The sequence below is a fragment of the Cryptomeria japonica genome, chromosome 4, assembly GCF_030272615.1.
Source record: "Cryptomeria japonica chromosome 4, Sugi_1.0, whole genome shotgun sequence".
NCBI classification, from domain to species: Eukaryota; Viridiplantae; Streptophyta; class Pinopsida; order Cupressales; family Cupressaceae; genus Cryptomeria; species Cryptomeria japonica.
The window spans coordinates 142,610,803-142,682,891 of record NC_081408.1 but is presented as its reverse complement, the minus strand read 5'-3'; the positions used below and the strand labels follow the sequence as shown (position 1 = coordinate 142,682,891).

General features: G+C 33.7%; 1 protein-coding gene across 1 annotated transcript; it reads right to left on the bottom strand.

The window, feature by feature from the left end:
- Positions 1-48,705: 48,705 nt before the first annotated feature.
- LOC131074084 (WUSCHEL-related homeobox 9-like) lies at positions 48,706-52,274 on the bottom strand. Its single transcript, XM_059218932.1, has 6 exons — positions 51,936-52,274; positions 50,939-51,637; positions 50,211-50,645; positions 49,483-49,917; positions 48,987-49,189; positions 48,706-48,881 (listed from the first exon to the last, which is right to left on the bottom strand). Exons 1-6 carry the CDS (start codon positions 52,054-52,056, stop codon positions 48,870-48,872), a joined length of 1,905 nt encoding a protein of 634 aa, XP_059074915.1. The 5' UTR covers positions 52,057-52,274; the 3' UTR covers positions 48,706-48,869.
- Between the last annotated feature and the right edge of the window lie 19,815 nt (positions 52,275-72,089).

Here is a 72,089-nt window from a genome sequence, read left to right as displayed (position 1 = left end):
CTCCTAGGTACTCCATTAGGTCCTCAATCCTTAGCATTGGGAACCAATGCCTAATTGTGATTTTTTTTATGGCCCTTGAATAAGTTCACATCCTCCACTTGCCATCTTTCTTAGGTGCCCAAAAAAAGGTATTGAACATGGACTTGAGCTCTTCTTTATCAACCCTTTATCTAGTAATTTGTGCACTTGATTGACTATTTCCTCATTTTGAGTAGGTGTCCTTTTGTAAGCAGCCTTGTTGGGAAAAGTTGAACCAGGCATGAGGTCTATCTGATGGTTAACATCTTTCATATGGGGTAATGCATTCGGTATCTCATTGACAACTATGTCTTTGTACCGGTCTAGCAAGGTCTGTACCTCTTGCGGTATCACTAGTTTGGTTTCAATCTTTGTCCCTTCTTTGGGTTTCACTATGAGAGCACATCCTTGGTTCCCTTCATGCTTCAACAATTTCAAGAACTCTTTCCCCCCAAGAAACATAAAACTTGATCCAACATGTCTTTCTTCACCTTGATCAATCGAGGGATCCTTTTGGAACTTTCTACCCTCCTTGGTGATAACATAGGATTTCTTCTCCCCATCATGTATGGCTTTGACATCAAACTGGCAAGGGTGTCCCAGCAGCAAGTGGCATGCATCCATGGGTAATATGTCACATAACACACTATCCTTGTAATCTCGTATTTCAAAATCTACCCAAGTTTTCTCATCTACAAGCACATGTTGACCTTTACTCAACCAAGACACCTTATAGGGGGTGGTATTTGGCAACCTTTTCAATTTTAGTTTCTCTACCATCTCAACTACTACAATGTTCTCAGTAGACCTTAAATCCACTATAACTTTACAAATCTTACCATGAGATCTGCAGGTGGTTTTAAAAAGTGTCTTCCTTTGTGTAGGTTCTTTGGACTATGGTACCTTCAACAAGGTCCTTCTTAGCATCGGATTCTCTCCATCTAGGACTAGTCTTGCCTTGTTGATTTGTGAGGTAGCACTTTGATAATCCTCTTCTTGCACCAACTAAGTTCTCATGTCTCCCATGTGAGATTTTGAAGTCTTTTCAAGACACCAACTCATGGTATGCCCCACTTGATGACAATGGTAACATTTGCTAGTGAAGACTGTGGTTCCTCTTTCTGAATTTCCAAATCCACCTCTATAGCTATTTCTCCCTCTAAAGTTGCCTCTAAACTGTCCTACTTTGTTCGGAATATCACCACCATTCTTTGATTGATTGCCTTCTTTATTCTTTCTAGGATTATAGCCTCTTCCAAAGGTGTCTCTTTCTTTGAAACCTTTGTCACCTCTGCCCTTTTGGTTATGTTCACCTTTCCTTTTGATCTTATCCTCTACACTCAAGGCTAACTAAAAGCATTTATGGACTGTTTTAGGTGCTATCATGTTGATATCATCTTGAATGTTTTTTCTAAGGCCATTTAAGTACCTTGAAACCTTCTCCACTTATTCCTCTTGCTTCCTAGCCCTTAGGGTAAGTTTGTTTAACTCCTCAGTGTAGGTATTCACATCCATTTCTCTTTGTTTCAAATTCTACAACTTCTTGTGCATCTACACCTCATAATCTATAGATAGGAATTGAGTTTTAATCCGGATCTTCATTCTCTCTAAAGAGATGATCTTCTTCCTCCAAGTTTGTTCTCTTTCTTCTTGCATCATGTTCCACCATACTAGGGTTGATCCCTTCAATCTTGATTTAGCCAAATTGACCCTCTTTTCTTCTGCAACTTATTTGTATTCAAAATGATTATTCAAGGCTTCTATCCAATCCAATAACTCTTCTCCATTTAGGCTTCCATTGTAGATAGGTAAACCTTCTATGTTATCTTTATTGAGTGATTTGAGGGAATCCAAGAAGATATGTTGATCTTTGTCTAGCTCCTTCTTTTTTGTTATCACTCCTATCACATCTGCATCTTCATTATCACTTTTATCCCCCCATTCAATGACTTTGTCCTTTCCTTTCTAGGTTTTTTGCACCTGGGCTTCAATAAGCATATCTTGGACCAACTTCCTGATGGCCTCTTGGCTCATTTCCTTTGGTGGCATTTTGTTGGCTTTTGACTCTACCTATAGGTCAGACATAAACCGCTTTGTACAATCAATTGGCTCCAATACCATTCTGATGTAGAGGGAGTTGTCTCTCACCTATTTGTGGCTACCCTATCTAGGTTTCTCCTCCAAGCTACACTAGAACCATCCAATGATTCTACACCTCACACCCACCAAGGGTTTGCAAGACTTACCCTCTCTAACCTTACTAGGTTCCTTAGGCTAGGGTAAGCACTTGTTGTTTTGTGAGTTTCATTCTCTTTCTTAAGAGACCTTGTTTTCCAGCTCCCTTTCACAGTCAACCTGAGAGTTCAACCCCTCTACCACATGATATTCATTCCCCACACTACACACATAAGTATGCATGATTTTTTATGGGTTTCCAACCCTACTTCTTCCTCAAGAACTTTGGTATTTATCGATCCCAAGCAAATTGCACTTTTCAACCTAATAGGAGACCTAATTCTAGTAGCCCTATCAGCGAGGTGTTCTGTGATTATCTATAATATTACTTAAGAAAACTATAAAATATTTTATATTCTAGACACCCTTTTGGGGTTGACATACAATATCTCAAAAAAGGATGTGGGTTTTGTCATTAACATATCTAACCCTTGTAGGGCTAATTAGGCCTAATTGCCCCTTCCTAGGCCTAGAAAGTAGGGATTTGTTCAAACACCTTCACCAGTCCTTTTTCCTAAGTAAGATGATTTTAGCTTTAGGTTTGTACTTCCATAAGGCTTTCCAATCCAACCATTCTTCACCTCCATCCATGAGATTCACCCAATTAGGTCCTATTATCCATTATTCCTAATGCTTGCCAACTCAACATGCCAAGCCTAGGGTATGGTTGAAAATATTTGATTGAGCTTCCCCTGACTCAAAACCAAAGAGAAAAAATAGTATACAGTGCAACCTAAAATTGCACAAGGTTTCACAGTGGGTATCCACCATGAAATGTTAGGTTGGAGCCAGTTTGCTCTCAAAACCCTAGTTTTTAGGACCTTTGAACCGGCCTACAATAGAAAGAATATTATTTACAAACTACAACACTTAAAAAGTCCAAAAAAAATAAAAAATAAAGGCAAGAAATCATTCTAACAATCCATTTCCCTATTTTGGAAGTGTCAATCCGTACAAACTTGCAAAGAATGGGCAAAATCTCAAAAGAACACACCAAATGGGAAACCAAAACTTTTCTATTTGCATCAAATTTTCAACAATCGATTATCATTAGTCTTTCCAAGCCTTATAATAGCCTTGGAGTAGTTACACATGCTCACAACCTATTGTGTCAACCAACTAGTTGCTGGTGTATGAAAAATGTTGCAAAGTTGCTATGAGCAACTTTTGCAAGTTTTACAATTTTTGCCTTGGTGAAAAACTGTTGCTCAACCCAAAACTTGGTCACTTCCAAGTGACTCATATGACCTCAAAAAATGCAATATAACACCAACCAACCTACATTACCCCAAAAAACTTATCCTTGCAAGTGCTCTACTTAGCACTCTTAGGGCCCTTACAATCATTTGAGCACACACTCAATGGGCTCTTGGCCTTATTACAAAAATAAAGACATGATTCCTACATCCTAGACACAAAGTTAACAAAATATTGTTAAGTGCCCCTACACCACCACACAACAATAAAACGGAACAAAATAAGAAAAAACCTAAAACATGCTAGACAAAAGATTGCATTAGCTTTGAATTCTTTTGAATCATACTCCTGTTGATATCCTCAAGCTCATCCATGATGAACCTGGAGGAATTCTTCTTTTGGTTCCTATTTCTAGTCCTCATATAGGGGCCTATAGTGATATAATGTCTCATACCCTGCAAGTTCGACTAATGGATTTTCTTCTTTTATTTGGTGTCTAAGGATGGAATAGTGGTGGTGGACTGAGCTCCTTGATCAACCATCATCACATTTACCTTTTTAAGACCCTAAGCACTATTATTCATGGCTTCCCTGCTAATATCCACCAGATTCTTCAGATTGCCCTTAATTTCTTCCAAGCTAATCTTCAACTAGCAAATCCTTGATTCATGATCTGTTATCATGGTCTTCACATCTTCTGTGAGTTTTTGTGTCATTCAGAGAAGTTTATCCATTTTTCTTGGCATGGGATTCTCAGTAAAAGTATCAATGATGCCCTTAATTCCATCCTTCAACAAATTAATCTCCTTAGTGAACCAAAGGAAGCAGTTCTCCTGGCTTTTGATAGAGTTGTTAAGGAGAATACCAAAATATGAGTTATTTTGGGTATCCCCCTGTCCCTCCTGTTCAACATTAATGGGTATTTCTATCTTTATTTCCTTCTCCTTTCCCTTGGTTTCCCCAATTTTTCCAATTTTATACTTTTTCATGTTCCGTGGATCAGAACCCTATAAAATGTGGTTGAGAGTTTTATACTTACTAGTAGCACTTTTGGGATGTTTCTTTCTTTTTCTTCTTCTAGTGCTAGGTGTAATATTCTGTTTGGGGACCTCCTCTTGAGAAGGATGATATTTCAAATCATCTAAGACATTGAGGTCCTGATCCATAGCCCTACCAAACTCTTCTTCATCTGTCTCCATATCAGACACATAATGTACATTATTATTGATCAAAGAGTTAGGGGATTATTTTTAACTCCATGATCCTTTGCATGATTAGCTAGGCTATTTTCAAGAGAAGATAACAGATAAAAAGATAGAGAAATTCTTTTCTTGTGCCTAAAATGGTTTAATATCATAAAGTGGTGAGAGAAAATACTAGCACAACATTCATCAAGAGTAATATACCTCATAATCACTTTGGCCATCTCCGCCCAAAGTGATTGTAGGTCCTTCCTATTATAGCCATCGTTGTCATCCTTCACATCCCTTTTCTCTCACTTTCTTTGGCAAAGAAAGCCACAATGGCTTCTTCCACCGCCTTCCTCTTTCTGTAAAACTTCTTGCCTTCCATCTGCAAACCAGATATCTCCATGATGAAGGTTTCATCAATTCTAAAATCTAATCCAAAATCCATGAGGATGCCTTTCTCTCAACCATTAACATAATCCTTTTTCACTTTCGAGTTATTTCCATGAAGCCTTTGTCCCAACCATTAACATAATCCATGAGGATGCCTTTCTCCTAACCATTAACATAATCCATGAGGATGCTTTTCTCACAACCATTAACATAATCCTTTTTCACTTTTGAGTTATTTCCATGAAGCCTCTCGAGATACAGTGCAAGGCCTCAATATAAAATCTTTGTGCATAGCTCTTTGTTATTTCCCCATTTCTTATAGCAAGTAGGCTCCATTCTATTTTTGTCACCTCCCATGAAAAAATTGGTTCTGCAATAATGGATACTAAACCCTAACCAGACAATAAAAAACCAGATACAAAAGAAGGCTCTAGAAACCCTAGTTTTGGATTTTTAACACAAATCCCATGAAAGACAATAATTCATTTGGAAATCTATCATAATTAATGTGATAGGAATGGCCAATGTATTTGGTGTCTTTTCTTGTCAATTCACACATTTGTATCGATAAAGTTTCTTTTCCCATACACCACTATATGTCCAGAAGAAGATATTAATTTTAGGAATCAACAGCTTATTCCAAATACTATCCCAAAAAGGGGCAGAAACAAAGGATATTGTTAACAAGTAGAAAGCATGAGAGATGAAAAAAATCTTGAGGAAGAACCACTCGACACCAAAGAGTCTTCAACATAAAAAGAGGGAATATGAATACTAGCCAGCCATAATTGAAGGGGTTTTAAGATGGGATCCACACTGATAAGATTGATCGAGTTACCCTCTCTAATATAATCAATGACCCAGTAGCCAAATAACTCCACACATCTTTCTTTAAGCTAAGCAACCCAATGAAAGTTTATCAGAGGCCCATCACCAGCCCACCAATCATCCCAAACATAAATTTTCCTCCCATTTCCAAGGACCATCTTAATCCTTTAAAAATAATATCTTTGGAATTATGGAAATTAGTCCAAAGATCAAAAGTTGCCATAGGTAGATTGTAATCTTCTAAAACACTTTGGGTAGATATACCAGTAATGTGGTATTTGTTATGAATAAATAGAGATTCATTCATTAGAATCCTTCAGGAATCTCTACAATTGTTTTGCGATGAGGGCTTTCTTGAAGTCATGGATGTGCCTAATGGCAAGGCCTGCAAGTCTATTTGGGAGACACTTGATCCTAGGCCACAAGATGAAGGCAATTTTTAGATTCAGTACCTATCCATAGAAAATTCTTTTGGATTTCTTCCATGGGATCAATAAATTTTGAAGGAACTTTAAACAAACTCATAGCATAGACCGAAAGAATTTGCAAGGAAGCCTTAATTAACTAGAGGTTACTAACTTGCCTCAAAAGGGCACCTTTCCAACCTGCCATCTTATTTTGGAACCATTCAATTAAATCAGACTAGAAGGAATCAGGAGCAGTTTCCTAACACAATGGTAACCCCAAATTGGTATCCGATAAAGAGGCTAATTTACAACCCAAAATATCAGCTATCTTGGTCTGTCTATGGGAAAGTCTACTGAGGAAGAAAATAGAAGTCTTTTGCAAGATAATCCTCTGCCTACATCCTCTTTCATAAAGATTAAGAATAGACTTCAAAAGCTTAGCTTCCCCCATAGAAAATCACCCCATCAACAAAGTATCATCCACAAATTATTGTTGGAACAAATAAGTGGGATTGAGAAGAAGGGCGGTGCCCTTTGAGTCTTCCAAAACTGACCTCTCTTTGAATAATTTTGGTAAGAGCTTCACCCATCAATATAAAAAGAAATAGAGAGAGGGGATCACCCTGTCCGATACCTCTAGAGGCTAAGAAGAAACCTGAAGGAGATCCATTGATTAAAATAGAGAACTTCAGAGTAGAGATGCATTGATTCACCAATTGATTACAAAAACCAAAAGCCCGAAGAATTTTGATCAAAAAATTCTAGTTAACCCTATCATAAGCTTTAAGCAAATCCAACTTTAGCAAAAAAACAAGTCTCTTATTGACTGAGAGTGAGTGAATGTTCTTATGAACCGCAATGATGGAATCCATAATTTGTCTCCCCAGAACAAAACCATTATGATGCTTTGAAATCAAAAGTGGGAGAACTTTTTTTAGCTTAAAAACAAGAATTTTAGTGAGGATTTTGTAGACAGAGTTACATAAGTTGATCGGTCTGAAATCCTAAAAGCAGTTGGAATTTGCCATGATCTTGTCCACAATGCAATCCGGGATATAGATGGAAAAGGAACCAGACTCTAGATCTACATAGTCGGAAAAAGGAGAAGCCAACTTACCTTCGAGATGCAAACCAAAAAGATTCGACCATTTATTATTCTAGTCAGAAGAAGAGGACACATCCTGCTTCTTAGCAAATTCCCTAGGACCCTCCACTACATGTGAGATGAATGAATTGTCGGATCCATCATCCTTGTTACACGTTAGAAATCAAAGAGTTCCACCATCCCACACTGCATTTCCCCCTCCATCAGATTTTTTGTCTTCCTCTACATCTCTTGTGATGCCCTCCACGTGAACTCCTTCACAACTTCCATTTCTGTACTTTCCCGCCCTTTGCAAATTAAAATTCTCCTTCGCCATTCCTCCTGTGGTCAGGATCTTGAGTTTTTTGAAGAATTATAGTTTATTATTGCAAAAGGCAGATTTGTGTTCCATAAACAAAACCCTAGAGCTGAGGAACTAGTAAACATTCAAAAAATGGAAGAATATGAAAAAGATAAAATAGAGATTGAAAACACACCTAAAGAACCAGTGATTGAACAAAGAAGGAATGGTATAGAGAACAAAGAAAGCTATAAGCAAGAAGCTATACAATTAATAAGCAATGGCTCAAAAGAACATAGCAATGATACTAGAAAAGAATACAACTCCTTGATGAATGGAGTTAATATTGACAACTAGGAGGAAACAATAGAAGACATCAAAAATAAGGAGGATAACAATGAGGAATCAAAAAACCATCCCACACCACACGCAACAGAGAAGACAAGATGCTCTAAAAAAAAAAAACAAGAACAAGAACAAAAAAGGAAAAAAATAAATAAAAAAGGAAAAAATAAAAAGAAAAAGAACTCCAACAATAACAATAGTGAAAAGGATATTGAAAGAGAAGAAAGGATGGAAAGAGAGAAAAAATGTATCCTTGATTATGTTGGCAATGAAGTTACAAATGACCTCATTGAACTATTCATTAATGAAATAGCAGATGAGGAAGAACTGGCATTACAAAAAGCATTGTCAGCAAGAAAATTATGCAAACTTAATGTAACCGAGGAAGAATTACAAAACCATAAATATGATGTTGTAATAGATAAGATGGACAACCTAGGGATAGCTAAAACCCTAGAAACTTGCTCACCCCCAAATTATGCTACTGAACTAAAAAGGAGAGGGAGAAAATCAATTACGGAATTATTAACCAAAGTAGGATGCGCTACTGGCCAGATTAAAATCACAAACCTTTTTGAGGCGGGGAAGGGGAAGGACCTTCCCATGGTGTTATGAAACTCCTTACTTGAAATGTTAGGGGCCTGAATGCCCTTAACAAGCAACATATCTTTAAATGTTACATAGCTAAATTCAATCCAGAGATATTCTTAATAAAGGAGACTAAATTAAATAACACTAAGATGACAAACCTCAACAAAAAATTAGGTATCAGAGAAATAGAAGGACAAACTGCTTGTGGAGCCTCTGGTGGATTGGCCATCATGTGGGATCCTAGGCTAATATCCTTTAAACTAATAAGAAAAAGCCCAAACTAGATGTGTGGCTGGGCTATAAGCATCAAAAGCAACTTAAAATTTATTATAATTAATGTCTATGGACCTATCCAAACGCAAGCAAAAAGACAAGTGTGGAATGAAATTGAGAATTTCCTTTTAAGTGACACAGATCAAACATACATAATAGGTGGGGATTTCAATGCTATCTTAGATCCCAAGGAAAAATGGGGAGGTAATAAAAAACTGACCCAAACAAGTCAAGACTTCAAAGAATGGACACATAAGTGTAACTTGATGGAATTCAAAACAAAAAATGAAGCCTTTACTTGGAATAATAGAAGACAAGGTTTCTGCAACATTGTAGAAAAACTAGACAGATTCTTCCTTTGTGGGAATCTCACACAGTCTTATGAGTCCTCAATTCTCCCATTCTCAGGATCAGACCATTTCCCAGTCTAATTGACCATATCAGAGGAACTAAAGCCAACCAAAACCCCCTTTCTCTTTGAAAAAATGTGGCTAAGGGATGAAAATCTAATACAACTAATAGAAAAATGGTGGAATGAAACAAAAGTTATAGGCTCCAAAACTTTAAAAGTAGTTACCAAACTAAAAAAGATAAAGCAACAATTAACAATATGGAACAAAATGCACTTTGGAAACATCTTTACACAAAAAAGGGAAATTGAAATAGAAATGGAAAGAACTAATGAAGAGGTAATTAGGCATGGGATGGATAACATGCTTTATCAAAAGGAAAAAACCAATTTGGCCCAATATGAGGAAATCCTCACAAGAGAAGAAATATATTGGAAACAAAAATCCAAGGAACATTGGTTGGAAGCTGGGGATGGAAATACAAGCTTCTTCCACAACAACACAAAACAACGAAGAGCTATAAATAGAATCAATAGAATAAAATTAAATTTAGGAGACTTCAGTGAGGACCCTGATAGTATAGCTAGGGAAGCAGTGGAGTATTTTGAAAATATCCCTAATAATAAAGAGGGTTCTAGGTGGACAAAAGAGAGTGAATTGTTAAAATAAATTCCCAAATTAATCTCTAAGGAACACAACTTGATGCTCAATAAAAAACTATCTATGAAAGAAGTGGAAACAACTTTATTCCATATGGGACCAGATAAGGCTCCTGGCCCTAATGGTTTCTCAGCACACTTTTATCAAAAATGTTGGAGTTTCATCTGGAAGGAAATTATAGAAGCACTTCAGGGGATGAGAAATTCAGGAAAGATTCTAAGAGAACTAAATAACATATTCATAGCTTTAATTCCAACAAAGGAAATAGTGGACTGTTTTGAGGATTTCCGACCAATAGCATTATGGAATACCCTTTATAAATTACTCATAAAAACAATTGCAAATAGACTTCACAAACTTCTCCCCGTAATCATTAGTGAGGAACAGACTGGTTTTGTACCAGGCAGATCTATTTACGATGGCATAATCATTGCTCAAGAAGCAATCCATACAATACAAAAAATAAAGGAACTGAGCATGTTGATAAAATTAGATATTAAAAAGGCATATGATAAAGTAGACTGGCACTTTCTATGCAAATTTCTGGAATCATTCGGGTTCAATAAGCAATGGATCAATCTAGTCTATGAATGTATTGCAGCACTTAGAGTATCTATCTTAGTCAACGGGGCCTCAGAAGTTTTTTTTGAAATCTCAAGAGGTCTTAGACAGGGGGACCCCCTCTCCCCCTTTCTTTTTATCATCATGGCAGAATCATTAGGAAGGATGATCAATAAGGAAAGATAAACACAACAGCTGAAGGGTATTAAAATTACTTCAGACATGGAACCAATTACCCATCAGCAATTTGTTGATGACACCATGTTGTTTGGATTGAGCAATACAATAGAAGCAAAAACAATTAAAAAAATCTTAGACAACTATACTATGATTCTGGATAGGAAATCAACTCTTCGAAATCCAACATTATCTTTTTTAACACAAATAAAGAACTCTAAAGGAAAATCTTAAACATTCTTAAATACAATATAGGAGAATTACTATGTAAATAGCGAGGACTCCCCTTAGACAAAGGGATTAGATCATCCAAGTTATGGGATCAAGTGGTCTCCAAAATTACAAAAAGGATCTCCTCTTGGAAGGGGAAACGGTTATCCTCTGCTGGAAAGGCCACAATGATTAAGTCGGTTCTCTCAGCGATGCCAATATACCAACTCTCATGCATGGATCTACCCTCAACCAAGAGAAAGGAAATCAAAAAACATATCAGGACATTCTTCTAGCAAGGCTCTGAAGATAAATTCAGACTACCATTGATAGCATGGGATAAGATATGCATGCCTAAAGACCTTGGGGGTTTAGGTATCAAAGATCTAAAAATTCAAAGCAAGGCTCTAGGAGCAAAGCTTGTTTGGACAATGTATAATAAACCTAACTTCAAATTGTCGTGGATCCTTTATAACAAATACCTGCATAACCTGAATCCCACAAGCATCTTTAGGACAACCCATCCACATAAAGGATGCATATTTTGGAACTTTATGCTTGATTGTAGAGATATCATAACGGACAAGCTAACATGGAATGTAGGAAATAGGGAGAATGCCCTATTCTAGAGAGACTCCTGGGGGGCTCAAACTTCCATTAATAGACTTCATAACTTCAACAAAATTATACCCATCCTTGAAGAGCAATGGGGAGATAAAGTAAAAGACTATGTTGAAGAATACTACATTGGGGGCCTCAAACAATGGAGATAGAAATCACTGAATAATTTAGAACTACCAGACTAGGAGAGAGCCCTCTTAGCACAGATCCTAGCCTTAATAAACCCTACATTAAATTCTGAAAAAGATAAACTGATGTGGGCAAGATCCAAGAAGGGGAAGTATGAAACTAAGGAGGGATATAAACACCTCTTAATCAAGGAAAATAACCCAAGCACCAACCTGCCCCTAACACTTTGTTGGGATAAAAGGTGCCTACCAAAAGATGGCTTGTTTGCATGGTTGGCAATTCAAAACTGGCTCGTCACTAATGAAACCTTCAGAAAACTAGGATTTGAGGGCCCCAGCAAATGCCCATTATGTGAAATGGAGGAAGAAAACACTAATCATATATTGTTAACTTACGTTTATGCACACAATTGCTGAGGATGGTTGAAAAAACAACTAAACTGGTATACCCCTATTCCTAGCACTCTCTATGACCTATTCCAGGCTTGGCCCATTCAGAACATAGGGTGTATGTATGAAAATTTATGGATCACAGCCCCCTCCATTAAGATTTGGGAAATCGGGAAGGAAAGAAATAGGAGGGTTTTCAAAGATAGTAAAATGCACTGGGCCTAACTAACCAATAAAATCAAAGCAACCATAGTTGAAATGGTAAACAACCAAACCTCCAAAAATCAGAGGGATGTTAATATGTCCTATTGGGATGAAACAATGAGACTAAGGTGGAAGGGTCTAAAGATTCCATCCTTCATAGGAAAAGGTCCACCATCCAACAACATAACATGTGTAGAATGCAAGTGGCTACCCCCCAATACTGGATGGATCAAGCTTAACTTTTATGGGGCTTCTAGGGGCAACCCAGGAGAGGCTAGACTTGGTTGTTTCCTTCACAATTCGAATGGGGAAGAAATGGCCCACATGGCCATTCCCTTGGGCAAATGCACAAACAATGAAGCAGAGTTGAAAGCATTAGTTGCATGTATAAACCTATGCAAAGTATTGAATATAAAGAGGATTAACATTGAAGGGGACTCAGCCATAATCATTAATGCCCTTAGAAAAGGGGCAATGCTTGATTGGAAGCTAAATGCTTACCTAGCTAAGATATTGACGGACATCAAAACATTTGACAGGGTCATCTTTAATCACATCTACAGAGAGGACAATAAAAGGGCTGACTCCCTAGCTAACATGGGGGCTGATGGCAAAACAATGATCCATGTGGCACCTAGCATCTATCCTTAAACAATATTTTACATTGACACAAAACCTATAAAATAACAACATTTATATAGATTTATCCACAATTTAACCAAACACTTTATCCCATTATATACATAGCGATAGCCTAAGCTCAAAATTAGGGGCAGGGGATAAGAATTAAATATTTAACACAACCTTTTACACTCTTTGTTTTAGATCATTTAGAGTCATTCATATTAATACATTTACATATACATAATAATTTGTATAGACATAGGCATAGATATACTGACTGGATGAGTTTATCCATTGGCATTAAACTCTGTTATAGAATATGCAGAACAATGTTAAATTTAATAAATATTAAAATATTGGATGCACATATATAAATATATATTCAGATATATATATACAACCTATATATATATATATATATATATATATATATATATATATATATATATATATATATATATATATATATATAATATATATATATATATATATATATATATATATATATATATAGATCTTATATATATATATATATATATATATATATATATATATATATATATATATATATATATATATATATATATATATATATATATATATATACACATATATATATGCATATTTATACATATATATATGCATAAATATATACATATATAGATATATATGAATACATATAGATATACAGATATATATATCTATATAAATATATATATATATCTATTTATTTTATCTTATATATATATGTTAGTTAACAGATTTGACTTTTATACATTGTATTCTTTAAATCTCTGTGTGCCCATTAATTAAAAGACAAAGCAACTAACAGTTGGATAATTCTAGAAATAATTATCCTCTGCATACGGGTACAACTCCCCAACAATGAATTATTTTCAATCAGCTCTAAATTTACAGTAATTTTCTTTGTATACTTTTTACCCCAAAGTACTAAAAGGCAGATCAATATTCATTTGTCAGCACACAATGAATATACTCTTAATTAATAACACAAATTCTATTATGAAGTTCACAGACTTCAATCATTTATTTTTCAGAGAAAAACACATTCTATGTGCATTCACATATAAAGAGAAGAAAAGTAACAAATTCCTGATTCAAACTAAATCCACACAGAGATTATCATCCAAATCTATTAAACTCACAGATTTAATACTAAAGAATCTATAACAATTTTATTCATAAAAAAAATTGTTCTTTTCTTTCCCAAAATATCATGAAAAGCAGATTTTATCTATTGCATTCCTTTCCCCCAAAAATCTTTCGGACCTTTTCAGAGTCATTTTCATCCCTTATATAGCCACAACAGGGCTTACAATAAAAGCGAGAAACACGAAAAAACTAACTTTTCCACCCCATCAAGTTAAGCAAAATTATCAAATGAAACTGTCTTTTCAAATTACCAGAAAACAGAGCCTATTGTCTAGAAAACATGAAACAGTTTTAAGAAATAGATTCTTTCTTCCATTCAGAATACGCCGTAATGAAGTGTTGGATAACAGTATTATGTGGAAGCCCCACATGTGCTATACGCTATTTCCACACCTCATTTTCCTTGTGAACCTGCAAAACCTTATCAGAGTGGCTATCCAGATGTCCAATGCATAGGAAAAGAAGTGACTCAATTTTAGCGATAATAGTTAGGTCATCCGAGACCAAGCCTTTAGCCACCTTCACATAGTTAATCTTTTTCTCAAAAGATTCCGTTATTGCTTCAATCGTTTCTAGTGTCCCCTCACTTTTTAGGCACTTAATTCCAATGCATAGGAGCTCATTTCGCATGGAGGTGGTTAACTCTGCAAGTTGGTCTACCAATTTCATGAATTCTTCATATGCCTATTTTATCAGAGAATTCCTCCATTCAATGTTCTTTTGGCAGACATACAAGATGCTATCATCCAGTCCTGGCATTGGTTTTTCAACCACGAATTTCATAACTCCGTAAGTCTATACTTCTTGCATCTGTGCAGTCCTTGTTGCCCATTCCGCCTCTTCATTTTTCCAATTACTTATTAATTTTTCCAATTATTTCATTACATGTATTACCCCATTATGGACTTTACTCAGGTTCACAAAATACTCATCTCCAGATTTCCACATCTATTCCAACCACTCCATTACGATCTCTATTATCAGTCTACATTTCTATATTTGTTCCAAGGTTTTTTGATTGGCTGGGGACTTTGGATCAAATGACATAGGTAGTTGTGACAAGGGTTGAGGATTCAGACTATTTATTGCCTCAATGTACTTTGCCATTCTGTGCAACATCTCCTTCATTTGACGATTCTCCCTTTCATCTTTCCAAGTCCTTATGATAATCTTCTTAGTTGAAGCTTTGAGATGAAGGATGTCTACGGCACGAGTAGTAGTCCCTATGTTCACCTTTTCAATGGCAAAATCCTAAACTATAAGATTTTCTATCTTAGCATCTGTCAATGAGTGTGCAATTTCTGCCACCCAATTTCCACTGTCAACGCTAAAATCAATTTTTCACATAGTCTTTGATTTCTTGGCTTTGGGAGTCTTTCCCAAGCACTTACTCACCATATCCTCTAACGGAATGGAGGCAGGGACTATATTTCTCTTCTTGCTACCAAGCATATTATCCAACCAGACTGGGCCTGTGGAAGCTGGAGTCTTTCCAGAATTAGGTCCTATATATTTTTCATCTCTTATTATTATGGTAGAGTCCACCTGATAGGTTTCTTGTTCTTGTTGGCTAGTGTCCTCATCATCTAGATTTCGTTGCTCTGAACCTGGATTATTTTGAATGGCATCCATTCCAAGATCAACCACTACTGTGTCTGGAGATGAGGGTTTTCTTTTACTCCTGGATTTAGAGTGGGTAACTCTAACAGGAGTTAATTTCCCTTTGCTTTGTAGTGCCTTGCTTTTCTGCTCACCTTTATCCTTTTTCTGAGAATGACCTGCATCACAAGATTGAATAAATGTATTAGAAACCAGGCTCTTAGAGGATGAAGTTGAAACCGTCGTAGGTACTTATAAATTGCATAGCTTCCTCGGTCAATCTTTTATGCATGTCTCCTCTCAATTCAAATACTATCCTACCTAGAAAAATATTTTGAACTTTATAATAATTTTCTGCTACCCTGTGTTGCTATAAATATGGGTAGTACTCATAAATTCTCATATCGTTATGCCAAATTTCATGGAATAAACCTATCCATTAGTGTATACAAGCTAAGCAATATATAAGATAGGAAGACATATAAAAATTCTTGTTTCCAAAGAAGCTTAAGCCCTCATACATTCTCTCTGCAATTAACTCAGCCCAGTCTATATATCTTTTCTCACCAAAAATAACCTGAACAAAGAAATACATCCAATCTTCCCAGTAATAGGCAATCTGATTTCCCCACACCCTATGTAAGAGAATGATTATATCCCTTACTTATTGAATCATGTGATCATAGGTTAATGGGCTTGGAAATGTAGAACCCCCTTTTTGGAATTTCAAAAGCCAATTCGTGGCAATAACACTTTGGTAATAGGCCTTTTTTCTGAGAAAAGCCCTTGTGACTTGCAAACCGTCCAGTCCTCATATTGTTATTTCTCAAGAATTCTCATTACTGTGGCAATGGTCTCATGACTAATTACCAGCAAACTTTTCCCCTTTACGTCCCTAATACACCTCCCGACAAGGTCATATCTGCTCATACATTCTAAAACTAATTCAGGGCATGATACGACAGGGGGAAATGCTGCAGATTCTCTTAACCCACTGTCTAGAATTTTTTGCATTAAAGCGCTATTGGCAGAATTACGCTTTCTTTCATGAAATTAATCTAAATTTACTGACGGCAAGAAGGTGTCTCCTATGTCAGGTAGGGAATGGACTAAGCTAGATTTTTGGGTCTAGAGGAGGTGGTTTTTGTCTCATCTCTACTCAATAACCAAGAAAAGTGTACAACAAGGAGAATTGACTGAACTAACTTAAATACTAAACAACACTTTTCAATTTATGCAAATTAACAAGGAAGAAAGAAGAACTTTGAGCTCACCTTTCATGCAGAACAAAAAATTCACACAAAGTTGAGAAAAGAAACTACCGCCACCGCTACTCCCCTACTGACTGATTTGAACAAACAACAGAGGCCAATAACTTATTTTCAAAGAAACAAACTTATAACATAACCTAAAATGTCGGCTGCATGACTCTTTATGATTCTTGCCTGTATGATTATCCATGCCAATTATAACAAAAGGATTTGACCCTCACACCTTATTAATTCCTGCATACCTTCTCCTTTCATATCTTTTGTCAACATGATTATCTCTAGTATGGAGGTCATTATCATTCATTACCTTTGAGGTTCATCATTCAAATCTGGAATATTCCTTTATATGCCGATACTTCATTACTTTGTCTTCAAAATTATCTATCTTCGAACCTTGAACCCTGAACCATTAAAAAGTAGTTTAGAGGTTCAAGTTCAAGATTGCACTAGAGAATAAAACATTTGGTCAAACAAGGACTCACACTTTATGAATGTGACTCACAAAGGACTAACACAACATGTTTGAACCTTGAACCCTGAACCACCTTTTAAAAGGTTCAAAGATTCAAGTTCAACAACAAGTATTACAAAGTCTATTGATGCCCTATTGAACACAAAGCCATTACTTCATAAACCGACTTTGAACTTTGAACTTTGAACCACTTTTTGAAAGGTTCAAAGGTTCAAGTTCAAGAAAGACTACAAAACAAAAACTTTCTTCGGATGCAGAAAATTTAAAGGAGTAGACTAACATTGGCTCTGACTAGGGACTAGAACGGTAATAGACTAAGAGATGAACCAAAAAATCTCTGGTTTCACAAAATAAGACTCATAGGGAAAAGATCTAAACCTCAACAAACTGAACCTACGATTAATCACAATAAAATTTTATATACAAGACCTGAAGGGGACTCCTACTTACAATTTATACAATTTCAAATCCTGCCCATTATAGGTAAGAGGAAGAATAGTACCATCTGGGTATGCAAGTATAAATGAATTTGGTCCTTTTACCTCATGGATGTAGAACAACCCCTTCCAAAGCGATTCGAATTTTCTGTGTGCTCCTTTTGGTGCCTTTCTGCTGTCCCAAAGTAAAACCTAATCACCTGACATGAATTTCCATGGTCTGGCTCTCCTGTCAAATATTTTCTTGACTCTCATTTGATGGTCTGTAATCCGATCAACCAATTTCTCTCTTTTCTCTTCAACCTTCATTAAATGCATAATTCTCCTCTCCAGAGAATCCTAAAAATGTACATCCTCTATTACTGTTTGTAACTTTGAAGCCGCAGGTTCCAAAGGAAGTGATAATTGAGCTCCTACACCATAGACTAACTCGAAAGGTGACATGCCAATTGCTCTCTTTGGAGTAGTACAGTCTGCCCAGAGAGCTTCATATAACTTCTTATGCTGATCTCTGGAATTTTCACTAACTAATTTCTTCATAATATTTATAAAGTTTTTATTGTCTGACTCTACTTGGCCGTTACCCTGTGGGTAATAATTTGAGGAATGAGCAACCGAAATCCCATAATCATAGAAAAACATAGAAATTTTAGTGGAAGAGAAATTAGTTGCATTATCAGCCATGAGTTTGTGAGGAAATCCAAAATGAACCAAAATATTTTCCTTTAGAAAATTACAGACAACCTCTGATGTAGTCTTTCTTACCAGAATAGCTTCAAGCCATTATGAAGTAGTCGGTAGTAGTCAAAATATGAGTGTTTCTTGCACTTGATGTAGGCGACAATGGCCCTATGAAATCTAAATCCCACTATTTAAATGGTTCATCAATAATTACAGGTCTCAGAGGCAATGCTGCAAGCTGAGGCTTTCCGGTGAACGTTTTATATTTTTCACATCTGGCTACTCAAGCATAAGCATCTTTGAACATACCTGGCCAATAATAACAATTCCTTGGGATTTTATAAACAGTTACTACTGATGAAAAATGACTGCCACAGGCTTCATCATGAAAAGTTTTCAACAATGATTCTTGGAGTGGTTTATCTACACAGCGTAAGAAAGTTCCGTCCAACCCTTTTTTGTATAGCACATCATTAAAAATGACATACTTGGCAGCCTTCAATCTTAGGTTTTGCCTGTCTCTTGGAGATAGATGCACCGGACAATCTCCATAACTCAGGTAATAGGCAACATCTCCAGACCAAGTATCTTGAAGTCCAACAAATAGAACTAAGGGCAATTCCTTATTATTTCTATGTTCATTTTCTGCAAGTAACTTACACAGACCTTGTCCTCTCACCAATTTGGTCGGCTTTATACCTAAGTTAAATTCCTAAATCTTAAAAACCCATGAGGCTCTATTATTCAGTCCAATATCCTACTGTGTTAGAATGCTTTTAACAGCAGAATGAGACACATATACTACTGCATGGGAATGAAGAATATAATACCTAAACTGCTTCATAGCTTTCACAACAGCAAATGCCTACTTTTGCATTAGCGAATATTTTAATTCATTCTTTTTCAATGGCAAACTCATGAATGCTATGGGGACTTCTTCATCTTCTTCATTTTTTTGAAGCAATATTCCTGACATAGTATGTTCTAAAGCATAACAATAAATAATGAAATCTTTCTTAAAATCAAGATTAACAAGGGTAGGAGCATGTGCTATAGCTTTCTTAATTGCTTCAAAGGCTTTCATTCCCTCTTCATTCCACTTAAACACTAATTTTTCACTCATTAAGTTCACAATATATCGAGTGGTCTCTGCAAAATCCGGAATAAACCTCCTTAAAAAGTTTACCTACCCAAAGAAGGATTTGACTCCATTCTTGTTGGATGGCAAGCTCAATTGTTGAATTGCCCTTACCCTTTTAGGATCCACTTTGACGCCTTCCTTTGAGACAATATGACCTAATAATTTACCCTCGGTGACACCAAACACTGATTTCTTAGGGTTTAAAGACACTCCATGCTCCTGACATCTTTGTAGTACCTATTTTAAGTCTGTCAAGTGGTGCTTTCTCCTTTTTGAAAATACCATTAGATCATCAAGATATACAACTATTATTTTATCCTTCAGATGACCAAAAGAAAAGTCCATGGCTCTCTAAAAGGTTGCTCCAACATTAATCAAACCAAAAGGCATTTTGTTGTATACAAAGGTACCCCAGGGAGTAATAAAGGTTGTTTTATGTTGATCCTATTCTTGAACACTGATCTGATTATAACTAGAAAAGTCATCTAACATAGACATCATTTCTGAGCCTAAGACTGTCTGCAAAATATGATCCATTGAGGTTAAAGGATAATTATCCTTCAAACTGGCCTGATTCAAATTTATGAAATCTACACATATCCTTATTTCCTCATTTTTCTCAGGAACAGGAACTATGTTTGCAATCCAAGTAGAATGATGAATATGATAAATAATCCTTGCTTTCAGCATCTTATCTACCTCTCTAAAAATAGCCTCCACAACTTTAGGGTTGAAACCCCTTAGCTTCTATCTAAAAGGACTTGTTCCAGGCTTTAAAGGAATATGATGTTGAAAATGTCCATCCCTAAAGTTTTTTAGATCATCATAGCACTAGTCGAACACATCTCGAAACTCCACTAAGAGACTTATGAATCTCTGCTCTTCCTAAGAAGTACAACATTTTCCTAAGTTAACATACATTGGATCTTCCTCTGTTCCAATGTTGATTCTTTCATATTCTCCTATATCCTGAGCTATAGGAATATGCTCATCCTTCCTTTGTCTTAAAGCATCATGATGATCAAAAAGACGTTCCAAAGAAACCAAACCTTTAGGAATCCTATTTCCCTTTAACTGCACTATCCCTTCATTTGCCTCTTGTTTTAAATCTGGAGAGAACTCCTTGCACTCTGAGGTTGAACCATCAAAGAAAGTAGTTGTAAACATCTCTGCACATTGCAAGAAATTCTTGATCTGCTGATCATTTTCAAACAACTGCCAAAATGCTGAGTTATCAAGCACACTTGGTCGATAAATCAGTTCTATTTGATAAGTATCATCTGTAAATACTGGATGTGGAACCAAAAGGGAAGCCAATACTGCTAAAGAATCAGCTTTTAAAATTTTGCTCTCTAGGAATAGATTCAATAAAGAATGCATCAAACCCTTCAATTTCATCGCATACTCTATTCTTGTAATGCCTCAATCTCTCATTCTTGACATTAAATAACCCCTTGACTTGCTTCACAATCAACTCTGCATCCCATTTAACTCGTAGCAGCCTTATTCCCAATTCCTTGCTTCAAACAGTCCTAACAATAAAGCTTCATACTCGGTTGTATTATTTGTATTCATAAATTGTAACTTAAAGGAAAATGGAATGGGCTTTCCAGAAGGAGGAATTAAAACAACCCCTGCCCCTGAACTAGATGCTAAACAGCTGCCATCAAACTCCATATCCCAAAGTTCATTGGCTCTTTGTGATAGATGAGCTGAAGCTATGACCCCATTATCAGACAAAATCATATAGTTGCCAAAATCACATTCTTGTTACCAAATTTGTGCTTTAGGATCATCCGTTCGGAAAATAGTAAATTTAGACTTTGGTTCTGGTTGCAAAATAACTTGTCTTTTCCCAATAGGAATGGTGGCTTCGAACCAATCCATCTTAATTTCACAACCTAGCTCTTTGCAAAAGGTCCTACTAAGTAACATGCCATAACTTGCCAGAATATCAACTACTAAAATAGTCAACTTAACATGTTTATCAGGATGTACAACAAGAGTCACTTGTGCATCTTTAATCTGTCCTACAAGAGGAATTTGTTTGGAATCCATGGAATAGCATCTTCCAAAGGTTTTTGTTAAAGATAACCCTAAGGCCTTAGCTACAGCGGATGGCATAATATTATCTGAGGCACCAAAATTAATAATACAATTATTTAATCTATGTCCATTTATGAACAAAGACACATAAAAAGGACCAGGTTGAGGCTCAAAAATAGGTATCATTTCATTAGTTTGATTACCAACAATATCAGATGAAGTATCAGGAGTGACTGGATGTGTTGACTCTTGATATTATGGCATTGAGGCAAGATTAACTAACTGCTGAGCTGTCCCAACTTGTGCAGAAGCATTGTTCCCTTTAGCAAATTTAACAAGCCTATCAAGTTCTTTAGGGTTCAATTTAGAATATTCTGCTGGTGAGATTTGAATTCTAGAGGATTTACAAAATTCTATTATATCAAAAGGACTGACTATGTCTACAGGCTTTAACAATGGAATTTCTTGTACCTGTAAATCGTTGTTGTGAAAATGAGAGAAAATTTCTTTACCTTTGAAACTTCCAGCTAAGGATGAAGAAGCCCCTTGAGACTTAATATTGTGCAGGTTTCTAGTTAATACTGTACATGAAGGATCTTCTAAGGTAACCAAAATGTCGCCTCCTTTTTCTGAATCTAACTCATACTCTAGGAAGTGTATTTAAGAGTCACCAGGCTACCCTAAAGATTTTTCTTCGCTTACTTCCCTTAGCGTCTCTTTTGAACCCATCAATTGTGTATAGCGTACCATTTCAGGACAAGAGTTTCCGTCATGATCGTTACTAACATGAAAGATACACATATTAGTTTTTTGTGGAGGTACCTCAATGGCTAACCTCTGCTGTACAGGAGGTAATTGTGGTACTCTTACTCTAGTCCCAGTTGATTGATTTGGAAATCTTCTTGGAACATCTTGATAGGGCTGAGGATATGTCATATTAGACTTAGGCAATTGTCTCTTAAGTGTTATGATATCATTCATCAACCTTTGAATCACAGGATCTAATGTAGTAGTTGATGTTGAGGCTTGCGTAGTAGAGGTTTGAACCTCTCTTTTCCATTTTCCTGCTGTAATTAAATCATCCTCCAATTCAATTGCTAAGGTCTTAACAACTTCTAAGTTTTGTACTCTCTACATATGGATCAAGAAACTTATTTCTGAGGGCATTGAGTTGATAAAGAAACACTTCAAATTATCACCAGAGGGTCTTTTTGATTAACAGGGATTTTATGAACTATCTTGTTAAATTTAGCCATAAAATCTTTCATAGTTTCAGGAATTTCTTTTTGAAGCTGTGCTAATTGAGCCAAAAGAAAATGCTCATCCTCAGCTAACTTGAACCTGGCTTCAAATTTTGTCTTAATATCTTGCCAGTTCATAATATCACCATTTGGTAAATGGTAGAACCAATCTACAACTGCATCAGTTTATGTTTGAACAAAAAGTCTGATAGCTACATCCTCATGCTGAATTGCTAATACAACACATGCCGCATGAAAAGCATTCAAATAATCACTAGTTGTGACTTTTCCATCTCCACTAAATTTAGGTAGGTGATCTTGCGAGCCTTTTGGTAGAGGGTTTAAATTAGCTCCTAAAGTGAGTGGTCCTACAGTTGGTCCCCAGGGATTATTCACAACCATTAGTAAGATAATGTTTAAAGGCTTAGGGTTGAAAACCATAGGAAGGGAAACACCATGCAACATTAGGGCATGCCAAGTAGAAGATATGGGTATATGAGAAAAAGCACTAGGAGGTTTACTCCTCGCTCTTCTTTGTGGCGTAAAGGAAGTAGAACAACTCAAATTCTGCAATTCTTGAAAAACTGAATCAATAACTCCTTCATGCCTCTGGGACCTCGTATACCTTTTGGACTCCAGTCTGTTTACAAAATATATCTCTAATATTTCACCATAAAGAATTCTAAAGCTAATCACAACATAGCCCTATACATCTCATGATTTTATTTCTCATCTCTTATTCGACTCCCCAGCAGAGTCGCCAAAAATCTGTTAGTTAACTAATTTGCCTTCTATACATTATATTCTTTAAATCTTTGTATGCCCATTAATTAAAAGACAAAGCAACTAATAGTTGGATAAATCTAGAAATAATTATCCTCTGCATAGGGGTACAGCTCCCCAACAAAGAATGATTTTCAATCAGCTCTAAATTTACAGTAATTTTGTTTGTATACTTTTTACCCCAAAGTACTAAAAGGAAGATCAATATTCATTTGTCAACACACAATGAATATACTCTTAATTAATAACACAAATTCTATTATGAAGTTCACAGACTTCAATCATTTATTTTTCAGAGGAAAATGCATTCTATGTGCATTCACATATATTGAGAAAAAAAGTAACAAATTCCTGATTCAAACTAAATCCACACAAAGATTATCATCCAAATCTATTAAACTCACAGATTTAATACTATAGAATCTGTAACAATTTTATTCCTAAAAAAAAACTGTTCTTTTCTTTCCCAAAATATCATGAAAAACAGATTTTATCTATTCCATTCCTTTCCCCCAAAAATCTTTCGGACCTTTTCAGAGTCATTTTCATCCCTTATATAGCCACAACAGGACTTACAATAAAAGCGAGAAACACGAAAAAACTAACTTTTCTGCCCCGTCAAGTTCAACAAAATTATTAGATGAAATTGTCTTTTCAAATTACCCAAAAACAGAGCCTACTGTCTAGAAAACATGAAACAATTTTAAGAAACAGATTCTTTCTTCCAATCAGAATACGCCGTAATGAAGTGCTAGATAACAGTATTATGTGGAAGCCCCACATGTGCTATATGTTGTTTCCACACCTCATTTTCCTTGTGAACCTGCACAACCTTATCGGAGTGGCTATCCAGATGTCCAATGCATAGGAAAAGAAGTGACTCGGTTTTAGCGATAATAATTAGGTCATCTGAGCCCAAGCCTTTATCCTCCTTCACATAGTTAATCTTTTTCTCAAAAGGTTCCATTATTGCTTCAACCGTTTCTAGTGTCTCGTCACTTTTTAGGCAATTAATTCCAATGCATAGGAGCTCATTTTGCATGGAGGTGGTTAACTCTGCAAGTTGGTCTGCCAATTTCATGAATTCTTGATATGCCTATTTTATCAAAGAATTCCTCCGTTCAATGTTCTTTTGGCAGACATACAAGATGCTATCATCTAGTCCTGGCACTGGTTTCACAACCAGGAATTTCATAACTCCCTAAGTGTGTACTTCTCACATTTGTGTAGTCCTTGTTTCCCATTCCACCTCTTCATTTTTCCAATTACTTATTTTTGTCTCCAATTCTTTCATTACCTGTATTACCCCATTATGGACTTTACTCAGGTTCACAAAAAACTCAGCTCCAAATTTCTACATCTGCTCCGACCACTCCATTACGGTCTTTGTTATCAGTCTACATTTATGTATTTGTTCCAAGGTTTTCTAATTGGCTACGAACTTTGGATCAAATGATGTAGGCAGTTGTGACAAGGGTTGAGGATTCAGACTATTTATTGTCTCAATGTACTCTGCCATTCTACACAACATCTCCTTCATTTGACGTTTGTCCCTTTCATCTTTCCAAGTCCTTCAGATAATCTTCTTAGTTGAAGCTTCAAGATGAAGGACATCTGTGGCACACGTAGCAGTCCCTATGTTCACCTTTTCAATGGCAAAATCCTAAACTGTAGGATTTTCTATCTTAGCATCTATCAATGGATGTGCAATTTCTGCCACCCAATTTCCACTGTCAACATCAAAATCAATTTTTGACATAGTCTTTGATTTCTTGGCTTTGGGAGTCTTTCCCAAGCACTTACTCACCATATCCTCTATCAGAATGGAGGCAAGGACTATATTTCTCTTCTTGTTGCCAAGCATATTATCGAACCAGACTGGGCCTGTGGAAGCTGGAGTCTTTCCAGAATCAGTTCCTACATATTTTTCATCTCTTATTATTATGGTAGAGTCCACCTGAAAGGTTTCCTATTCTTGTTGGCTGGTGTCCTCATCATCTAGATTTCATTGCTCTGAACCTGGATTATTTTGAATGGCATCCATTCCAAGATCAACCACTACTGTGTCTGGAGACGAGGGTTTTCTTTTACTCCTAGCTTTAGAGCGGGTAACTCTAACAGGAGTCAATTTCCCTTTGCTTTGTAATGCCTTGCTTTTCTGCTCACCTTTATCCTTTTTGTGAGAATGACCTGCATCACAAGATTGGATAAATGTATTAGAAACCAGGCTCTTAGAGGATGAAGTTGAACCCCTCAGCTAACTTTTTCTTAATCTGTGTTGCTTAAGCCATTTCTCCGATCTTAGTATGACGATGAGGGTTCTAGTTTGAATATCTTCCTCCTCATTTTTCTCCCAATTTATCTCTAAGATTACCTCTGGTTGCCTATCTTCAATAAACTATGAATCAATTAAATCTTTTCCATTATCCACAATATGAGTAGTGTCCATTTCCAGGCCATACTCTCTTACTTGTTGCACAGTGAATCTTAGGTGGGCTCTTCTCCAGACCTCATACTCATCCTCATAGTCTACCTAGAAGTCTTCTAGATTCGGCATATGCTGAAAATGTTTCCTAATTGTAAGATGAGCCATTGCGAAGCCTTTAATATCAAAGTTAGTGCGAGGAACATACATTTTGAAATTGAACTGTTTGAACTCTAGTTCAAGGTTCAAGGCATCTGAAACACTATTGCAAGTGTAATATGTTAGTTCAATAGGGAAAGAAACCCCTGTTTGATGCTTTTCTCTATATTTCTTTTCTATATAGGCAAGCTGCCTACTTACTTCCATTAGCACCTCTCTATCGAAGACATACCTTAGCAATTTGTAGGGTTCTCCTTCAAAGCCACCAACCCTCAGATAAGTGAATCTAGAAAACTGGATGTAGAAACTGTCGTAGCTACTTATAAATTGCATAGCTTCCTCGGTCAATCTTTTATGCATGTCTCCTCTTAATTCAAATACTATCCTGCCCAAAAAAATATTTTGAACTTTATAATAATTTTCTGCTACCCTGTATTGCTATAAATGTGGATAGTACTCATAAATTCTCATATCATCCTGCCAAATTTCATGGAATAAACTTCTCCATTAGCATATACAAGCTAAGAAATATATAAGATAGGAAGACATATAAAAATTCTTGTTTACAAAGAAGCTTAAGCCCTCATGCATTCTCTCTGCAATTAACTCAGCCCAGTCCATATATCTTTTCTCACCAAAAATAACCTGAACAAAGAAATACATCCAATCTTCCCAATAATAGGCAATTTGATTTCCCCACACCCTATGTAAGAGAATGATTATAGCCCTTACCTCTTGAATCATGTGATCATGGGTTAATGGGCTTGGCAACCTAGAACCCCCTTTTTGGAATTTCAACAGCCAATTCCTGGCAATAACACTTCGGTAATAGGCCTTTTTTTCTGAGAAAAGCCCTTGTGACTTGCAAACCATCCAGTCCTCGTATTGTTCTTTCTCAAGAATTCTCATTACTGTGGCAATGGTCTCCCAACTAATTACCAGCAAAATTTTCCCCTTTACATCCCTAATACACCTCCCGATAGGGTCATATCTGCTCATACATTCTAAAACTAATTTTGGACATGATATGGCAGGGGAAAATGCTACAACTTCTATTAACCCACTGTCTAGAATTTTCTGCATTAAAGGGGTATTGGCAGAATTACATTTTCTTTCATGAAATTCCTCTAGATTTACTGATGGCAAGAAGGTGTCTCTTATGTCAAGCAGGGTAGAGACTAAGCCAAATTTTGGGTCCAGCTGAGGTGGTTTTGGTCTCATCTCTACTCAATAACCAGGAAAAGTGTATAGCAAGGAAAATTGACAGAACTAACTTAAATACTGAACAACACTTTCCAATTTATGCAAATTAACAGGGAAGAAAGAAGAACTTTGAGCTCACCTTTCATGCAGAATAAAAAATTCACACAAAGTTAAGAAAAGAAACTACCGCCGCCGCTACTCCCCTATTGACTGATTTGAACAAACAATAAAGGCCAATAACTTATTTTCAAGGAAACAAACTTATAACATAACCTGAAATGTCGGCTGCACGACTCTTTATGATTCTTGCTTGCATGATTATCCATGCCAATTATGCCGAAAGGATTTGACCCTAACACCTTATTAATTCCCGCATACCTTCTCCTTTGTTATCTTTTCTCAACATGATTATCTCTAGTACGGATGTCATTATCATTCATTACCTTCGAGGTTCATCATTCAAATCCAAAATATTCGTTTATATGCTGATACTTCATTACTTTGTCTTCAAAATTATCTATCTTCGAACCTTGAACCCTGAACCATTAAAAAGTAGTTCGGAGGTTCAAGTTCAAGATTGCACTCGAGAACAAAACATTTGGTCAAACAAGGACTCACACTTTACGAACGTGACTCACAAAGGACTTAATACAACATGTTTGAACCTTGTACCCTGAACCACCTTTTAAAAGGTTCAAAGATTCAAGTTCAACAACAACTATTACAAAGTCTATTGATGCCCTATTGAACACAAGGCCATTACTTCATAAACTTACATTGAACTTTGAACTTTGAACCACTTTTTGAAAGGTTCAAGTTCAAGAAAGACCACAAAACAAAAAACTTTCTTTGGATGCTGAAAATTTAAAGGAGCAGACTAACATTGGCTCTGACTGGGGACTAGGATAGTAACAGACTAAGACATGAACCCAAAAAGCTTTGGTTTCACAAAATAAGACTCATAGGGAAAGATCTAAACCTCAACAAACTGAACCTACGATTAATCACAACAAAATTTTATATACAAGACCTGCAGCGGACTCTTGCTTACAATTTATACAATATGAAATCCTGCCCATTATAGGATAGCGGAAGAATGGTACCATCTGGGTATGCAAGTATAAATGAATTTGGTCTTCTTACTTCATGGATGTAGAACGGCCCCTTCCAAAGCGATTCAAATTTTCTATGTGCTCCTTTTGGTGCCTTTCTGCTGTCCCAAAGTTAAACCTGATCACCCGACATGAATTTCTATGGTCTGGCTCTCCTGTCAAATATTTTCTTGACTCTCATCTGATGGTTTGTAATCCAATTAACCAATTTCTCTCTTTCCTCCTCAACTTTCATTAAATGCATAATTCTCCTCTCTAGAGAATCTTGAAAATGTACATCCTCTATTACAGTTTGTAACTTTGAAGCCACAAGTTCTAGAGGAAGTGATAACTGAGCTCCTACACCATAGACTAACTCGAAAGGTGACATACCAATTGCTCTCTTTGGAGTAGTATGGTCTGCCCAGAGAGCTTCATATAACTTCTTATGCCAATCTCTGAAATTTTCACTAACTAATTTCTTCATAATATTTATCAAGTTTTTATTAATTGACTATGCTTAGTTGTTACCCTGTGGATAATAATCTAAGGAATGAGCAAGCGAAATCCCATATTCATAGAAAAACATAGAAAATTCAGTGGAGGAGAAATTAGTTGCATTATCAGCCATGAGTTTGTGAGGAACTCCAAAATGAACCAAAATATTTTCCTTTAGAAAATTACAGACAACCTCTGATGTAGTCTTTCTTACCGAAATAGCTTTGATCCATTTTGTGAAGTAGTCGGTAGCAGTCAGGATATGAGTGTGTCTTGTACGTGATGTAGGTCACAATGGCCCTATGAAATCTAAACCCCACTATTTAAATGGTTCATCAATAATTACAGGTCGCAGAGGCAGTGCTGCAAGTTGAGGCTTTCCGGTGAACATTTTACATTTTTCACATCTGGCTACCCAAGCATAAGCATCTTTGAACATACTTGGCCAATAATAACAATTCCTCAAGATTTTATAAGAAGTTACTATTGATGAAAAATGATCGCCACAGGCTTCATCATGAAAAGTTTTCAACAATGATTCTTAGAGTGGTTTATCTACACAGCGTAAGAAAGTTCTGTCCAACCCTTTTTTGTATAGCACATCAATAAAAATGACATAATTGGTAGCCTTCAATCTTAGGTTTTTCCTTTCTCTTGGAGATAGATGCGTCGGACAATCTCCATAAGTCAGGTAATAGGAAACATCTGCAAACCAAGTATCTTGAAGTCCAACAAATAGAGCTAAGGACAATTGCTTATTATTTTCATGTTCATTTTTTGCAAGTAACTTACATAGACCTTGTCCTCTCACCAATTTGGTTAGCTTTATACCTAAGTTAAATTCCCAAATCTTAGAAACCCATGAGGCTCTATTATTCATTCTAATATCTTGTTGTGCTAGAATTCTTTTAACAGTAGAATGAGGCACATATACTACTACATGGGAATGAAGAATATAATACCTAAACTGCTTTAGAGATTTCACAACAACAAATGCCTGCTTTTCCATCAGTGAATATTTAAATTCATGCTTTTCCAATGGCACACTCATGAATGCTATGGGGACTTCTTCATCTTCTTCATTTTTTTGAAGCAATATTCCTGACATAGTATGTTCTGAAGCATAACAATAAATAATGAAATCTTTCTTAAAATTAGGATTAACAAGGGTAGGAGCATGTGCTATAGCTTTCTTAATTACTTCAAAGGCTTTCTTTCCCTCTTCATTCCACTTAAACACTAATTTTTCACTCATTAAGTTCACAATATATTGGGTGGTCTCTGCAAAATCTGGAATAAACCTCCTTAAAAAGTTTACCTGCCCGAAGAAGGATCTGACTCCATTCCTATTAGATGGCAAGCTCAGTTTTTGAATTGCACTTACCCTTTCAGGATCCACTTTGACACCTTCCTTTGAGACAATATGACCTAATAATTTACCCTCGGTGACACCAAACACTAATTTCTTAGGGTTTAAAGACACTCCATGCTCCCAACATCTTTGTAGTACATGTTTTAAGTCTCTTAAGTGATTCTTTCTCCTTTTTGAAAATATCGTTGGATCATCAAGATATACAACTATTATTTTATCCTTCAGATGACCAAAAGAAAAGTCCATGGCTCTCTGAAAGGTTGCTCCAACATTAATCAAACCAAAAGGCATTCTGTTATATGCAAAGGTACCCCAGGGAGTAATAAAGGTTGTTTTATGTTGATCCTGTTCTTGAACACTAATCGGATTATAACCAGAAAAACCATCTAACATAGACATCATTTTTGAGCCTGAGACTGTCTGCAAAATATGATCCATTGAGGGTAAAGGATAATTATCCTTCAAATTGGCCTGATTCAAATTTTTGAAATGTACACATATCCTTATTTCCTCATTTTTCTTAGGAAAAGGACCTATGTTTGCAACCCAAGTAGAATGATGAATAGGATAAATAATCCTTGCTTTCAACATCTTATCTACCTCTCTAAAAATAGCCTCCACAACTTTAGTGTTGAAACCCCTTAGCTTCTATCTAAAAGGACTTGTTCCAGGCGTTAAAGGAATATGATGTTGAAAATGTCCATCCCTAGAGTTTTTTAGATCATCATAGCACTAGGCAAACACATCTTGAAACTCCATTAAGAGACTTATGAATCTCTTCTTTTCCTCAGACGTACAACATTTTCCTAAGTTAACATACTTAGGATCTTCCTCTGTTCCAATGTTGATTCTTTCATATTCTCTTGTATCTTGAGCTATAGGAATTTGCTCATCCTTCCTTTACCTTAAAGCATCATGATGATCAAAAACACGTTCCAAAGAAACTAAACCTTTAGGAATCCTATTTCCCTTTAACTGCACTATCCCTTCATTTTCCTCTTGTTTTAAATCTGGAGAGAACATCTCTACACATTGCAAGAAATTATTGATCTGCTGATCATTTTCAAACACCTACCAAAATGCTGAGTTATCAGGCACACTTGGTCGATAAATCAATTCTACTCGATAAGTATCATATGTAAATTATGGATGTGGAACCAGAAGGGAAGCCGATACTGCTAAAGAATCAGCTTTAGAATTTTTCTCTCTAGGAATAGCTTCAATAAAGAATGCATCAAACCCTTCTATTTCATCCCATACTCTATTCTTGTAATGCCTCAATCTCTCATTCTTGACACTAAATAACCCCTTGATTTGCTTCACAATCAACTCTGCATCCCCTTTAATTCATAGCAACCTTATTCCCAATTTCTTTGCTTCAAATAGTCCTAACAACAAAGCTTCATAATCGGCTGTATTATTTGTATTCATAAATTGTAACTTAAAGGAAAATGGAATGGTCAGGTTCCAGAAGGAGGAATTAAAACAACCCCTGCCCCTGAACCAGATGCTGAACAATTGCCATCAAACTCCATACCCCAAAGTTCATTGGCTCTTTCTGACTGATGAGCTGCAGCTATGACCCCATTATCAGACAAAATCATATAGTTGCCAAAATTACGTTCTTGATATAAAATTTGTGCTTTAGGATCATCCGTTGGGAAAACAGTAAATTTAGACTTTGGTTCTGGTTGCAAAATAACTTGTCTTTTCCCAATAGGAATGGTGGCTTGGGACCAATCCATCTTAATTTCACCACCTAGGTCTTTGCAAAAGGTCGTACTAAGTAGCATGCCATAACTTGCTAGAATATTAGCTACTAAAATAGTCAAGTTAACACATTTATCAGGATGTACAACAAGAGTCACTTGTGCATCTTTAATCTGTCCTACAAGAGGAATTTGTTTGGAATCCATGGAATAGCATCTTCCAAAGGTTTTTGTTAAAGATAACCCTAAGGCCTTAGCTAAAGCAGATGGCATAATATTATCTGAGGCACCAGAATCAATAATACAGTTATTCAATCTATGTCCATTTACAAATAGAGACACATAAAAAGGGTCAGGTTTAGGCTCAAAAATAGGTATCATTTCATCAGTTTGATTACCAACAATATCAGATGAAGTTTCAAGACTGACTGGACGTGTTGACTCTTGATATTATGGCATTGAGGCAAGATTAACTAACTGCTGAGTTGTCCCAACTTGTGCAGAAGCATTGTTCCCTTTAACCAATTTAACAAGCCTATCAAGTTCTTTAGGGTTCAATTTCAGATATTCTACTGGTGAGATTTGATTTCTAGAGGATTTACAAAATTCTATTATATCAAAAGGACTGACTATGTCTATAGGCTTTAACAATGGAATTTCTTGTACCCGCAAATCATTGTTGTGAGAATGAGGGAAGATTTCTTTACCTTTGAAACTTCCAGCTAAGGATGAAGAAGCCCCTTGAGACTTAATATTGTGCTAGTTTCTAGTTAATACTGGACATGAAGGATCTTCTAAGGTAACCAAAATGTCGCCTCCTCTTTCTGAATCTGACTCATACTCTAGGAAGTGTATTTCAGAGTTGTCAAGCTGCCCTAAAGATTCTTCTTTGCTTACTTCCCTCAGCATCTCTTTTGAACCCATCAATTGTGTATAGCATATCATTTCAGGACAAGAGTTTCCATCATGATCGTCAGTAACATGAAAGATACACATATTAGCTTTTGGTGGAGGTGCCTCAATGGGTAACCTCTGCTATACAGGAGGTGATTGTGGTACTCTTACTCCAGTCCCAATTGATTGATTTTGAAATCTTCTAGGAACATCTTGATAGGGCTGAGGATATGTCATATTAGACTTAGTCAATTGTCCCTTAAGTGTTATGATATCATTCATCACCCTTTGAATCATAGGATCTGATGTAGTAGTTGATGTTGAGGCTTGTGTAGTAGAGGTTTGAACCTCTCTTTTCCATTTTCCTGCTGTAATTAAATCATCCTCCAATTCAATTGCTAAGGTCTTAGCAGCTTCTAAGTTTTGTATTCTTTGTCTATGGATCAAGAAACTTATTTCTGAGGGCATCAGTTAATGTTTGAACAAAAAGTCTGACAGCTACATCCTCATGCTGAATTGCTAATACACCACATGCCACATGAAAAGCATTCAAATGCTCACTAGTTGCAACTTTTGCATCTCCACTAAATTTAGGCAAGTGATCTCACGAGCCTTTTGGTAGAGGTTTTAAATTAGCTCCTAAAGCGAGTGGTCCTACAGTTGGTCCCCAAGGATTATTCACAGCCATTGGTAATATAATGTTTAAAGGCTTAGGGTTGAAAATCGTAGGAAGGACAACACCATGCAACGTCAAGGCATGACAAGTAGAAGATACGGGTATATGAGAAAAATCACTAGGAGATCTACTCCTCGCTCTTCTTTGTGGTGTAAAGGAAGTAGAAAAATTCAAATTCTGCAATTCTTGAAAAACTGAATCAATAACTCCTTCACGCCTCTGGGACCTCGTATACCTTCTGGACTCCAATCTGTTTACAAAATATATCTCTAATATTTCACCATAATGAATTCTAAAGCTAATCACAAGATAGCCCTATACATATCATGATTTTATTTTTGATCTCTTATTCAACTCCCTAGTAGAGTTGCCAAAAATCTATTAGTTAATAGATTTGCCTTTTATACATTGTATTCTTTAAATCTCTGTATGCCCATTAATTAAAAGACAAAGCAACTAATAGTTGGATAATTCTAGAAATAATTATTCTCTGCATATGGGTATAGCTCCCCGACAAAGAATGATTTTCAATCAGCTGTAAATTTACAGTAATTTTGTTTGTATACTTTTTACCCCAAAGTACCAAAAGACAGATCAATATTCATTTGTCAGCACACAATGAATATACTCTTAATTAATAACACATATTCTATTATGAAGTTCACAGACTTCAATCATTTATTTTTCAAAGAAAAATGCATTCCATGTGCATTCACATATAATGAGAAGAAAGGTAACAAATTCCTGATTCAAACTAAATCCACATAGAGATTACCATCCGAATCTATTAAACTCACAAATTTAATACTACAGAATCTGTAACAATTTTATTCATAAAAAAAATCTGTTCTTTTCTTTCCCAAAATATCATGAAAAACAGATTTTATCTATTGCATTTCTTTCCCCCAAAAATCTTTCGGACCTTTTCAGAGTCATTTTCATCCCTTATATAGCCACAACAGGGCTTCCAATAAAAGCAAGAAACACGGAAATACTAATTTTTCCACCCCGTCAAGTTCAACAAAATTATCAAATGAAACTGTCTTTTCAAATTACCAGAAAATAGAGCCTATTGTCTAGAAAACATGAAACAGATTTAAGAAACAGATTCTTTCTTCCAATCAGAATACATCATAGTGAAGTGTTGGATAACAGTATTATGTGGAAGCCCCACGTGTGCTATACGCTATTTCCACACCTCCTTTTCCTTATGAACCTACGCAACCTTATCAGAGTGGCTATCCAGATGTCCAATGCATAGGAAAAGAAGCAACTCAATTTTAGTGATAATAGTTAAGTCATCTAAGACCAAGCCTTTAGCCTCCTTCACATAGTTAATCTTTTTCTCAAAAGATTCCGTTATTGATTCAACCGTTTCTAGTGTCCCGTCACTTTTTAGGCACTTAATTCCAATGCATAGGAGCTCATTTCACATGGAGGTGGTTAACTCTTCAAGTTGGTCTGCCAATTTCATGAATTCTTCACATGCCTATTTTATCAGAGAATTCCTCCATTCAATGTTCTTTTGGTAGACATACAAGATGCTATCCTCCAGTCCTGGCACTGGTTTCTCAACTAGGAATTTCATAACTCCCTAAGTCTGTACTTCTCGCATCTATGCAGCCCTTGTTGCCCATTCCACCTCTTCATTTTTCCAATTACTTATTTTCGTCTCCAATTATTTCATTACCTGTATTGCCCCATTATGGACTTTACTCAAGTTCACAAAATACTCAGCTCCAGATTTCCGCATCTGCTCCAACCACTCCATTACAGTCTCTGTTATTAGTCTACATTTCTATATTTGTTCCAAGGTTTTCTGATTGGCCAGGGACTTTGGATCAAATGATGTAGGTAGTTGTGACAAGGGTTGAGGATTCAGACTATTTATTGCCTCAATGTACTCTACCATTCTGTGCAACATCTCCTTCATTTGACATTTGTCCCTTTCATCTTTTCAAGTCCTTGTGATAATCTTCTTAGTTGAAGCTTTGAGATGAAGGATGTCTGTGGCATGAGTAGCAGTCCCTATGTTCACCTTTTCAATGGCAAAATCCTGAATTGTAGGATTTTCTATCTTAGCATCTGTCAATGGATGTGCAATTTCTGCCACCCATTTTCCACTATCAACATCAAAATCAATTTTTGACATAGTCTTTGATTTCTTGGCTTTGGGAGTCTTTCCCAAGCACTTTCTCACCATATCCTCTATCGGAATGGAGGTAAGGACTATATTTCTCTTCTTGCTGCCAAGCATACTATCCAACTAGACTGGGCCTGTGGAAGCTGGAGTCTTTCCATAATCAGTTCCTACATCTTTTTCATCTCTTATTATTATGGTAGAGTCCACCTGAAAGGTTTCATGTTCTTGTTGGCTAGTGTCCTCATCATCTAGATTTCATTGCTCTGAACCTGGATTATTTTGAATGGCATCCATTCCAAGATCAACCACTACTGTGTCTAGAGATGAGGGTTTTCTTTTACTCCTGGCTTTAGAGCGAGTAACTCTAATAGGAGTCAATTGCCCTTTGCTTTGTAATGCCTTGCTTTTCTGCTCACCTTTATCCTTTTTGTGAGAATGACTTGCATCACAAGATTGAATAAATGTATTAGAAACCACGCTCTTAGAGGATGAAGTTGAACCCCTCAGCTGACTTTTTCTCAATATGTGTTGCTTAAGCCATTTCTCTATTCTTAGTATGACCATGAGGGTTCTAGTCTGAACATCTTCCTCCTCATTTTTCTCCCAATTTATCTTTGAGATTACCTTTGGCAAGAAGAATTGACTGAACTAACTTAAATACTGAATAACACTTTTCAATTTATGCAAATTAAAAGGGAAGAAAGAAGAACTTTGAGCTCACCTTTCATGCACAACTGAAAATTCAGACAAAGTTGAGAAAAGAAACTATCTCCGCTGCTACTCCCCTACTGACTGATTTGAACAAATAACAAAGTCCAATAACTTATTTTCAAAGAAATAGACTTATAACATAACCTAAAATGTCAGTTGCACAACTCTTTATAATTCCTACCTGCATGATTATCCGTGCCAATTGTGCCTAAAGGATTTGACCCTGACACCTTATTAATTCTCGCATACCTTCTCCTTTCATATCTTTTCTCAACATGATTATCTCTAGTACAAATGTCATTATCATTCATTACATGACTCTTTATGATTCCTGCCTGCATGATTATCCGTGCCAATTGTGTCGAAAGGATTTGACCCTGACACCTTATTAATTATCGTATACCTTCTCCTTTCATATCTTTTCTCAACATGATTATCTCTAGTACGGATGTCATTATCATTCATTACCTTTGAGGTTCATCATTCAAATCTGGAATATTCCTTTATATGCCAATACTTCATTACTTTGTCTTCAAAATTATCTATCTTTGAACCTTGAACCTTGAACCATTAAAAAGTAGTTCGGAGGTTCAAGTTCAAGACTGCACTAGAGAACAAAATATTCGGTCAAACAAGGACTCACACTTTATGAACGTCACTCACAAAGGACTTAATACAACATGTTTGAACCTTGAACCCTGAATCCCCTTTTAAAAGGTTCAAAGATTCAAGTTCAACAACAACTATTACAAAGTCTATTGATGTCATATTGAACACAAAGCCATTACTTCATAAACCGACTTTGAACTTTGAACTTTGAACTTTGAACCACTTTTTGAAAGGTTCAAAGGTTCAAGTTCAAGAAAGACCACAAAATGAAAACTTTCTTTGGATGCGAAAAATTTAAAGGAGCAGACTAACATTATAAACACATACTATATAATGGATATATATATATATATATATGAATTTATATAGATATACATATATATATATCTATATAAATATATATATATATACAAATACATACTATATATATATATATATATGAATATTTATATAAACATATATATATTTATAATCTAATATATATATAATTATACACCGGTTATATATATACATATATATAAATATAATATTTATAATCATATATATATATAAATATATACATAAGCTATATCACATATTTATATACACTCTATTTATTATCCACACATCACTTGTTATATGATAAAACATTTAAGAACAAGATAATTATTAGCTCTTATGATGGGTACACTCAAATCCAAATATATACAACTGTATAAAAAATCAAAAGTCTTAATCAAAGCGCTCGATCATCACTATAAATCTTATCTCAGAGAGATCTAGGCCATTATGGCGGGTTAGAGTCCTAATGAGAAGGGCATTAGCTGGGTGTGCTAGTCGGTAACTCAAAAGATCATTCTCCAAAATATAAGTATGGTTATTCAAAATGATTTTCCCACAGGCGGATCATCATTTGAAGATTTGTCATTTATGCTAAATCAATTAGAAATGTCCGATGAGGATGAAAGGAATGCAAGATTTAAGAAAGGATGTGATAGCTCAGTCATTAACATAATTACCCAACATGACTATTAAGCTAAGCCTTCATGATAAAATTTAGAAGCTTTCAAACCAATCTAGGCCTGTATAGCTTTGTGTTATCGATACCTCCTGGATTGAAGTTAAACCAGAAATGGACACCCTGATCAAATAGAGTAGCTCAAAGCGGCAGATGGCCTTCGATGGGGCTATCACTAGGGATCGCCTCAAATGCAATATTCTCTTTCCTCATACCTTAGTAATAGATGTTGTAGAAAATATCCTTGGCCCAGACTATCTCACAAATACTGACCGAACTAGGGTAAACTCTAATGTGGTGGCCATGTTCTTGGTTATTACGGTGACCTCCACCAAGAAAAGAGATGACACAGGTGCTCTATGCAAGGAGGTCTTCATAGCCTCGATCTTGGGCGATTTGGAGAGGGTTCTTGTCAATATTAACAATGATTGGACAATTCTAAGGCCAAGAGACTATGATGTTTTCTTGAGAAACAATAGGCCAGTACCTAGGTACCCCATTATCACTATGGATGAAGTAGCCTTTACCAGGGAGAGGAATGATGCAGTTAATAGGAATGTTAATTTCCTGTTGCATTTATTTCATGTGAGAAATCCACCAAGGACCACTTGGTTCGAGGACTTCCTAAAGGAAGAAGGCTTGGCACTGGACGAGGGTGAAGCAGTGACCCCTTCTTCAAGCTCAAAATAAGGAGGCTTTGGTTCCTGGTTAGATAATGTGACAATTTTGTCCCTTCCTTTTCACCATATATTCGGCATAGATTGGTACTTTAGCTTATTACTATATCAAGAAAAATAATGTTAACTTTTGATCAAATACAGACTTTGAAAGAGATAATAATCTCGCCAAATCTTAAAGATAAACATAGTTGGTTTAAATGAAATTAAATAGCATGCATTAACTGTTAATTTTATGGTTTACTTAGATAAACTTCATAAGATTAGCTCGAAATTGTAATTTCTGTTACAATTGATTGTTCCGATTCATATATGTCTACATATGTTGAGAATTGGGCATTATATTCGTAATCTATTTTGATATTCATGAATATGAATATATACTCATATATGATTATAAGCAATAGGATTTACTCATATATAGGTATATATTCACATTGGTGGATACATAATCAGGGGGGTCTATTAAGGTAATGAAGGCCCTCAATTTCTATATGTGTAGCCCTATATGAACTAAGAAAATCAATTGTAATGTTTAGTTGCCCTGCCATATACTCATTTGATACTTGTTGCTGGGCTATCTATAAATGAAAGGTTATCTGACATTCTACAGACTGCAGGTAATATGTGGCTTGCATGCAAAATATTCTAGGTAAGAATTTAGGTTAAATTCTGCCATGAAGCTCGTCCACTTCTATTACCCTCTCAATATTAATTTTACATGGATGAGTGTGTTAGCTGGACACGGATTCAGGCATGACAGAATCCCGATTACCCCCTTTTGTTATTGTATCCCTGATATCATCCATTATTAGGGATAGCATCTTGGTACATAAGAAAAAGGATGTAAACAGGTGATTCATAACTTTGGATGACCATTGTTCAAAAAAGGGAATTATCTAGAAACTCTGTTTATGATTATGTCATATCGACTACTTTACAATTATAGATAAATGAGGTTAAGAATTTAGAAACATCAGAGAAGGAAGTCAAAACACTCTGTTTATAATTTTTGGTTTACATTTCTCTGTTTAAGTTTTGAAATGGTAGTTCCAATCAGATAAATGGCTGAGGAAGAATCCTAGTATGGAAGATAAAATTTATTACTTGAAATAGAAAATTAAATGTTACTAACAATCTTGGCAAGTGATTTGAAAACTAACCATGCAGGAGGAGCAAGGCCATCTTTAACAAAAGAAAGGATGACAACTATGCTAAAAAGGCTTTAAACTACATGCAATCAATGATCAAACTTAAGACAAGGCACAAGGAGAATAGTGATAACTATAAAATAGTAATAAGGGCTTGTAAGGGAAAGAAAATATCTTCCCACCTATTCACTCTAGCCTGGGGTGCCATTGTAATGTTCAAAATCTATGCATATATGTAATAGATATAGAAATTATCTGGACTATGGTCTCGGGCAAGGCCAGAGGTTTTCTCGCTTCCACTCTTTCCTACTGGTGCCCACACGAGTGGAGTGATGTAAACTTTAATCTCCCTCTACCTCTCTCTATCTCTCTATCTATTTCTCTCCCACTTTTGTGACCTTTATACCTATATCTTTGTATCTCACTAGCTTTATCTCTCCATATCTCTTCTCTCATATCTTTCTCTATCTCTACCTTATTATCTCACCAACTCTCTCTACCCCTATATCTCACTTTCTCTCTCTCTCTCTCTCTCTCTCTCTCTCTCTCTCTCTCTCTCTCTCTCTCTCTCTCTCTCTCTCTCTCTCTCTCTCTCTCTCTCTCTCTCTCTCTCTCTCTCTCCTTGATTAAGACCTTTCTAAGATAAGCAAATTTATTTCTTATATGGCCTACCAATTGACCTAATGTAGTACACAAATGTATGCAAAAAATATAATTTTTTTCTAATTAACCTTTCACATTTATTCAGAATACCCATTGCACATCATTGTGCACTTGATAGTTTATATTTAGCTATGAATTAGTTATATTAAGTTAACTCATTAGAACAGGTTGACCTCATAGTGCAACAATTTTTGCACACCCAGTGTTGATACCAAGTCTTTAGTTCGACTCACACCTAAGCCAACTCAAAGATGATTGATGAAGGATGAATATGGTGAATCAAATGGTAGAAATAATATAGTCGCAAGTCATAAGTAGTAGGAGATCGACACTAGTAGAAAGGATAGGTACATGAATAATAGAATGGGCTCACTCGACCTCTACATGACAGAGAGATAAGGAGATGTTGAGTGATAAGGAGATTCTAAGGAGTGATAAGGAGGTGCTCAATAAAGGAGAGATAAGGTTACACAAGTATGAAAAGTTCAACATGGAGAGATAAGAGTAACAAATCGATAAATTAGAGTAGGAGATAGAGTAAGCATGGGGAAAACATAGGAGAAATAAGGGTGGTAATATAGAACATCTCTGAGGATGAGGTCCCTAAAGATGTGGCCTCACTAGTTCATAACTCTAGTCAAAACCATTTAAGAATTAAAAAAAAGTTAATTCATCACAATAAACAATTCACTCCAAAACTTTTAGTTACATAGTTTTATTTCACATCATAGATGAAACCTAGTTTAGTTTTCCCTATGGCTATTCATGTCAACAACACATATTTATTCATACCTTAATATCATTGTTAGATAGAAATTAATAGTGAAAATTTAACATTAATAATTATTGTAGCCTTATAATTCAAAAGGGTAGATATTTATGGATATTATAGTGTGTGGGAGAGACAAGACCTTTTGATATTCTATATATATATATATATATATTAAATTTCACCTTATAAATATTTTTTTCATGAATTCCAATCTTATATATAAAGTTTTCATTGGATTAGCATGAGAAGGGATTGCAATCATTAAAGTTTGACCATTAAGACAAAAGATATAATCTCACGAGGAGTGTGGTTAACAAAAGTACCTTATATATATGAAGTTTAGAGGATCATACTTTGAAAAAGAAAAAAAAATCATAAAATAGCTCTTGGATAATACATTGCCTACCTTTATAAAGTAGAAAATGATATTTTAGGTCACCATTAATTAAGAACCATTAATGATAAAGTGAGGTGTGGTCAAAAGGTTCACCCCTTGATTCTCATAATGGAGACAAAGGTTGGAATCCACAAAGGTCACTCTAGTGTTTAACGCTATCCTAGATAGACATCTTAATAATTTTTTTATGGGTAATTTATAACAAGATGATTGTTTCAAAAACCCATATAATCGATTCATAACTCAAATAAGATATAATTATCATAACAAAAAAACTATAAAGAAAATAAGATAACTAATAGCATATCAATTCATAAAAAAAATCTTCAACCATTTTAGTGATTTTCAAAATCTTAGCTTCAATATCTCTTGGTGTTTTCTCATGATGTAGTAAATATTGTTTATATTATCAATATTTCAAAAATCTTTAGATTTTATAGAAATGATTTTATTTAATAATATCTCTAACCTTTTGACATAAATGAAGACATTTATTTGATTTTGATGTATTTTGTATAATGCTTTAATTTGATAGTGCTAATAGAAATCTACATAAGGCCCAATGATAAATAGTATATTATTTGATGAATGTGATTTGAAACATTAATAGAAAATGTACACAATTAAATAAAACAGAATCATACTATTATCTAATTCATTTATATCTATTGAATTGATCTACATAAAATTCACTTATAACATACATTATGCTACTTGTATACCTTCATATATATTTAGGGATGGTGAGCATATTTTTTATTTGCTATATAATAATTTTTTATATTATAGTATTTAAAAAGGCTAATTAAATAGAGTTATAAATTAAAAACTAAAATAAGATAATAATCCAACTACTATGGGATGTTTTCATATATTAAAAATAAATAGGTAGTTTGGACATATTTAAAATTTTGAAATGTTTGCTAAATTTGTATTCTAATTTATAATTTATTGGTATATACTAAAAATAGATATAAGCTTTTACAAATTTTTTTTGTTAAATACAATACAAGATAGGTTTACAATGACTTTTAAGTGAAAATAATCTATTGAATGTTTTCATATATATTAAACTTATTTTCTAAGTGATAATTTATTGAAATGGATTAATATTAAGCATAAATTTGTATATTTTCTATTGCTAAATCCAATAAATGTTTTTAAACTTATTTTATAAGTGATAATTTATTGAAATAGATTAATATTAAGCATAAATTTGTACATTTTCTATTGTTAAATTCAATAAATGTTTTTTAAGAAAAGAATATGAATATATTTGACATAAAATAATATTTTATCTATATTACTTATTCATCTACTAGAATATTTTATGAAATCAAAACTTTATCTTATATAATTAGTAGATAGACTATTTAGTGTGGGCATTGCCCATCAAAATTAAATATTTCTCATTCTTAAAAGAAAATTAGATCAATTTTTCATGCCAAAAAAGAATTCCAATCAATTTCTCACACTTGAACAAAAAAACTATAAATGCAAAAGAATGTTTCTAAAAAATAATAATAAATGACAATCCAAATTTCTATTTTGAAAAAATCATTTTAAAACTGCTATTAAATACAAAAAGTTTCTATCTTTTAATTAGAACAATCTAGATAAAAAATCTTTCTTTTTCCATCAACCCTTTGTTTCTCTTCCAAGAAAAAGTTTCTATATAACATTAATGTATTTTTCATAATGTATTTTTCTATCACATTTCAATAGAAGCAAATTCAGTTTCAACACACAGGCAAATTGGGCATCGCACAAAACGAATCAACATCAGTTTTTTTTCATAAGGTATATATGTGACTTCTGCAACTAAGGATCTTTCAAACTATTTTGAAATAGTTCGTTCTCATTTTTTTTTTCCCTTAAAAATGTGATTGTTTTTTACCATTGCAACATGAAATGGGTTGGATGAATTTAAGTCTAACAAAAGATGAACTTCATAATAAGTTTCTATTGAATTTTATTCAAATGTTTCATATTCTATTTAATTTAATGGATGATATCTGTATAATGTTTTAATGATTAAAATTACCTATGTTTGCTATTGCTTGCAAATATATATATATAGTTTTGAAGTTTCATCGAACTGAAATTTTGAATAGAATATTTGGACAACAAACTGAGACCTTTAAATCTACTTGTTACAATTTTTCGTTTCACATCATGCAAAGACATCACATAAGAAAAAATAAATAAAAGGATGATTTATTCATTAGTATTCTATTACTTCTATTCATAAATTTCTCAGAGAAAAAGGTATTCTATTAACTTCTATTCACAAAATTTTGTGTAAGAAGATTGTTTTTTCTAAATTATTCACATACATTGGAGATTTGATTTGCTTTTTGTTTTTTAAATCTATTTTACTTTTATAGATCAATTTTAATTTTTTCCGTGTTAATGTATTGTAATTACTTAAAATAAATCAATATTATGTAAAAGTATCAATATAGTAACAAAATGATTCTCTCCAAAAAATCTTGATAAGATTTTTCTTTCTATAATGAAATTAAATATGTTTCTATATTTTAAATAAATTAAATAAAGTTATATTATATTTCTATATTTGAATTTGGTTTTTTTTATGTTTCTATATTTAGATTATAGTAAAATATATCATTCTCAATACATTATATCTAAATTATAAAAAAAATAACTAAATCTATTTATACATCACTTATACAAATAAACTGAAGTGATAAGATTTAGAAATATAATAAAATAATGATAATATAATACTAATATAAAAACAAATTTAGGTTAGGATAAATATCAATATTCTATATTTTTATACATCCATATGATATAATAAAAAAATATGAATATATGATAGACTTTCTAAAGTCTATTGAAATAACTATGTTTATAAATATGAATATCATATAAGAACAAATTTGTAAAATAAGGCTTCTTTGTGGTACCTATCATTGCTTATGTTTAATGAAACATGGATTTACAAGAAAAAAGCTAAGGCTTTATGAAAAATTGCTTATGTTTAATAAAACATGGATTTACAAGAAAAAGATAAGGCTTTATGAAACAACCAAGATAACCCCCTTTCTCTCTCTCGCCCCTCCTCCCCATAATTGTAAAGATTCAAATACTACCATTTTCCTATAACAGATTGAGCATGTCATTTCAGTGGTATAAATATGAATATCATTGTATGAGATTCCAGATTTGATTGTGTGAGATTTTTCACATAAAAAAATCTCACACAATCAAATCCAGAAGCTCATATAGGTATAAATATGATTTTATTGCAATTAAAAAAATTGAGTGACAGATTGCACTATACTCAGAAGTTTTCAATATTTTAAAAAAGCTTAAGTTGATCTTTGTCATATCAAAAAACTAGGATAACCCCCCTTCCCAGAATATTTGAATACTATCACTTTCCTATGATAGACAATACCATTTTAGTGGTATAAATAAGGTTTCATTGCAACTAAAAAAGGGATAACCCCACCTCCCATAGAATATTTGAATAGTATCATTTTCCTATGATAGATTGAGCATGTCATTTAAGTGGTATAAATATGGTTTCATTGCAATTAAAAAAACTGAGTGACAGATTGCACTATACTCAAAATTTTTCAATATGTAAATAGTGCTTAAGCTCATCTTTGTAATATGAGAAAACTAGGATAACTCCCCTTCGCTTGAATATTCAAATACTATCATTGTCCTATGATAGATTGAGCATGCGATTTCACTGGTATAAATATTGTTTCATTGCAATTAAAAAGCTAAGTAACAGATTGCACTATACTCAGAAGTTTACAATATGTAAATAGTGCTTAAGTGCATCTATATAATATGAGAAAACTAGGATAACTCCCCTTCGCCCAAATATTCAAATACTATCATTTTCCTATGATAGATTGAGCATGCAATATCACTGGTATAAATATGGTTTCATTGCAATTAAAAAACTAAGTAATAGATTGTACTATTCTCAGAAGTTTCCAATATGCAAATAGAGCTTAAGCTCATCTTTATAATATGAGAAAACTAGGATAACACCCCTTCCCCTAGAATATTCGAATACAATCATTTTCCTATGATAGATTGAGCATGCCATTTCAATAGTATAAATATGGTTTCATTGCAATTAAAAAAACTAAGTAGCAGATTGCACTATACTCAGAAGTTTTCAATATGTAAATAGAGATTAAGCTCATCTTTGTAATATGCGAAAACTAGGATAACCCCCCTTCTCCCAGAATATTTGAATACTATCATTTTCCTATGATAGATTGAGCATGTCATTTCAGTGGTATAAATATGGTTTCATTGCAATTCAAAAAACTAAGTAGCAGATTGCACTTTACTCAAAAGTTTTCAATATGTAAATATAGCTTAAGCTCATCTTTGTAATATGAGAAAACTAGAATAACCCCCCTTCCCCTAGAATATTCGAATACTATCATTTTCCTATGATAGATTGAGCATATGCCATTTAAGTGATACAAATATGGTTTGCTTGCAATTAAAAAATTGAGTAGCAGATTGCACTATACTTAGAAGTTTTCAATATGTAAATAAATATTAAGCTCATCTTTTTAATATCAGAAAACTAGGATAACCCCCCTTTCCCTAGAATATTCAAATGCTATCATTTTCTTATGATAAACATGTCATTTCAGTGGTATAAATATGGTTTCATTGCAATTTAAAAAACTGAGTGATAGATTGCAATATACTCAGAAGTTTTCAATATGTAAATAGTGCATAAGCTCATCTTTGTAATATGAGAACTAGGATAACTCCCCTTCCCCCGAATATTCGAATACTATCATTTTCCTATGATAGATTGAGCATGCCATTTCACTAGTATAAATATGGTTTCATTGCAATTAAAAAACCGAGTAACAGATTGCACTGTACTCAGAAGTTTCCAATATGTAAATAGTGCTTAAGCTCATCTTTATAATATGAGAAAATTAGGATAACTCCCCTTCCCCCAAATATTCAAATACTATCATTTTCATATGATAGATTGACCATGGCATATCATTGGTATAAATATGGTTTCATTGCAATCAAAAACCTGAGTAACAGATTGCACTATACTCAGAAGTTTCCAATATGTAAATAGAGCTTAAGCTCATCTTTATAATATGAGAAAACTAGGATGACTCCCCTTCCCCTAGAATATTCGAATACTATCATTTTCCTATGATAGATTGAGCATGCCATTTCAGTAGTATAAATATGGTTTCATTGCAATTAAAAAAACTAAGTAGGAGATTGCACTATACTCAGAAGTTTTCAATATGTAAATAGAGCTTAAGCTCATCTTTGTAATATGAGAAAACTAGGATAATCACCATCCCCTAGAATATTTGAATACTATCATTTTCCTATGATAGATTGAGCATGCCATTTCAGTGGCATAAATATGGTTTCATTGCAATTAAAAAAAATGAGTAGTAGATTGCACTTTACTCAGAAGTTTTCAATATGTAAATATAGCTTAAGCTCATCTTTGTAATATGAGAAAACTAGGATAACCCCCCTTCCCCTAGAATATTCGAATACTATCATTTTCCTATGATAGATTGAGCATATGCCATTTCAGTGATATAAATATGGTTTCATTGCAATTTTAAACACTGAGTAGCAGATTGCACTATACTCAGAAGTTTTCAATATGTAAATAAAGATTAAGCTCATGTTTGTAATATGAGAAAACTACGATAACCCCCCTTGCCCTAGAATATTCGAATACTCTCATTTTCCTATGATAGATTAGGCATGCGATTTCAGTGGTATAAAGATGGTTTCATTGCAATTAAAAAAATTGAGTAGTAGATTGCACTATACTCAAAAGTTTTCAATATGTAAATAAAGCTTAAGCTCATCTTTGTAATATGAGAAAACTAGGATAACCCCCCTTGCCCCAGAATATTCGAATACTATCATTTTCCTATGATAGATTTAGCATGCGATTTCAGTGTATAAATATGATTTCATTGCAATTGAAAAAATGAGTGGCGGATTGCACTATACTCAAAGAAGTTTTCAATATATTAATAGAGCTTAAGCTGATCTGTGTAATATAAATTACAATTGGCATAACCATTGCACCTTCTATTGATGCAAGTGCTAGTCTAATAATTGTATGTAATTATTATGAATATAATCAGCAATTCAACAAAAATAGAATTGCAGACAAATAGATATATTGTAGCTATAAAATTAGGTAGCTAGAGGGAATGTGTAATGATACTATATTGAGAGGTTTTATACAAGAAAATTTAGATGTAAAAAAAAACTAGGAACATAATTATACATCTTAAGGAGAAGATGATATAGTATAGGTTGGTTGAGAAAATCTCTTCTGAATGTTTAAGTTGGTTGCATATATGCATTTCACATTATACCAAAGGTTTAAAAGAATGTGATTTCCTTTTGTTATGAAAATTTCTAGAATGCATGTTTAAGCATGTTCATCCCTCTCGTTCAGGGATTTCCTATCCTTCATGTTCTCATGCTTCAACAAGTAGCATAAACTTAATCAAAGTAATTGTCCAGGTTGGTTTGGGGTTCTTTGTCTAATGGAAACCCTAGACAATTCGATGCAATGTTCTAAGCTTGCTTGTTCAATGTTGTCTTTTCAAATTTCATTTCCCTTTGTTATTATACTTATCGACCATCACCATGCAATGCATATATCCCATTAATGATGAAAACAATGAACTGTTCTTCCATTGTAGTGTTGAAACAAACAACTGGAAATAAACCATGTTCCAATCTTGAAACAATGACACAATGTCTTCTATATAGAATAAAAAATAAACCAATAGTATACTGCTTATTACAATGTGCAATTACTCATTAGATATATGTGGTTATGCTAAAGAATCAAAACACCACATACTAGGAATCTATAAGTCAGCCCAAGTTCAGGCTGCCATTGTCTATTAAAAGACTGATAATAAGGCTCTAATGCGCTATATAATCACCATAATACTAAGTTGACCATGATAAACTTTCTAAGCACTGTATATATAACTGGAATAATATATGTCTGCCATAGACAAGAGAACACTATTCTAGGGAGCCGATCGACCAATTCATATTTGCATCTGCAAAAAAATATAAAAACAATTTATATGTGGCCTGATCTATGTTTCATCTGTTTTTACCAGTATTTAAGTAGAAATAGATGAGAGAAAGGGCTGCAAACATACCAAGTAATACATAGCTCCTTGTTGCAGGGCTTGCAAAGTGAATCCCTGTTCATCCATTATTACTGGTTGGCCGTAGTAATGAAACAGAACAGCATTTGGACCGAAGAGGGCCTTCACATTGATAGGACCCATTGGAACATCGATTGGAATATCATTGATAAAAACGGTGAATGAAGAAGCATTCGAGCTGCTCACTCTCGATTCTGCGCACAATAGATAAATAAGTCTAACGAACAGTTCTGCAAACTTGGAGATTGAGAAAACAATAATAAAAAAAATGAGAATACAGTTATCATGCATATATATTTATTTAACTTTTCTGATCACAGTGCACGATAAGATATATAATTCTTTCTAATAACGGATCGACAAGGATTGGAAAAATATACGATGGTTTTCCCAAGATTTGGTTTTGAAATCATCCATGTCAAACCCATTAAAAATGTTTAACTATAGATCTCATTTCTTGAATCTGCATAAGAAAATCTTTGCATACCGGCACCTGAATGAATAATAGTGCTGTCGTTCAGAGGTGGTGATAAGAGATTTTGGTGCGGTTTAAAGGTCTCAGCTCCTGCATGGTGATCCACATATGGAGGATAAGCTTGTCCTTCATTGTGTAGAAATGAAGAATAGGTCTGTTGATTCTGAGGTATATTGGACATTCCATGAATATTGCCAGTACATGATGTACCTTCATTCCACATTTGTGCTACTTCCATGTTGAGGTATTGCGCAGTATTAATTCCCTCAGTCTGCTGATAACCCAAGTACTGCATTGGAAATGAGGCAGAACAAGGCAGCAGAGAGGAAGGCAGTTCTCCAATGAAAGAGTTTGTATTGTTGTTGATAGGACCCATTGGAACATCGATTGGAATATCATTGATAAAAACGGTGAATGAAGAAGCATTCGAGCTGCTCACTCTCGATTCTGCGCACAATAGATAAATAAGTCTAACGAACAGTTCTGCAAACTTGGAGATTGAGAAAACAATAATAAAAAAAATGAGAATACAGTTATCATGCATATATATTTATTTAACTTTTCTGATCACAGTGCACGATAAGATATATAATTCTTTCTAATAACGGATCGACAAGGATTGGAAAAATATACGATGGTTTTCCCAAGATTTGGTTTTGAAATCATCCATGTCAAACCCATTAAAAATGTTTAACTATAGATCTCATTTCTTGAATCTGCATAAGAAAATCTTTGCATACCGGCACCTGAATGAATAATAGTGCTGTCATTCAGAGGTGGTGATAAGAGATTTTGGTGCGGTTTAAAGGTCTCAGCTCCTGCATGGTGATCCACATATGGAGGATAAGCTTGTCCTTCATTGTGTAGAAATGAAGAATAGGTCTGTTGATTCTGAGGTATGTTGGACATTCCATGAATATTGCCAGTACATGATGTACCTTCATTCCACATTTGTGCTACTTCCATGTTGAGGTATTGCGCAGTATTAATTCCCTCAGTCTGCTGATAACCCAAGTACTGCATTGGAAATGAGGCAGAACAAGGCAGCAGAGAGGAAGGCAGTTCTCCAATGAAAGAGTTTGTATTGTTGTTGATAGGACCCATTGGAACATTGATTGGAATATCATTGATAAAAACGGTGAATGAAGAAGCATTCGAGCTGCTCACTCTCGATTCTGCGCACAATAGATAAATAAGTCTAACGAACAGTTCTGCAAACTTGGAGATTGAGAAAACAATAATAAAAAAACTGAGAATACAGTTATCATGCATATATATTTATTTAACTTTTCTGATCACAGTGCACGATAAGATATATAATTCTTTCTAATAACGGATCGACAAGGATTGGAAAAATATACGATGGTTTTCCCAAGATTTCGTTTTGAAATCATCCATGTCAAACCCATTAAAAATGTTTAACTATAGATCTCATTTCTTGAATCTGCATAAGAAAATCTTTGCATACCGGCGCCTGAATGAATAATAGTGCTGTCATTCAGAGGCGGTGATAAGAGATTTTGGTGGGGTTTAAAGGTCTCAGCTGCTGCATGGTGATCCACATATGGAGGATAAGCTTGTCCTTCATTGTATAGAAATGAAGAATAGGTCTGTTGATTCTGAGGTATATTGGACATTCCATGAATATTGCCAGTACATGATGTACCTTCATTCCACATTTGTGCTACTTCCATGTTGAGGTATTGCGCGGTATTAATTCCCTCAGTCTGCTGATAACCCAAGTACTGCATTGGAAATGAGGCAGAACAAGGCAGCAGAGAGGAAGGCAGTTCTCCAATGAAAGAGCTTGTATTGTTATTGGGAAGGGTAACACCATATTGGTCAAAACAGCTTTGCCCAGTGGCAGAGGATTTAGAGGATTTTTCAGCAGAAGCCTGAAGATGGCGTTGTTTTTGCTTGGTTCGGGATTTTCTGTTGTGAAACCAGTAGGAAACACTGGCATCTCCCACTTGGCCATATACTTCAAGTTGCATCCTGATCTTCTGTATCTCTTCTCTCGGAGGATTCACCATACCAGAATTGAATATGCTCTCCAGAATTCGAATCTGTTCTGGCTTAGGATTCCATCTGAGTTTTGGGTCTGGGTTCCTCTCTTTCTCCTTCTCCTTCTCCCTCTCTCTCTCTTCCTCCCGTGACGATGTTCCTGCTTCAAAATTCGTTAATCAAAAACATACCATTCAGGATACATATTCTAAAAATTCCATCTTTGAAGTCACTAGCTGGATTCGATTGTGTATTTTTGTCATTAAGGTTTCGGATCGGATCATCTTCATGATAAAAAAGATGTAGAGTTGTAAGTTGATGAAAAACATACACAATCGAATTCAAAAGCAGCTAAACGATACACTAAGATTGTTAAAATCTGATAAAATTAATCACATTTTTGAAAAAAAAAAGAAGGGAGACAGAAGAGAACAGAAAGGAAGAGAAGAACGGTTTCTTACCTTCATTAGAGGACAAGTTTGGGCCGGAGATGTTTGAAGAGGTGGTCATTTGATGCCATTGATGTTGAGAAGTTGAGGGCTTCGATTTGAAGAGATTTGGCCAATGCCTGTTGGATGTCATCCTGACTAAACCTGAACCCAGCTCTGAACAGATACAATTTATCCACGTTTCTTTGCCTGACACTGCAAACACGCACACTGATGGAGATGAACTCCCAGTGCTGAGAATACCAAGCTTCTTCTACTCTGCTCTGCTGCTCTGCTACCACAATTTATTGACAATGAAAACCCTAGACAAAGCCCATTAATACGCCATAAAGGGCAAAACTAAAGGGAAAAACCCACTAAGAAGCTCAGAGAGAGAAGCAGAAAATATCTCACATGGGCAAGGGTACAAAGGAATTAATGAATCCGTGTGAAAGATCCAGGTGTGTAGTTGGGGAATGCATTTAATATTTAAAATGGAGCTTTTTGAAAGTCAAAAGAGAAGTAGACGGGTGGCAGCATACGAAGAGAATTTGTAAATGCTAAGGTCGCAGCCGCAGGGAAGACGAATGGGAGGGCGGCCAACTTTCCTAATATTTCGCATCTGACAGGGGGTAAAGAAAGAAGGGCCACTGCCATTCAGTGTGTTACGAGGGAATGTTAAGCGATAGGCTTAGCTTACTCAGGACAGGGGCTGTTCGGTGCGATTCCGACATTCAATTTTTCCTCTGTCGGGAAGAGGAATTCCATACAAAATGGGCATTTTCAGCGTAGGGTTTAAGAAAAATTACATAAAAAAAGGTCATTTTTAGTTTAGGGTTTAAGAGGAACTACGTACAAAATGGACTTTTTGAGTGAAGGGTTTTCCATTTCCAGCTTCTTCTTCTTCTTGGAGACTCCAATTTGGACAGCTCACCACCCTCCTGATATGTAACATTTATGTGGGGGCCACTACGCGTATTTCCAACCCTGATAAATGAATCTTAAATAATTAACCAGGTTTTTGTGACCCTTTTCTTTAAGTCGTTTTTGTTTGCGTGTGCACGACGAAAACAGCCAAGCTAAGCTGGAATGTCCAAGATTCCCCCGTTAACATTTCTCTTTTTTATCAAAACAGAAACACTTTCCTTATCAAGATAAAGATCAACGATCATATCTATCTTGCCATGTTCATAAGAAGTAATAGTCAACATCATCTAGGGTGGACAACGAGAAAAGTGCATGCACTTTTACCACCTTTATATGCATGTACCTTTTATGTGACTTTATTACATGTCATTAATGAATGACTAATATCTATTTTGGTTTATCTATGTAGGATTTTTATATGTAAGATTTTATATGCGTTATTTTATACAGGTACACGAATCTAGAGTTTTAGACTAAAATCTTTTCAATAGAAAGTCGTGATTGATGGGTTTCTATATTGTCAAAGTTCTTCAAGACAGAATCACAACCTTATCTTTATGGATTAGTTGTACATGTGATTGTTTATTTTGATTTATTGAGAACACTTATTGGTGCAATCTTATCAAAAGAAATAGAAAATTAAAGAGTTATTCCTATTAGATATTTAATCTCTAACCAATCCTAAGTTCTAATTTTTAAAAGTTGGTTGTGATGTCTTGACCTAGTTAACATTCACATCCATCCAATTTGTAGATAAGCTTTCTAGTTCATCTCATTTTCATTTATGATTTCTATTTAAATCAAATTCAATGTCTCATATAATATCTTATTAAAAAAATTAAGTATTAGTGTAACTAATTGTTTTTAATTAAAGTAAGCTAGAAAGGGCTCAACCCATTACAAAACTAAAAAAACCAACTAAATAACATGTTGTTGAAGGAGAAATTAGTAAGATTACTAAAAAAAATAAAACCAAAACACAACATAACCAAGCTCAACTAAACAAAATGAATTGAAACAAGCTATGGGAGATTAGAGTTGGGACTCAAGAGTAGCCCAAATAGGACAATTTGAGTTTTTTAGGTTGACAAGAATTGACTCCTTCTTGTCGTGAACAATAGTCCAAGAAGAAACATTAATATCTCAAAATTCAAAAGGAATAGTGTCGAAAGAGCCATCAAAGGCAACAAATGAGTTTGACAAGCGGGCTGCCAAGCCTAAAAGGGTAACCTAATAGTCTAGAGATAGAGAGTTAGGAACCATGGACAAGATGGGACCAGAATTTGAAATAGCGCCAAAAGGTGCCAAAGGACCAACAACACCATGAAGGTGTTCAATTAATTGTTGTATCATTCATTTTGGCATAAAATAATTGTAGACATTCTTTCATTTCTCTACCATTCAGTAAATATATAACCTTCCACCACTTAGAGTTCAACACTAGGTGTACACATTGTTGATTCTTTTTATCTAATTTTTTGAATTTATTTACTACTTTAAATCTAAAACTTTACGCATCCCTCTTTATCCTCATACATGATGGATAAAAAATGATGATGATATGGAAAGATCACCCCTTTTATGAATATCAATACACTATCTTGTCCTTTTTCAATTTTCCATACAAGAGACATATATTAAACACCCTAATAATTTCGAACCCTAGAGTTAGTTTTCTTCATTTTATATTGGCTTGCTTTTACTCTATTTTGACACTTTTCTAAATCTTTGCATTTTTCATAGGTCATATTTATTGCCCTAATATGTGATTTTAATGATGGCGAATCTCCCCCATCATGAGTATCATTTATATTTTATGGATTGTTGAATATTTTCTAATATGGATTAATTCAATGTTATAAATATGTCTCCTTACAAATTTATTGATCAAATAAAATGTAGTTTGTCATGTAATGGTAGATTAGATATCTATTGATTCAATATTTGTATTCTTATATTTTATCTATTGATCACAATATTATTGCATGCATTCATAACTTGCTATCATACTAATTATTTCTATTGTTAGTTAGAATATGTAGTTATACATTATGGATATATAATAGAGCTCTATAATAGTTCTAGATGATTGATAATATTCAATTGGATTGATTTTATTCTTATTAGAGATCCACAATTGAAAATTGTATCTTTTACATTGTTCAAGATCTTAGTTTGGAAAGATGATGGTGTGTACTTGAGAGTAAATGTAGATGAGAATAATTGTAATTAGCGAGGTTTAGTTGAGGAAAACATATTTTATGTTAGGCCACTTTTATCTTTAGACCCCCTAATGTACACATCAAACTTAGTAATTATTATTCAACACCTAAATTGGTTCTAGGTGCCATTTAATTTATTTTCACTACTTGTTTACTTTTACTTCCCATGTGATATTCACGTATATTTATACAATCATTTATTTTTCATAGTAGACCTAATAATTGATTAAATAAATTATGATATGCAATTATTTAATATACTCAAATTACATTAATCAGATGTAACTTATAATATGGATTTCGATTTTGATGATGTAATTTAATTAAATATTATATTAGATGATTGAATTAGAGCTTAACTATGATATTGGGTGAAGTGACAATAATGAGATTTGAATATAATGATATTTGAAAAGTTATTTAAAGTTAAATGTGTATAGTAAAATAATGTGTGAATACGAAATTTGGTTGATTAATTCATTTTTATTTATTGAGATGTATATTTGTAATTTTTCAACTATTTCATTTTTATTATAATTTAAATTTTAACCATGATTTTGATGTTTTACATGTTAGTGGAATGATCTTGTATAAGTGATTTTTTCAAAATAGTGTTTTATGTGAAAAATATTTTAATGAATTTATGCAATCAATTTAGTGTGTTATGAAGGTTATTTGGCTATATACTATCATGTAATAGATTTAACTTGCATATTAAGTATACATGATTATAAGATTTTCCAATAAGAAAATAAATGAGTTATAGCTAATTCATGTCTTACTCCAAACTATGGAGAAATGAGCTAATTTATTACATATTAACTCATGACACCTATTAGGGTTTATCGAGTGTGGCTAAGACCCCTTTTGTTCAGATTGAGTTGGTAAATTTTTATGCCTACCATATAGTTGATTGGTTTATGCCTTTCATTGGTCATTAAATTATTTAATCTTAGAGCTCATTCTACCTTGGAACTTATAGATTTCCATTTTGATGAAAAAACAAAATTAAAGTTATATACAAACTTCATCCTATGGAGAAGAAATATTTAGAGCGTTATATTTTTTAAAGTAAAGAAAATTTGGAAAACATAATGTTTAATATTTTTATATTAGAAAGAGAATGTGAATTTGTATGTTTTAGTATTTCAATTTTTTTAGCAAAAAATTGACAATAATAAGTTTCAATTTTTGGATATCTTTATTTTTGTTTAAAATTATCAATATAGAAAAAAAAATTATTTAATTCTAGAGGGGTTCTATCTTAAAAGAATTTAATTGAAGTGGGTTAAATAAAAATTTCTTGAATATAATCACTTAGGATTAAATCAGATTCCTAATAGAATCTCCTCCAAACCTATCAAAGTACTAAATAAACATTTTTTTTGAAAAATCAAATAAATATTTAGAAATGTTATGTTTTAAATGTATAGCCTTTACTATTAAATTTATAAAATTTATAATATATGTTATGTTTTATTTATTCTTATGTATTTGTTAAATTTTATAAGTACTTATTTCCATTATAGGAAGACAATAATCTCTATTTAAGGCATTAGAAAAAATGACAAGCTTCACTAAGTAAAAATATTTAAAAAATATTAGAGTTCAGATGTATGTCTTTCTCTCAATATAAAATAATAATTTTAATATATATGCTCAAGGAAATGTGCTACACCATAATATAGGTCTAAATTTTTTTGTTAGTAATAATTTAAATATTCATAGTTTATAAAATATTACTAAAAGATATTTTCATAATAGAAATTGAAGTAATAATATAATTTCAATAGATCATCAAAAATAGTGAAAGTTGCGTGACATGGATTAATGCCACTCTATAAAAAAATATTAAAAAATTCATTAAAAAAGAATAATATTGATCATTTGAAATAATTTTGATGAATTTTTTTTCCAAATAACAACTATTGTAAGATCACCTTAAATGTAATTAAAATAAAAAATATTTTTGAATGCAAGAACCATTATCTTTTCATTGAAAATGAATTAAAATGTTTGCACTGTAGATCAAGTTTGAGAAATTCTTTATGAAATTAAGATATATAGTTGTATACACATAAATCTGGCTTGAATAATTAATTTGATGTAGAGGTTATTTAAACATTCCTCTATTATACAGTTGAATTCCCCAATTTAATTATATATTTATTTTCCCAAAATTACTCTAAAATCCTATTTATTCCATCCCACTTGCATTTTCTTACAAATCCATATCTTCATCCCCTTTTCCACCTCATCAGACACATCAGCATGTGACAAGTCAGAATAGCTATTTTGCAAATTAAATTGGTCAAATATCCTCACATCACATGGGTACTTGCACCATACATCTAGGTGCTTGGATCTACACCATAGGTAACTAGACCTTCCTTGCTCCATACATCTTAGGTACTTCAATCTTACATTTGGGTACTTTGACCTTTCTTGCTCCACGCTTATTTACTATAAGTTGCTTCTTGAGCCCATATTTAGCAATAAATATGATCAATCCATCTCAACCTCCATCTACTTGGCCTTACCTCATAAATGATCTTTGCATCCTCACCATCCAATTTGGTAGATTGAATCTCAACCCTTGATTCCTTGCCATCTCACTCTTGGCCTTGGAAATTCTATAAATAGAGTCATTCCCAACATGTAAATATCTCTCTTATCTCTTATTTTTTCATCATAGTAATGCTCATTTTCATCTATCTTATGCATCAATTTATCTTATCTTATCTTATTTAGCATGCTTTTTATCTTAAGATCTTGTTTATATCGTGCTTATATCTTCATCTTTGCTCCATATTAGCTTGTATATCTTGCATTTATCTCTCATTTACATTAAATTGCACATCATTTAGTAATCTCATTCTCTAGTGTGTCATCTAATTGAATCTTGTGCACAATCTAAGAGCACTAATCTTTTAGATTCAATAGAACCTTGGAGATAGAGGACAATGGGATGCCCTTGAGAGATTTTTTGTATATTTATGTTTATATGCTTTGATTGAATCTCATGAACTAATATCTCATTGGTACACTTAAGCTAACTCCCTTTTCTTGTGTACAATAACTAGTTTCCTGATACTATGTGCATTAAAATGAGCTTATTATGTCTTCATACGTTTAGTGTCGCAGTTAAAAGATTGCATTGGTGAAGTGACCACCAAGGTTCAAAGCCCTGTTGGGCCACTATGCTCATAGGTCTTGTATCTTCACTAGTCCGTTGTGCTCACAAGTTTGAACAAGTGAAGTGTGGGGATGAGGTCCCCCGTTTGTGGTCTCACTGGTTCATAACTCTAGATCAAAAGTGTTTCATGTGGAAGCGGAGAGCGTGTCATGCCAACATCACCGGTCACGTTAAAAAGTTTACCAAACATTATTTAGAAAAAAAATGAAAATGAACATACTATATAAAAAAGGAATATATGAATCCATTGACTCATGCTAGAGAAAGTCACCAAATTTAATTCAATATCTTAGAAATGAGAATCAAGATCTACATCCAATAGGTATGTAGTAAAAATATTGCAATGAGAACTCTTAAAATGACCCTATTTGATTAAGAAATATATATTGGTAGTTTTATTAAATATGTAACTTTACAAACTTATTATTATACTTATTTTTATCTAAAATGTCATTTTCATATAATATTTTTAATTCACTAATTTTTCTTCATGTTGGATATTAACCACTTAATTAATCAAGTTAAGTAATAGTTGTGTATGAAAGCTTACAAGAGTACATGTGCATTTTGGATAGCATGAAGAAAACCTTTATATCTATAGGCATGTTTTTTTCAATGCATTTCATGTTTAAATAGTGAGTTATAGTTTTAAAGATATTTTTTCCAATATGATGCTCAGCAACATTATAAGATATAAGCTACATATTGAAGGTTTGAAATGATATTTATGGAGAAATTATGTAGAGAGGTCTAAGTATTTGATTAGTTTTCAATATTTTTTAATAATTAAATGGGTTGACACAATATGTTCCATCTATGAGGAGACATTCATAATCTTCATCAGTTAGTTTTTATTGTGTGTGGTGTATTAAAATTATAAATTATATTGATTACATAGAATAAATTTTAAAATACAAATGAAACTAATAATAAATAAACTAATATAAGTACTTGGCTAATACTAAATTTTAATAATCAATAAAATTGATGAAAATAAATACTAAATTACATAGAAATAAATAAAATCTCAAGTTACAACATAATTTTGAAAAATAAGAATAAATTAAAGTAGAACTATACATGCTAGCACACTGGAGACATTTTTAAGAGAAAACATTAAATTTATATAATCTAGTTTCAACTATCAATTTTTTATTTAAAAAAATTAAAATAGGAAAAAACTGAAAAGATAATGATTTAAAATGGTAAGAAAAGAATATTGTTAGAATGTTGAATATAAGGCTAGTAGAATTTTGATAGAGATAAACAAGAATAAAAACTGTAAAGTAACTCAAATGTTAAATACTAGCTTAGGGAATTGGTTGTAGTAGTGAAGAGGAATAAATGGAGTGTAGGCAATGAGCTATGATAATGCACTTGAGGAGACTTACTATATAGAACAACTACAATTAAGGAGGGATAAAGTACTAACTACTTTCTTCAAATTGAAGGATGAAGAAGGATGAGTGGAGTTACAAAATCTTCCCTCAAATCAATTTCAAAGTATCAATAAATAAAGGGTTCACGACAAAAATAATGTAAAAAATTAAATAATGAACAAACCCTTTGCTCAAGGAAGCAATGCAATTTCAAAAGAGTGTTGTTTTACTAATTATTAAAATTGGGTTCAATTATTGGTTTTAGGGTGATTATTTTAAACTCTCACTATAATTGTAAAATTATTGTTTATTTTGCTCATAAACAAGTAAGACGAGATCAAACATCTCTCCATTCTTTTCAAGGTGCTTCCTTGAATCTCATTATGACTAGGTTTGAATAGCTCGATGTAGGTAATTGATGTAATCAGTTATTTAGTTATTTTATATAGTTAAATAATTTTTTTTTTAAATTAGTTATAGGATATATATTTATATAGGAATTTATATTGTATGTATGTATGTATGTATGTATGTATGTATGTATGTATGTATGTATGTATGTATGTATGTATGTATGCATGTATGTATATATGTATGCATACATATATACATACATATATTATACTTCTATAATAAAGATATGGGTAATTTAATTAGTGAAAAAATTAGAATAATTTATTTTATCTATGAACCCATTAGCTCATACACTAAATATATAGGGAACGAAATAGGCTAAAACTAAAAATTATTTACCAAGATAATTAATATTGAAACCATGGTATTATGTAAACACCCGACGCACATGGTATACAATCATAAAAAAATAGTAAAATTATAATGACTTCACATAGATGTCCCCTGAACACCCTTAATGAGTCCTTAGATAGGAAAAATCATTGTTAAGACATCATAACTTTAAACAACTCACATCTCTAAATCTAGTACCCTAATTTGAAGTCCACTAACTTGTCTGGGTCCCAATTATCATCCAAATAATTCATTTTTCTCTCTAGAGCCTAAGTAATATATTTTTCCTTCATTTTTTTTAAGAAAAAATGATGATAATAATATTAGTTATGCTTCATGCCCAAGTTCATGAATCCATATGACAATGAATGCCAATATTTTTAAGGAGTATTAATTAAAATTACTTTTCAATTATCATTGAAATCTCTTTAAATTTCTTATGCCTATTTGAAATACATAAAATATAAAGAGTTTTGCAAGATAAATGGCACCTTAATCCTAAGTCATACAAGTTGTACATTATTGAATCTAATATAAAACCTTTAGATCACAAATAAAAATTATTACAGATACCATACAATTTTACCATGAAAAATTTGGTCTCAAAAGAGTGTTTTAAAATATATTTACCCTATTGCACTTTGTGTTTTTGATAACATGGAGATATATTATCTGATTCTCTATTGTGACATTTTTATTACTCTATTGTTTTCTCTTAGCCCTTTCTCTTTAGAGTAGTTTTCTTGATATTAATGAGACCCCTTTCAAAAACCCCTTATACTACCGCTCATAAAATAAAAATAAAATTTTTGGTGTAACCATTTAGGGTAAATGGGATTCCAAATATTGAGGTAACAATATGGATCATAATGAAGAGACCTTTATAACTATCACTTTGTCTCACCTCATAAGAGAGAGAAAATAATTTTTGAGGTTGCAGAGAGAAATCCTAGGCTAATAGGAGGAGGTTCTACATTAAAAAACTTAAAAGGCTCAGAATTGATTTATGGTGGTCTTTTATTTTTTGTTATATAAACTAATAGTAAGGCTTCTAAGAAATAAAAATATTTGATAGTAGGGCTAACAAAAAAAATGTGCATTGTAAAACTAAAAGTATTTGATAGTGAAATGTAATTCAATGATTGTGATTAATGCAATATTCAAGGAAAAGAGCTGAAGTTGGATGTTAAAATTATATTTTTAGAAGGCCTTAAGTCTAATAGATTTGTTTGATACAATTCTTTTTTCTCATTACAAAAGATATTTTGATATAGTGGTGTAATTAATTTAGTTAATGGAGTATAATAATAATTATTAATAACTGTTTATGGTCACCACTCAAATATGTGATGTAATTTAGATTCAAACGTGTCGTTTAAGACTCCTTAGGTAAAGGATGGTTTTTGCGGTTAGGGATTTTATTTATTAGAAGTGACATTTTTTAGGATCTAGCAGAGGTATTGGGATGCATTTAATATAAGTTGGGTAAGAGTTGTGTAGACAAAGTTCTTTGAAAATGATTGATAATGAGTTTAGTTAGATATTTTTTTCAAATCAAAGGGCCATGAAGTGAGATGTTGACATGTTACTAATCATATGATGTACCATTTCCTATATTTTGTGGTGGTATTTTTATTAGTTAAATCTTTGGAAATAATCCTTAAGCCATGATTGTGAAATTAATGTAGCAATTAGTAGCCATCATTATAAAGGAGTTAGTCTCCTATGGAGTACTCACCTTGTAGTTATGCTTAGGTAGCTTGGGTATGAATAGTTGTTGCATGATCCTATCATGTCAAGTAGTAAGGTGATAGCCTAAACTTGAGGTAATAAAGGTGGCTAGTGGACCCATTTTATGCATATGCAAAAGGTAGGATTTGTAGGGAACTAGTATAATTTGTGTTACCTTCACTAGTAGATATGGAAAATCTATCATTGGATCATTTAAAATAGGTTGTACTATCATAGAAAGGTAACTCAAACTATCATCTGGAACTATTTTTTTTGCATGTCAAGAGCTATCCATGCTAGGGCTTGTCAAATTCTTCTTGGGTGAGTTTGAACTACAAGATACTCAATGCTTCAACGTGGTTATCAAATAGGTTTTAATTGAAAATTTAATATTGTGTCTCTCCAATGCAAAGGTCCATTCGTATCATTCTAGAATATTTTTTCATTAGATCTCAAGAATGGTTATTGTAGGTATGAATAAAGAGGTTAGACCAAAGGTGCAATTGTTGCTCTATGTTATCCCCTTCATAGTGAGAGGATTTAGTATAGATGATCTAAGTAGATGAAATTGGTTTCTACAAAAGTAGTGTGGAGATGTTAGAAAAATGTTATCCAATTTTCGCATTCATCACTTCTGTGATGATTTGGAGGTGGGTAGTGATTACCTAGTCAAGTGCTTTTTTGTTGTTCTTCTATACATATATCTTGACATTGAAGAGAAATTTGATGATGTAACAATATGGTGTATGTTAATAGGTTATCAAAGGAGTTTGTTTGGAAATGAAAATGTTACTTGGATGGAGGAGATGGTGGGATCTAGCCAAGATCCAAATAGTAGAAAAGAGTGTTAGGGTGTGGTATAATGTTGTGTTTGTCTAGTTTATGCATTATTTTTTCTATTGGTTGATGGTCATGGATGTAAATTATCATGTATATGATACTATTAGCTAGACATTTGTATGTCTTCATAGTTCTAATTAAGTAGTTTGTTAACTAAGATAAGATATGAAACATTAATCAAGTTATAGGAACGAATCATCCCATTATTGATCTAAGACATTCAAAATTTTGCTAAAACAACATTAATGAGAATATAAAATAAAACTATAAATTCATAAAAAATTTATCAATTGAATGGGATCTAAGAAAAGAAAATTATGTTATGTGAGAGATTGAACTAGATCAACACTAACCCAATATAACAAATAGGTTTGATTAACATAACATGGCCTTGAGATCCTCTTGTGTTTATTTACCCTTTCCACCTCCCTTACTTTCCTTTGCATGGGCCACCATTAAGATTGATTATACAATAATCAGCGTTCAAAAACAAACTTTATACCATAAAACTTATGAAATTGACAAGGGGAGTGGAGCTAGTACGTGGGCAGTCGAGGTCATGTTATTGGCAGACCAACTTGTATGGCCGATTACATTACTTGCTCTATGTTTCATATTTAAATATATAATGGAAACACTTTGTTACTAAAACATGTGGCATTTTTAGTGGGAAGTTTATTGAATTGAATATGTGTATATTTTGGGGATGGTTATGACATGTTTTGGTAGGTTAGGTGCTCAACCGTGGGCCCCAAACAATGCACAAACCATATCACATTCTAGACCCTTCGCACATACTAACTCCTCTCCCCTATTTTAAACAATAAAATTAATAAATTGGATTGGTCAAATATGACATGCGAAATGCAATCAAAATTTAAAAGATAACCCAAAACAAATCATAAAATTTCCTCAACTGTCTCTTTCAATTTCATTGGTTTGTGCCAATGAAAAAGAACATAAAGACAAATATAAATATGGCTAGTGCTGGGGATAGATCAAATGATTGAAACCCACCTCCTCCCCCACTACTAAATATTTTATTTTTCAAGTATTAGTTCCATTTGAACTCTTGAAATGTGATTTTATATCCACCCACCTTTCTTTTATGAATTTTTGTGAATAAATATAATATCATTTAATAAATGATAAATCGGGCATCTATTCATTAAAAGAAACCTCCACATATAACCTATTAAATCATTGTTTCAATTTACTATTTAATTCTAATAAGTTTTTCCTGAAACAACCTGCAGACACATCAAGAGAGAATGGCATTTCCTACCTATCCACTTGGTCCTCCTACTTCATCAATTGGGTAGCTGTTTATAAGCTTTAACATATCTACCATTATATGTGCACAGGATTGAAAGAACAGGATTAAATAGACGTGCAGGAAAAAGGTTGGTAGCTTGAATTCACTTTGAATATTAAATTCCATCATTTACAATAAGAATAAAAGGTGAGAGTGGAAACACATCTGTTATTGAAGAACATCTAGATATCATGGAAAAATAGAGGAGCTTACAGTACAAATTCTCTCTATCTCGATGAAGAAGAATGGATTTGAGATCCAATTGCAAAAAATATAATGAGGGGTTTTTATTGGATAATTTAATATTAATTTTAAAAAAATATCATTTAAAGTAAATGCTCACCAAACTTTTATAAATCATGTAGTTGTAAATCAAGTAGCTATAAATTGTACCCCATGAAAGACCAAAAATCCCACAACTTGGAGGATAGTGATTCACCTCCACTTTGAAATGCATTTGTTTCTTTGAAATAGACAAATCTGAAAACTCTTAAAGCTCCATCCATTTGAAATCATTTGATATTCTCCACTTTTCATTGCATTTGTAACTGTCGAATGATATTTCTCTATTTTTGCACACATTTGTAACTGTTTGTAACTGCTGACAAATCTTTTTTATGTACACACCATGTTGTGACTATATAGGGGCGCCTCTCAAAGTAATCAAAGAAAACATACAAGCCCTACTCAAAGATTGGTAAACACATTCCTCCTCCACCTCAAATATCTTGAGTCGAGCATTGAATTTGACATGACTTCCCTAATTTCATTTTTCAACTTGCAAACACTCACAAAGCATAATTAAAGATTGTAATTTTTAACCTCTTTATTTAAGAAGTTTAGTTTTACTTTAAAGTATATTTTGATACCCCTTTGTAATTCAATCTACAATTTTATAAATCTAAATGTCTATAAAAGATATATATTTATTTATTTAGAACTTATTTTATTAATATTTAATAAATAATTATTTTATAATTTACATATTAATAACTATAAAAATTCTCGATGTAATTAAATAAGACTATAAAAAAAATACTTAAAGTTTTTTCATAAAGCACATAAACATGGAATCTTTAACATCACTATTTGGAGTGATTTGATGCTATATAACAAGGTCGGATTGCAGTGTACTTCCCACCAAATGTTGGTAGAACTATTTTTCTCTTTGGAAAATAGAGAATATGAGAGGAGCCTTGAATTATAATTTTATGTTATATATTTAAATGTTTAGGTCTTTGTAGTGGATTTGGGAAGTATGAAGAGTTCCTAGTGAGCTAGGAACTGGATTAAAAAAATTATTATAAAACCATATTATACTATGCTAGTTGTTTATTTTGCATGTGAATTGTGTATTTGGTACTATAGACACCTAAAATATTTATTTAATTATTTTATCCTAAGTTTTCTATTAATTAAATAAATTATTATTTATTTAATTAATTCATTAATCCTCTTCTAGGTCTTTCCTCATTTAAATAAATACTTTTATTTATTCAAATTGTCCTTTTCCTAAATTAAATAAATATTTTATTTAATTAATTGATCCTAGTTCCTCTATTAATTAAATAAATCTTTATTTATTTAATTAATTCATTAGCTTTTTCCTTCAATGACAATCATTTATCTTTTATTTTCCTCTACTGACCCTCTTACTATTTTTATTATTTCTTCTACCTACCCTTTAATCCTAGACGACCATTAATCTTTACAACTCTTGATCATATCTGTCCATTTCCTACAGTGTTATCTATATAAGAGGATAGCCTCTTCCTTTCCTAACCCTAATCATCCTAATTGATCATATGCAATCAAGCCTTCAAGCGATCAAATGACATCATAACCACAATCCATTCTTTGTTGAGCTCTTGTGCACACATAAAATGTGAGAGAAAATATATCAAACAAGATCAATGGAGATAGGAGACAATGGAGATTGAAACCCTACTTGACTTAGATTGTTTGTGGTTGAATCTTTATGGTTTTACAATAGGTTTTCATCATCATCATATTTTCACCATATACATTTTGGCATTCTGGGTGGAACTCTTATCCCTTTTAATTCTAACATTTTATTTGTAGATCTATCTTTCTTGTGAAGTTGTAGGTCAGATTTACAATGATTTTAACTTTTTCTATGTCTGTGCTTTCTGTTTTCAGGCTTTTTTTTTTTGTCGGTTTTGCAGGTCTCAAATTTTCAAATCGCGTCTGTGCAATCGTATTTTTGCTTCTGCAATTTTAAATCACATCTATGTAGGATCTTTTCATGTTTTTGTATTTTTTGTTTGATTGCAGGTGTAGGTTTCATGAAATCGTGTCTATGATTCATATTTCTGTGTTTTGGCCTAGAAATCGCATCCTTGTCGGTTGCTTTCACATTTTTGTTGTTTGTCTATTTATAGGTTCTAGATCTATTATTATGTGTTAGTGTTTCACCTTTCTGTGTCTGTGTTCATAAATCACATTTGTTTTTAGTATAATCGCGTCTTTGTTTTCTTTTTTGGCATATTTTCATTTTTTTAGGGTTTTTAATTTTAGTTTTTCCCTAGCCCCTTGCACTGGACTATCGAAGTGGTGTAGCTATTTTGGAAAAAAGAAAATATCATATTGTCAAGGCCCTCCTTTCACATTTGGATTTGGATTTTTAAAATTTACCTAACTAGTGTGCTTGTACGTGGGAGTAATCTATCAAAACTACTAATCATTTGTTGCAGGGATAATCTAGGTGTGTGTCTTTCAATTTTTAGTCTAATTAGGGTCACATCTATTTTTTATTTGGGGTTAAAGAACTTGTTTGAAGTGTTTGGTGCTCTTTGCACATTTTATGTTTATAACCCTAGAGTTGATAACAAAAGTATCCTCTCCCCTCACCTTCCATTGGACCTTAAGTGTAACAAAAAATTTTATCATCTTCTATTTAGGTAAGGGGGCTTGCCTCCTGACTAGCCCATAAGGCCAAGTGAGAGGGAATGACCCAAGTGGTAACAAGCTAAAGCCAAGCTCTTAAGAACCATTATAAATAAGTGTTTGTGATGAAAGTTGCAAGAAACAAGTGTTACATGACACCGTAACAACGTTATGACTCCCTTAGTGTCCCCATCACACGTAAAACCTTGTGGAGCATAACCTATACAATATTGGGAGGCCTTCCTTAATGGAGTGTAACATGCTGCTAATTATGGCCACTCGAATAGATTCCCTTACTAAAAACCCCTTAGAGGTAAAAAACATTCTAGTTGTTGGTACAGGAGGTTAGATGTCTGATGGCATCTCATATTCTTACGTATCTTACTAGAAATACAAAGTTCTCCATGGGGAGTTTTCATGGGGACTGGTGCTTGGCTTCCCTAGAGAAGTGAGTTTCGTGGACTAGAGCTAGTGGGGTCAAACATATAAGTATCCACTTTGAATAAGTGTATTTGGCAAACCAAGTAAGATCCAAGAACTATTGTCCTAGCTAGCCTTAGGATTTGTGCATGCATGTTTTTATTTCAAATCAGATAAACACCTTCAAACATTGTGTCTTCATTGTTTGCTATGTTTTATTATTAGAAAAAGTCAAAACATTGAGATTTGGTCACATTCAACAACTTCACAATTGAACAAGATTGCAAAATGTTTTGAGAATCATGTCTATGTCATCTTAAATTGTGTTTGTGTTGGAAATACACATCTATGTAGAGGAGAATCATATTAGTGTATCAGAGAATTATACTATTACATTTTATTAGAAAACTATTAACATTTTTAGAAACTATGTCTGGATTATCATAAATCACGCCTGTGTCAGGAAAGCGCATCTGTTTAGGGCAAAATTGTGTCTGTGATTTTTAAACAAAACTATCATTGTCATCATAAACTATGTCTGTGTTCACTGTAACTACATCTCTAGTAAAAAATCATGTTTGGTTTTATTTAAATTGCATTTGTGTTCAAAACTAAGAAATTGCAAAAGATTTGTCAAGAGAAAAAGGACTTAAGTTTTCATATTCAAAGAGCTTATAAGACTGCTTCCTATAGGGCTTCATTTTTTAGTCAACCTATCTTGGTCACACCTATTCAATCATTTTCCTTCATTTGCGCTCCATATATATCTTCCAAAAATTGAATCAAAAGGTTACTTTTCTTGTCTCTATCACACTTTGCAAATATACTATAGCATGTCATTAAGTGGTTCCCGTATCAGATCTATCATCTTTGGGTCTCATTTCGCCATATATAGTCAAGGTTGAGTTACCTCATCAAGAGATATATCATCACTTTAGAAGCTACACCTTACTCTAGATCACACATATATCGAGCCTACATTTTTGGATATTGTAAGACAACCCTAGATTCATTCCATCTCATATCCTTTCTTGGTCTTCTATAGTTTTCATATTTTCTTCCATCTTTCATTTTAGCCAAGGTTAAGTTCATGGTTGAAACCTATTCCCAAAGGTCTAAAAGAGAAGCCAAAGAAACTCTAAGATCTCTCAACATGAGTACCTATATTTTTTATGGAGATAAATTTTATAACCCATTTGACAATTGCAGTAATATACCAGACAATGATAATAAGAATAAGAATGATAATAAAAATACATCTATCAATTCCGTAGACATTGAAGAAAATATATAGATACAAGGTTCAGTAGATTGGTTGAGGAAATCATGAGAAGAGATAGACAATACTTCTTTCAAGTCATGGGGAAAATGGAATGAATCTACCTCATGATTTTGATATGTCATAAACTATAGAAGAGGACCCTAATCAAGGAAATCAAACAAATGCAAATCCTAGAGGATCTAATGGTGGTAATAAGAGAGAGCATTTTGTTCTTGAGTCATCTTCATCCTTATTTCAAAAACCAAAAGTTCCCAATACCTATGCTCATGCCAATTTTACTAGGAACTCTTTTGAACAACACCATAGTTGTCCTCTCCCATAGAGGAGAACTATCACTACACATGTTCATTATGATAGCTGAGATCATACTAATGCATACAACTACACCCAAGAAAATATTCAAAATCATGATATGAGGGGACCCCATGTCATATTTGGGGGCAATACTCAAGATCACTCTTATGATACCTCCTATCCCCATGGTCATGACATGTATCAACCTAGACCTAGTGCTCCTCACTACAATACCATACCAAGTGGTCCATATCCAAGTTATAACTATGTTCCTCCTTCATATGAACACATCTATGATCAATACCATCCATACATGCATTATATCCCTCCTTGTCCACCCAGTGACTGAGGCATGGGACTAACTCAAAGAAAAAAGACACCACCCAAGAATGACTTGCAATAACAAATCAAGGATTTGCAAAAGGAAATGGCAAACATGAATACACCAAAGCAACACTATACAATGAAAGACATATGTCCTTACCCATTTGATAGAAGCATTAGAATGCCTCCATTTCCTCCACATTTCGTGAAACCAAAATTTGATAGGTATAGAGACAAAGGGGATCCTAAGTCACACATAAGATAGTTTTTCACAGCTTGCATTGTGGTGGCAAGAGAAGAAACATATTTGATGAGATTGTTCACACAAAGTTTAGGTGGAAAAGATATGGAATGGTTCTCACAACTTCCACCTGGAATTAAATCATTGAGTGATATAGTAGAGGATTTGATACAACACTTCTCATATAACATCAAAAAAGATGTGTCAGTAACTACCTTGTGCAACACTAAGGGACAAAAAAAGGGGGAATCTTTCTCTTCATTTTACAGCAATGGAGAGGTATTTCTAGTCAATTCTCTTGTGATATCCCACAAAAACAAATGGTAGAAATATTCACTCAAAACGTCAACAAGGATATTGGATATTAGATAAGAAAAGCTTGTTTATCTACTTTCAAAGAGGTCATTAGGAAAGGATTGGCAATAGAAAAAAGTCCTTATTGAACAAGGTATCATAAAGCTATTCAAATAAAACAAAGAGGAATCAAATGGGAAAGACAAACCCCAATTTTGGAACAAGAATAAGAACACAGTCAATGATGGGGTAGTAGATGCAAATGTTGTAAAACCAAAAATGACTTTCCCCAATGCAAGTTCATCCAATACAAGAAATCAAGTGAACACTCGAAGACCGTCAAAGCCTCGAAGGAAATACACTCCATTGGGAGAGCCAATTGAGACAAAATTCAAGAAATTGGTTGCAATCACACTTATAACACTACTAGATAATCCACCTTAAGAACCAAAATTAAAACCTATGTTGTGGAATGATGATGAGTATTGTGAGTATCACAAGAGAAAATGACACACAACTGGCAATTATCATAGATTGAAGGATGTTAGACAAGATCTTATTGACAAGGGAAAAATAGAAGTTTATGGTCATACATCTAATAAGGAACATGCGATGTTTAAGGAGCCATTCCCTAAACATGATAATGGAAAAGACAAAATAGATAATCAAGCCAACTACACTAAAATGTCCTATGATTATGACTCAACTATTAACCACATTTGAGTGGACAATTATGTTTCTACCATTATTATAAAGGACAAGACTTCCGAAGGTTCTACATAAAGGAGTAAAGCTGTTTTAAAAGGCATTGGACCATCTTCCTCATCCTCTAAAGATGAAACCTCTGAATGTAATATCATAACCCGTTGAGGCAAAGTTACCCTGCAAGGCATTCCACCCAAGACCACAACCTCATCATTTACCAAAAGTAAGTATGACCTTGTAGATCAGTTAGGTAAGACACTCACCCTCATTTCCATTCTTGAGCTCTTATGCATATCCCCTTCACATAAGGCCATTCTTGACAAAGCATTGAGAGAGACCTCAGTACCCATTGATCTGAATGTGGACTAGTTTCAATCCATGGTGGGATACCTTCACTCAACATTGTCTTACATTCATAAAAGTTGATGATGTATCAATATCCCAACCACACAATGCACCCCTTTACATCGAATTTTTTCTCCAAAAAAACCATATCAAATGAGTCTCGATGGGTGGAGGAGCATGTCTGAACATTTGTACATTGAACACTATTAAACAATTGGGATATTTTGAACAAACTATGAATTCAAAGAACAAGATCACCATAAAAGCATATTATGATGAAGAACACTCATCCAAGGGAACAACCACCTTACCTTTGAGAATTAGGCCAGTCATGAGGGATGTGGTTTTTCAAGTCCTTGATCTAGATCTCACATACAACATACTTTTGGGACTTCCATAGATTCATGATATGAGAGCAATACCATCAACGTACCATCAATGTATCAAATTCCTTATAATGAAGTTGAAGTAACAATAAGAGGTGATCCAAATCTATTCATGTATTGTAATAAGCTACAACCAGGATCAAAAATAATAATTCCAATCAATAGAGAAGTAACTCCATCATCAACATATGTTGATCTAGATTCCTTGAAAGCTTCTACATCAAAATAAGAAGAGCTCAAAGAAAAATTCAAGGTTAAAGACATAGCCCACAAACAATTTGCAATATCAAGGAATTGGGTGTGAACCACCTAGTGTTGTGGCTACTAAGTCTGAATGCATATATCCTCTAGTGGTGCAAGCAACTCTTGATATCAATAGTCCTAAGAGTGGTTCCAACAAAGAATATGTTTAATATACCACCAACCTTCTTGAGAACTCATATAGCCTTATGATTTCATCCACTCATTCCATTTCCACTCCTCTCCTAGACTTGGATCAACAAGAATCACAAAAGCCTTTACTAGTTGGGGATCAAAAATCAAGCCTTGAAAAGAAAAATATAAAAGTAAAAAATAAAGAGATTTCCTTCAGTCCAAATCAAAATCTAAAGCTATTAAACTTTACAAAAATC

Coding starts and splice junctions, on each gene's coding strand:
- LOC131074084 (XM_059218932.1), bottom strand. CDS start 52,056: ATGACATCCAACAGGCATTGGCCAAATCTCTTCAAATCGAAGCCCTCA. Junction 50,646..50,938: donor TATTATTCATTCAGGCGCCG/GTATGCAAAGAT, acceptor TATTGTGCGCAG/AATCGAGAGTGAGCAGCTCG. Junction 49,190..49,482: donor TATTATTCATTCAGGTGCCG/GTATGCAAAGAT, acceptor TATTGTGCGCAG/AATCGAGAGTGAGCAGCTCG.